Genomic DNA, 65,480 nt, shown 5'->3' with positions numbered 1-65,480 from the left:
AGCTGCAGGGAGCCCAGGAGTCCGGGCTCCCAGCCCTGGCTCTAGGCACCCTGCTCCGGGCCTCCCTCTGCAGGGACTCTGCTGGGCGCTACCTCCCCCCACACCCCATGCACTGGCAGCTCCGCCCCTGCTGCCCCGGTGAGTTTGCCAGGTGCCTCCACTTAGCTACCTGCAGGGCTCTCCTTGGCCCCGGGCACGGCACGTGCTGTGACCCTGCCCTGCTGGCCTGGGACAACCTGGCACCAGGGTCCCAACAGCCTCCTGCCTGGCCCTGCGGCAAGACACCCGTCTCCTCGGACCGGCCTTGGCGTCCGGGCAGGGCTGCTCTGGGGGTGCCAGGAGGGCTCCCGAAGGTCCCCGAGCAGGGGGGGCCTCTGCCTGCAAGGGGCTTTCTCCTCCCGCAGCAGTGCTCTGGGTGCCGTGCTCCTTCCAGCGAGGGGACTGTGACAAAGTGGGACTGTTCTTAATGTTTCCTCTGAATACTGTGTGGGTGCCTCAGTTTCCACTATGCATTTCTTAAGTCTCTACGTGGTGGGGAAAGGCCAGTACGCATAAATCACTGACACGCTGTCTCCCTGGCAACAAATGGCCAGGGCCCCTTCCCCCCCCTGCAAGGTAATAGCTAAAGGTGAACAAAGAGATCAGGTGACCTCCTGGCCCAGGAAAGAGACAAAGCCGGGAGAAGGAGGGGCTGGAGGGGGTTTGAGAGTTGGAGCTACCTGGGGACTAGGAGTGAGGGCAGACGTGGGTGTCTGGCTCTCTGAACCCCAGAATGGACCCGGCCGAGGGGTCCCGTTTGCTGTACCTACAAGCTCTGTTTTAGACCGTGTTCCTGTCATCTGATAAACCTCTGTTTTACTGGCTGGCTGAGAGTCACGACTGACTGCGAAGTGGGGGTGCAGGACCCTCTGGCTTCCCCAGGACCCCGCCTGGGCGGACTCGCTGTGGGAAGCGCACGGAGGGGCATATGCTGAATGCTCCCAGGAGAGACCCAGGAGGTGAAGCCATGTGAGCTTCTTGCCCTGAAGACAGTCTGCTCCGAGGGAGAGGAGGCTCCCCAGAGTCCTGACTGGCTTTGTGGGGAGCAGTTCCAGAGCATCGCCCGGGGACTCCGTGACAACTGGTGGCAGCGGTGGGATGTACTGCACCCCGTGAATGGCGCTTCTTGCAGTAAGTGACTGGGGAGCAGTAAAACAGAGGGGGGATAACGAGGACCAAGCGTGCTGAAGCTCAGAGAGGGACGGTTTCAGGGGGCGATTAACCCCTAGGAGTGTGTGACCAGTGAGAAGGACTGTTGGAGTAACAGGGTCCCCCTGAGGACTGCAGTGAGCAGTCTCAGGGGCGGAGGAGCTTGCCGCTCGACCTGGGAGAGAGAAGGACGTTTGCAGTAACGGTCCCCTGGGGATTGCAGCGAGCGGTCCCAGGGCGGAGGAGTCTGAAGCTCGACCCTGGCAAAGAGGTGGTGACCACGAGAAGGGCTGGCACACTAGGGGTTCTTCCTGGAAACTGTGGGGGAGCTGAGAGCACACGGGCCTCTGAGTCCAAAGCAACTTGGGAACAGTGAAGTGATGGCCTATCACCATCTCCTCAAGAAGGACATTGTGTTCCTGTGCAAAGAGAGGGTGACGCATTGGGAAGTTCACCAAGGCCCAGTTCATCGTGCAGCTGGAGGACGAGGACCGCTCTAAGGAGCAGATTCCTGACCCAGACGGGGCTACAAGAGGATCTGGGAGCAGCTGGAGCAGTAGCCAGGCATCCCCGAGAGTCTGGCCCCCAACCAGACAGGGGTCTTCACAATCGGGTTCCCCATCAGGGGATCTGAGACAGATGGGACTGGAGCTGAGTCCGAGAGAGCGAGAGGACCGTGAGAGAGCGAGAGCCGAGGAAAAGCGGCAGGAGAAGCAGCGGCAGCATGGACTGGCGCTGGTGGAGCGGAGAGGCATAGGGGGCTCCCCAGGGGTGAGTGGGGATAGACCCCGGGCTGCCAGTTCCACAGGGAGCTCGACACTAAATTGCTGCCCCGGGTAAGGAGGGGGGGGATGTGGATGCCCACCACACGGCCTTCACGCAGGCGGGTGATTTGAACCAGGGGGACCCTGCGGAAAAGCCCCGGTATCTAGCTCCCTTGCTGGGTCCCAAGGCCATAGACGCTGTCAGCCAGATGGGTGGGGTGGTGGACAGGCTCCCACTCCTGGCCCAGCCCTATATGTCTGTGTGGAGTCTCCTGGGCTCAGGCCCCTCGGACCCCCAGGGGGAGCGGAAGGTGGGGGTCAATGGGGGGACATGCCTGGGGTGGCGAGACCCTGGGACAGAGAGAACTGTTGTCGGGCCCCGGGCGGTGCAGCTGCAGGTGCTGAGGGGCTGTGTGACCTGGGTGAAGGTCCCCGGGACGAAGCCCCTCGCCCTGCCTATGGCCCGGATCCCTGTGCAGACCCAGGAGGGGTCGGGCTGGCTGGTCGTTGGGGTTCTCCAGGATATTGGCTGTGAGGTCCTGTTGGGGGGTGACTGTGTCTCTTTGGGACAGGATCCAGGCCCCTGCCCCTGTAACGGCCAAGGATTTTAATTTGAATCCCGCTAACCAATTGGCTAAGAGGGAAATGGTCAGTGAAAATGCAAATGACCTGGCTGGCAGGAGGGAGGGGCTGCTGGACTCAGGATACCTGCCTACCTGTAACCAGACCCCTGGGGCTGAGTGGGAGGGAGAGATGCTCCCCGCCCCCCTGCACACCGGAGAGGGGGCTCACGCTGGCTCTGATGCTGTAAGGAGAGCAGAGAGCTCGCTGCCTGCCCCCACTGGGACAACAAGGACAGTGCTGGGCATGGTGGGAGCTAAGACCCCAGCTGAGTGGGGGGACACAGGCAGGGCAGGTCGGCTGCCATCCAGGTTTCCCTGGTCCAGACGTGCTGCTGGGAAGTGATTACACAGCAGGGAGGGAGCTACCAGGGACAAGGCTCAGGGAGGCTGTGACCCCAGGCCCAGCCAGCGAGAGGGAACAGGTCCCACTCCCTCCCCCAGCAGCTGAATTCCCGACCGAGCTGCAGAGGGATCCCTCCTTGGAGAAGCTGAGGGGACTTGCTGGCCACAGCGCTGCAAACCCCCTTGGGGACGGCTGCAGGGACAGAGTCCTGTGGGAGAAGGGATTCCTGTACCGGGTATGGGCTCCCCAAGGGGAAGTAGAACTGGGGGGAATCGGGAGGCAGCTGGTGGTGCCCCAGGAATCCACAGGGTTCTTCCCGTTCGAGCTGCTGTAGGGAGGAGAGTGAGGGGACCCCCGGACCCGGAAGGGGAGGATTGGGAGGAGAAGGGGGAAGACCCCTGGGTGGATCTCTTCCCTGAGGTGGGAGCCAATCTCCCCATCAGGTGTTTCCCGTTCAGAGTCACTGGGAAAGCAGCCCAGAAGCTGGAGAGAGAGGTCAAGGACATACTGGCTTTAGATGTGATCCAGCCGTTCAACAGCCCCTGGGCCTCACCCGTGGGGCTGGTCCCCAAGGAAGATGGGATGATCTGGTTCTGTGGGGACTATTGGAAGCTTAAAGCCATCACTGTGTCCGATGCCCACCCCATGCCTAGGCCTGGGGAGATTCTAGACAAGCTGAGGGGGATGGAGAACGTGGCCCTGGCGTACGTCGATGACGTGTGTATCTTTAGCCAGACCTGGGAGGAACAGGTGTCCCAGGTGAAGAGGGGGCTGGGCTGCCTCAAGGAGGCAGGACTGACGGTAAAAGCCGAGAAGTGCAAAGTGGAGATGATCAGAGATTGGCCCATTCCCCAGCCCAAGAAACAAGTCCAGGCCTTTATCAGGATGGCGGGGTGCTACCAGAGGTTTGTACCCCACGTTAGATCCCTAGCTGCCCCCATCCCTGAGCTAGGTGAGAGGGGTAAGCCAGACGAGGGGGTCTGGACCGAGCAGGGACAGAGGGCTCTCTGTGCACTGAAGGAGGCTCTAATCCAGGGCCCGGTAAATCTGGTAAACCCAGACTTTGCCAAGCCCTTTGCAGTGTTCACCCACGCCTCAGACGCAGGGCTGGGCACGGTGCTGATGCAAGCCGATGCTGAGGGGGGAGCCACTCCAGCGGGTACCTGAGCAAGAAACTGCTGCCCTGGGAGCAGAACTGTGCGGCCTCAGAGAGGAAATGCCCGGCCATGGGGCAGGCCCTTAGAAAGCTGCAGCTGTATTGTTTTGGGCGGCGTCACATGCAAGGGGCTGAGGCCGAGCTGCTGGGGACAGAGACACCTGGTCAGAGGGTGGCCAAGGTCCAGATGGGGGCTCTTAACCGAGAGCTCGAATTGCAGCCCTCCAGACTGGAGCGCTGGGAAAAGACCCAATCTCAGTTTAGACCCCAGGGGTATTGGGCTGGCAAAAGGGTACAGGCCGCATAAACCTTCCCACATGCAGCCTGCAAGCGCCATCAAGCACAACAGACCCACGGGAGGATGTGAATCTGGAAGGGCCTGGTGTAACTCCCACCAAGGAATGGGAGATGATGGGGCATCCATGGGAATGTTGGTGGGTTCGAACTTCCCTGGGTCACTGGCTAAAGTGACCTCGCTCAGTTCGGTCTCGAAGGGGGGAGAGATGTGACGAAGTGGGACTGTTCTTAATGTTTCCTCTAAATACTGTGTGGTTGCCTCAGTTTCCCCTATGCATTTCTTAAGTCTCTACGTGGTGGGGAAAGGCCAGTGCGCATAAATCACTGACACTCTGTCTCCCTGGCAACAAATGGCCAGGGCCCCTTCCCCCCCTCCCTGCAAGGAAATAGCTAAAGGTGAACAAAGCGATCAGGTGACCTCCTGGCCCAGGAAAGAGACAAAGCCGGGAGAAGGAGGGGCTGGAGGGGGTTTCAGAGTTGGAGCTACCTGGGGACTAGGAGTGAGGGCAGACGTGGGTGTCTGGCTCTCTGAACCCCAGAATGGACCCGGCCGAGGGGTCCCGTTCGCCGCTGTACTTACAAGCTCTGTTTTAGACCGTGGTCCTGTCATCTAATAAACCTCTGTTTCCCCGGCTGGCCGAGAGTCACGTCTGACTGCGAAGTGGGGGTGCAGGACCCTTTGGCTTCCCCAGGACCCCGCCGGGGCGGACTCGCTGTGGGAAGCGCACGGAGGGGCATATGCTGAATGCTCCCAGGTCAGACCCAGGAGGTGAAGCCGTGTGAGCTTCTTGCCCTGAAGACGGTCTGCTCCGAGGGAGAGGAGGCTCCCCAAAGTCCTGACTGGCTTTGTGGGGAGCAGTCCCAGAGCATGGCCCGGGGACTCCGTGACAGGGACACCTGGGCGGCTCCTCCATTGCCCTGGGCAGTGGCTTCCCGCAGACCGTGCCCAGTGTGTGGGGCAGGGCAGGGCCCAGTTCCCTTGTCGGTGCGCCCGGCCGAGTGGCACTCACGGGGGTCTCTGCGGGAGCTGCCAGGCCTGGCACGTGGGGGTTGGGGGCAGACCCAAGTGGCTACTTCCTGTGTTCTCGTCTCTTGTTCGTTACACACGACTGGCGTGCGGCGTCCCCTCTGCGCGGGTGGGAACGGCAGCCCGGGGCGCAGGAGGGCTTGGGGTCGGGGCCGGAGGGACTTACAAGCTGGACCTGCACAAAGTGCTTCTCTAAGGAGTGAGGCAGGAGGGGTAGGGCCTCGGACGCCTGGGTTCTGTTCCTAGCTTGGCCGCTGTCCTGCAGGGGCTCATGGTCAAGCTGCTTCCCCACGCTGAGCCTGGCGGTAAGGACCTGCCCTCTCTGCACAGCCCAGTGCCCGAGACGCGCCGCACTCGGCTGTCTCGGCGGAAGGCCCGGCTCGGGAGCGCGGAGGACGTTCCCAGCAGCGCCTGGCGTTACGTCCAGCCCTGAGCGGCACGGCTGGAACTGGTCATGCCGCAGGGAGCCTTGGGAAGAAGGAAGGTGACTGAGGCGTTGCTGCCGCGTGTGCCCAGGGGAAGGCCGGCAGCGTATCTCTTCGGACACCTGGCTCCGTGGAAATAGGCGCTGTACGTAGATGGTGATCTGAATTGCGTTACACCGGGTTTCCATTAAGTTTAACAGCTGCCCTCGTTACTGAGAAAGGTCAGAAATAATTAAGCTCTGTGATGGAACCAGGCAGCTAAAACAATCGCAGCCTCCACCCAAAGCACGGGCACACCTGAGCGGAGGGGATTTGGCGGCTGGTTATTGTTCCCTGGAGGGGGTGTCTGTGGGAGAAGCTGCAGGAAGCCAGAACCGGCACTGGGAGGAATGGGGCTCTGAGCAAAGCCGCCCTTGAGAGCGTTTTTGGGCAGAGTGCTGGCTGGGAAGGGGCTTGAAGCTCTTTGCTCACGCCGTCTCCCGGTGTTTTACGCCTGCTGCTCTGTGAGCGAACAGACATTGCCAAGCATTGTGTCACCCAGTTCCTCTGAACCCAAACAACCTGCTAGCCCTTGACTGTGGGCGAACTGCCCGGGCCCGAAAGGGGCATCAGTAGCACACTGTCCTCGCCCCAAAGAGCTTGAAAGAAAGACGGCCCTGGAAGGCTTAGCCGTGTGTTAGGGGGTGCACAGAGGCCCCGGGCTCTGAGGCTGTGAAGAAGGGACGTGGCTGGAGCTGGGGAATTGAGGGAAGCGTCCGGTCCCGTCCCGGGGTTTTCCAGAGGCTGTCTCCTGGCGGAAGCAGCTCCAGGAGGAGGATGTCCTGTGTTTACAATAGCTGGGCAGGGCTCCTCTCCCCGTGCTTGACCCGTTCCCAGGGAAAGGGCACAAACAACCTCTTACCTGAGGGGATCGGGGGCAGGGGCAGCTGTGCTTCCAAGGGGGCTCCCCATCTAGCGCCCCGGCTTTCCTCTGGCTCCTTCGGAGCGGACGCTGGCACCTTCCGGGCGCTGTCCTGGGAAGCGCTGAGACCCTGCGCGAGCAGCATGGCCAGTCGAGGTCCTAGCCCGAAACGCAGCCGTGCGCCGACGGCAGAGCCCGACCTCCTCCCTGGGGAGCTCTCTGGGATTTGGAAAGCAGCCGGGTGACTCTTTGGGGAGGGTCTGAGTCCCGGCTGTTGGCGACCTGGGCGCCTCGTGCCCCCTCCCCAGAATCACTCGCCACTTGGGAGAACTTTGGTCTTTAGTTTGTAGCTTCTCCTTTATTTCTCCCCTTTTGCAAATGGGAATCTCCAGCGGAGCCCCTCAGACCCGCTTTGCCTGCCCGCTGAGGGGGCCCTTCCCCTCTGCCTCGGTAGCATCCAAACCGGGAGGGAATGGGACCCAGGAGTCCTGATTCTCAGTCCCCTCCCCCTCCTCTAGGGATGCTGGGCTCAGGTCAGACTTCCTCTCTCAGACCCATTCCAGTGCTAGTCACTGACAGTGCGGGGCCAATCCACCCACTTCCTCGAGCCCGGAGCGGGACCTTGCCGTCACGGTGACACCGGGTGCCGCTGCATGTTCGTCACACAGTGACCCGAGGGACGTGGGGTTTGGGGGCCGGGGGCAGAGCTCCGGGGGGGGGGACTGGGCCCCCCCACACACACACCACGCCGCACTCCGGTATCGCAGGGCCGGGGGCAGAGCTCTTCCTTTCCAGGGCGGCGTCGGACAAGTGTCCACACAAGCCTCCTCCAGGCCCGATGCAACGTCTCCTGCCCCAGCGCAGAGCCCTCCCCCCGCAGGGCAGCTCGCTTCGTGTTGTGCTGCTGGAGCTGGGCTCCCCTCCTGCTCCTGGGGGGTCTCCGCCCCCACGGGGAGCAGCCAGGTGCTGTTTGCAAGGTGCTGCTCGGACGCCCCCCCGGGACTGACCCTTGCTGCTGCTCAGGCTGTCGGGGCGTATTGCACCAGAGGGGCGGAGAACGTCCTGCACGGCTCCGCTGGCGTCTCCATTGCACGGGGCCGGGGCCTCGGGGGCTGAAGGCTGCGCTCGCTAAGGCGGGGAAGCATTGCCTAGTGGTTAGAGCTGGCTGTTTGTGGGGGGGCGTATTGCTGAGATGGGGAGCCAGGACTCCTGGGTTCTATTCCCAACAAAGTGAGCGCCGCCTCCAGCACCCGACCCTGGCCTGGCGCTCGCCCTGCCTGCCCGTCCCCCTGCGCCGCCCGGGCACCGAAGCCAGGGGCTTTAACTTGTTGTCTCCCTCGTCAAATCCGCCCTGGGCAGGGAGGCGAGAACAATGGGCCGGTGCTGTGTGAAGTGCTGACGGCGGGTTTGCGCTAATCTGCTGGGTCCGCGGCCCATTCACTGCTGCGTGCAGGGGGCTTTAGCCGCCGGCGGCCGGGAGCCGGGTGCAGGGGAGAGGGGGCCGTGGCCAGGCTGGGGACGGAGCAGCGGGAAGATGTGCGATTGCTTCACCAAGGCTCTCGGCACGGCCTGGTCCCTGGCCGCTCCGTGTGGTAAGCCAAGACGGGGGGGGGGCTGGGCTCAGCCAGCTCCTCTGCAGTCGTGCGCACCCCCGAACCCACCAGCACAGCGGCCACGAGAGGTGCGCCTGGGCCCCCGGGCGTGGGGATGAACAGAGCTGGCCTTGGGGGGCCCCACAGCGGGTACCGCTCCCAGGACGGGCGGTGGCTCTCTCCGGTGCTGGCCCTTTGCTCCCTCATCTCTAACGAGGGGTGGGCCCCTCAGCGGCCACGGGCCCCTTGGCCTCCCCGGCCCTACAGCCGCGCTGGCCCAAAGGCCAGTGCCCGGGGGGTGGGGGGTGATTCCCAGCCCTGAGCTTTGCCGCTGGGGCCGGGGGTTCGTCTCTGAGAACCGGGAGCAGCTTCCCCCGGGCCAGCGCTGCCCGAGCCCTTTGCTGCCGCAGTGACCCGCGGGCGGGGGTCTCGCTCCGGGTCTACCCAGGGCCGGGGCTGCTCCGGGTGACCGCTGGGCCCTGCAGCCATCCGGGGGCAGCTCCTGCTCCGCTGCCAGCAATGCCGAGCCCCAGAGCAGGGAAGGGGGGCCTGGCAGAGCTGGGAGTGCAGCCCCCAACTCCGGGATCCCAGCCCTACCCAGGGGTTCGGCAGCGTCCGGTTCTTCAGCTGGGAGCTTCCCCGAGGCTGCGGGTGCGGCTGGGGGCGGATTGCCTGGGACAGACCTTCCCGGTACAGACTCATCTGCCCCATTCTGCTGCCACTGGGGGGCCGAACGCCTGAGGTCCCGGCCGAGGTGGCAGAGCCCTCCTCCCTCTCCGTCTCTGCACCTGAGGCCCTCGGGTGCACGATGCTAACCAGTCGTGCCACTAGTGCTTCGCACGGGTGTGTTGGAAATGGCACCATCTTCCACCCCCCACCCCACCCCGTCACGGTAGGCAGGAGCGTGCTGGGCAGGACAGTTCCTGTGTCCTGACCCTTGCCTCAGTTTCCCCCACCCGGGAATGGTGCTAACCCTGAGAACTGGGGAGTGACGGGTTATAAAGCGCATGGAGAGGCCCCGTGCTCGGACCGGTTCTGCCAGGAGGCCGAGGGCTCGGCGCTGTGCTGACAGCAGGGAACTCAGGAGCTGCCAAGTGAGGTTAGCTCAGTGCGGGGCCCTGTGCGGTGAGCAGCAGAAATTCCCTCCCCCGTCCCTTGCACGGACGCTTGCCCCGGTGTGCAGCACGGCCGGCCTGACGGGGTCGCACGTTGCACCATTGACACTGGAGCCGGGAAGGGGCAGCCCGAACAAACTCCCTCCTCGCTCGGACACAGGCTGCTGTGCCCCGGCGAAGGGCCCTAAAAACACCAACCTTGGCGGGGCTCTGGCGCCCGTGCGCCGTGGGGCTCTGGCTGGGCCCCGCTGCTGCCTCGCCGGAGGGGGGCCCTGCCCCCTGCCCGAGTCGGACGTGGGGCAGTGCTGGGCACGTCCTGTCTCCTGAGGGCAAACGTGGGGGGCAGGGGGCATCCAGGGCTCCACCTGGCGAAAGAGACGCCAAAGCTGGGGGGCCAGGGAGGAGGTCTGGACGCTGGGGGGAGCCCAGAGCAGGGGGGGTTCAGCTGGCTTTGGGGTAACTGGGAATTGGGAGGGGCCCTTCTGCTCATGGCCCGGTTAGGGTTGGCAACTTTCTAATCACAAAACCAAACACCCCTGTCTGAGGCCCCGCCCCTCCCCCGGCCCCGCCCCTTCTCTGAGGCCCCGCCCCTGCTTGCTCCACCCCCCCCCGCTCGCTCTCCCCCACCCTCACTCACTTTTGCTGGGCTGGGGCAGGGGATTGGGGTGCAGGGGAGTGGGGCTGGGGATGGAGTTGGGGTGCAGGGGGGGGCTCAGGTCTGGGGATGGGGTTGGGGTACGGTGGGGTGAGGGCTCTGGGTGGGGCTGGGGACGGAGTTGGGGTGCAGGGGGGTGAGGGGTTTGGATGGGGATGGGGATGAGGGGTTTGGGGTGCGCGGGGGCTCAGAGCTGGGGATAGGGTTGGGGTGTAGGGGGGTGAGGGTTTTGGCGTGCGGGGGGGCTCAGAGCTGGAGACGGAGTTGGGGTGCAGGGGGGTGAGTGGTTTGGAGTGCGGGAGGGGGCTCAGGGCTGGGGACAGGGTTGGGGTGTAGGGGAGTGAGAGTTTTGGGGTGCGGGAGGGGCTCAGGGCTGGGGACGGAGTTGGGGTGCAGGGGGGTGAGGGGTTTGGGGTGCGGGGGGGCTCAGAGCTGGGGACGGAGTTGGGGTGCAGGGGGGTGAGCGGTTTGGAGTGCGGGAGGGGGCTCAGGGCTGGGGACAGGGTTGGGGTGCGGGGGGGTGAGGGGTTTGGGGTGCGGGAGGGGGCTCAGGGCTGGGGACGGAGTTGGGGTGCAGGGGGGTGAGGGGTTTGGGGTGCGGGAGGGGGCTCAGGGCTGGGGACGGGGTTTGAGGTGCGGGGGGGTGAGGGGTTTGGGGTGCGGGAGGGGGCTCGGGGCCGGTGTGGGGGGGTGGGGGTTTGGGGTGCGGGAAGGGCTCAGGGCTGGGGACGGAGTTGGGGTGCAGAAGGGGGTTCAGGGTGCAGGGTCCCGGCGGCACTTACTGCGACTCCCAGGAAGTGGCTGTCAGGTCCCCTCAGTCCCATGGCGCAGGGCGGCCAGGGGGTCTCTGCGCCGCCCCCGCAGCTCCCATTGGTCGCGGTTCCGGGGCAGGCCCTGGCTGCGCCACTGATTGGCCTTTTAATGGCCCGGCCGGCGGTGCCAACTGGAGTCGCCAGGATCCCTTTTCAACTGGGCGTTTGCAACCCAGGGCCGGAGTGTAGCCACCCTGCCCACCCCAGCCCCTCTGCCGGCTGCACTCCTGGGCTGCCCAGCTGTGACCCCTGCAATGCCCTGCGCCCTTGGCCTTGTGCCCAGACTGCACCTGGCCGCTGCAGCGTGGCTGAAAGCCCGGTGCTTGGGACCTGTCTGGCGGGCGTTGTCCCTGACCGCGGTGCCGTTCCTGCGCCCGCCTCCGACAGGCAAACCTGTCGGGCTTGGCCGTTGAGCGTGGGAAGCTGCTGGGGAAGTCCCGTGTCCCGGCCTGTGTCTCTGCACCGGGCCCGGCCGCCCCCAGGGTCTGGTCCCAGCAGCTCTGCTCTCGGGAAGCCGGTTTTCACCCTGACTCGAATCCAGCCGCTCGCTCAGGTGGCCTTGAGCTTCCGAGTTCAGTTCAGTTTGCCGAGGAAACGGCTTCTCTTTCCCCCCCGGAAAACTCGGACAAACGTCTGCATCAAGTTCCCTTCAAACCTGTCAAACCCTGAACCACGGTGCTCAGGGGGGCCTGTCCCTTTCTCTGCAAATGATCAGATTTTTTTCTTTGGTCCCAACCCCCACCAGAAAAGGGGGGAGCTGGTTTGAGCTGTCTTGGATTTTGCTTTTGACCTGCTCTGAGTGTAACGCGAACGGCTCGGGAACGGCTCCGTTTACCGGCGCTTCCCCACACAGCGTTTCTGCCTCTGTCCCCGCGTAACAGCCGGATCGCGCTTCCCGGCTGCCCTGGCCACAGCTCAGCAGGGCTGGGAACTGGCCTGGGGGAAGCTGCCCACCCTCCCCAGGCCCTGCCCGCCTGCCTCTGGGCCAGAGCTGCCCCTGGCCCTTTAAGTGCAGTGCCCGGCCGGTAAGTAATATTTGGATCCCATAAGGGGCCGTGAACACACACACACACTCGCACACACACAATCCCACGGACTCTGATGTCGGCCTGGCTGCAGCCAATGGCGGGGCAGTGCCTGCCCCTTTCTGCTCTGGGCTAGAAGCGGGCCGTGTCTCCAGCCTCCTTTTCCCAGCCAGCTGCAGGGCTCGCTGGCCTGGGCCACTTCCCTCCCGCTTGGCAGCGTGTGGGGCCGATCGCTCTGCAGGTGGGGCGCAGAGAGCCGGGGCCGGGGGGTGCCAGCTCCCAGGTAAGGTGCTGCGTGGGGCTGCCCTGGCGCTGCCCGTCCGTCGCCTCCAGCGGGTGGAAAAGCATCAGCAAAACGTGCCAAGATCTCACAGGGGCTTCAAAAACAAGTTTCCTGCTACCGACTCCCAGCCCAGGGCGAGCTCCCTACGCCGTGCCCTGGCCTTGGGGGTCGCTGTCGCACGGCCCCACTCGCTGTCGCGGGCAGGAGGGGACACCAGGGATTGCTGGTGGGGTGGGCTGAGACCCGTCCCGCTCATTTCATGCAAGGATGGGCTGTGAGCTCTGAGCTCTGCTCGCTGGCTCCGGGCCATCTGGCAGCAAAGTCCTTCACCGAGGGCATCCCGAGGGGTGCAGAAAAGCCGCAGATGCACCGCCTGTGCCCCCGGGCGGCTCCGCTGGCCAGTTTTGCTGCTGAAGCTGATTTGGTTTGGGGACCTGGGACGAGCTCTGTGCCGCTGTAAGTTCTAGTGTGGGGGAGATGGGGGGAGAGCTGGGCTGGGCTGGGCTGGGCTGGGCGGCCGCTGGGTTTGGGGGTTTCTTTGTACTTGTCAGCTCAGGACAGCGGCGCTTGGCACGGGTGTGAGCGGCGCCGAGCAAAGGGCTGAGACCAAACCTCTGTGGCGGAGGTTGAGCCGCGTCACTTCAGGCCCGGGCAGCGCTCAGGTGCGCTGGTGAGGGGGGCAGGAGAGCCGAGGGGCAGCCCTCTCTGGGGTCGATTTGAACCCCGCTGAGTGATTGGCAGGGGGGTGCCCCTAGCACACAGGCAGATCTCTGCTGGGGAATTGTCCTGGGAGAGGCTGACCCAGCCGGGTCGGATCTCCGGCAGTGTCCCCCGTTCCCTGGGAACTCGGGGTCTGTAGGAAGGAGGCTGGCACGGGCAGGGATGTGTGGGCTGAACTGGGTCTAAATACACGGTGCCCGCAGCCGGGTTGGAGGGACTTGTTCCATGGGTGGCAGCTGCAAACCAGCTGGGGCAGTAACCACTGAGCGCTGCCCGGCCCGGGAGGGGCCCATCTAGTGGTGGGGTTGGGGCCTGGGGGGCTGCTGCCAGCGGGGTTTGAGCCCAGGACTGCTGGCCGCCCAGTTCGGTGTGGGTCAGAGCAGGGCACTGGTAGGCGTGAGCAGCCACCGCCCTGCAGCCTGGGCTATTGCACCAGTGCAAAGCAGGCGTGCAAAAGGTGACTGGTGCAAAGGCCTGCACGAGGGGCAGAGCAGCGTGGGATTTGGGGGTGGGCGTTGTGTGTGGCTGTACAGGGAGCCTGGTGGTGAATCCACCTGCCTCCGGCCCGTGAGCTGAGCCTGCCACTGGATTCTCTGCCCAGCCGCTCGCAAGGCTGCCGGGTCCCGGTGCCCCCGCCGGTGCCAGGGTGATCACGGTCAGGCTGGGCGGGATCCAGTCCCGTGCGGTGCCGGTCTAGAAGGCAGGTTGGTCTGTGCTCTGACACGCTGCCCCAGCCCCTGAGTTGGAGCCTAGGCGCCCTGGGATGCACACGCCCTGGCTGGTAGGGGCTGTCCTTGCCCAGCGCACGGGGCACAGGGGCAGCCGGGGCTGGGCCGTTCTAAGTAAGGGATGGGAGATGGGCCAGGTCTGCCCGCTGCCGTACTCCAGCCCCAGCAGTGCCCAAGGCCCCAGCCTGAGCTCCTGACCCTGCCGCGCTTGGAGCTGTACAGACAGGGGGTCGGGAGCTGCACGGATACTGGGACCAGGCTGCCGTAGCCACGCTGCTGTGGGGCGGGGGCTCGTTGTGGTTTACTCAGCTCAGTCGGGAAGAGAGCATGAGCTGCAGCTACAGGGAAGTACCAGGGTCCGCCGGGCACCCCTCCTTGACGGGCTGAAGTTGCTGGTGCCGCTGGCTCATGGTGGCCCCTGCCTGAGGACCCTACGGGCTAGAGACCAGGGCCCTCACCAGGTACATTGCACCTGCCAAGTGCTCCTCGAGGGGACCGGATCAACCTGTTCCCTCGCCGGCAGGGCGTGTGCCCGCTCCCCTCCAGCGCGATGAGCCGTGGTGGCAGAAGTGCCCAGTGAGTGCTGGATTAAAGGGTCTGAGGGCCCTGCGCCCTGTGGACATTGCGGGGGGGGGGGTGCCCAGTCATGAAGGGGGTGGGGGCTGGGCTCAGTCTGGGTGACATGTAGGGTGACCAGATGAGATGAAGAAAATATCAGGACACCAGAGGGGGGCGAGGGGGGAAAGCCGAGTGCTGCCGGCGGAGCGAAATACCGGCACGGGCTCCGTGCGAGTGCACCCGGTGCATGCTGGTTCCTCCAGGCCTGGGTGCGGCTGGGCGGGCATGAGGCGGGAGCAGAGAGCTGGCTTCAGAGTCACCTGAGCAACGTCTCCTGGGACAGGTGCGTTTACACTGCCCAGAGGGCGCGAGGCGTTGGCTGGCACAAAGTCGCCCCAGAACGAGCACCGTTCTGCCAGGGCAAGCTGGTAGCGTGGCCTGGCACCAGCGCTCCGGCCAGCCACTGCCCGGGCAAACTGGGCACGCTAGTCTGTTTGGCTTGTGAGCGCTTTGGCCGGGGCTGTCTCAGCCCGTGTCTCACTGGCCTCGCGGGGAGCCGGGAACCGAGGGAACCGTGGGCCGGCTGCTCGGGGAACGGAGCCACTGCTGTCACGTCAGTGGTTCTGCCCCAGGAGCCAGGGGATGTCCGTGGGGCCACGACCTGCCCCCCCCCCCCCCCCCCCCCCCCGCGCCCTGCTGCCAGCACCAGCCAGGCAGGATGCCGTGACTCGCAGCACAGGAAGCCACTTCTCAAACTCCTGCCGCTCGGATTCCCCGGCCCCACTTCCTCCAGGAAGCCAATTGACAAGTTTGTTTTGCGTGCAGCGTCTTCTGCCATGAAGGAAACGCTCCCCGGGGCTGGGAGGTGGGAGCTGGTGCTGAGCCCGGCCTGGCAGAGCTGAGGGGCTGAGCGGTGGAGGGGTGAGGAAAGAGTGGGCCGAGAGCTGGGTATTTCAGGGCTGGGTTTTCCCGTGCACGTGCAGCACGATCCGACTGGCTGCAGCGAAGACCCCTGCCAAGGGCTGCCCGAGAATCCGCCCCGGCGAGCCCAAGGCCAGAGCGTTGGAAAACCAGGGCGGCAGAACAGCCCTAGACACAGAGACCGCGGCTTGAATTCAATCGCTGGCTAATTCGATCCTCCGCGTAATCGGCTCAAACTCTTTGATCCCCCTGCCCCCCCTCGCCTCATTTAATTAGATCAGACTCTCTGGCACTAACCGCTTCCACTGGCTGGCCTCTGCCGGCTGGAGCCAAGCGGGAACGTGCTGCAAAGTCTCCTTCGGGCCGTCCAGCGGCAGGATGCCCAGGGCCCCGGTGTGTGACGGGAACGGGCGGGATTGCGCCGGGCAATGGAGCCCACGGCCGGGGCCGACCGGTCTGTGCCCCCAGAGCTGGCTGCAGTTGGCAGGGTGGGGGAAGGGGCAGCCTGAGTACAGCGTGGGGCGTGGGAGGAGGACTGAATGGGGTGGGCCGGGGTGGCTGCGTTGGCTCGTCGCAGGGCCGGGCAGGCTGGGGCCGTCCGGCCTGCCGGGACAGAATTAGAAACGGGAAGCCGGAGCAGGGTGGAGCCCGGGAACTGGGGCCTCCGGTGCCGCTTGGCCTCGGGCCGGGCCTGAGACACCACTCGGGACCCGGGTCAGCCCAGGCAGCTCGGCCTCAGGCCGGATATCGTCCGAGAGCAGCCTGGGGCTGGCCGGCGAGTGGGGGGAGAGAGGAGCCCTTGGCCTGCCCCAGCTTGGAGCCGTCCCCCCGTGGGGCCGCGGGTGGTTCTTCCGCGGACATCCCCCGGCCTGGCCTCGCATCCAGCTCTCCTGCCTGCCCGCCCCCGCTGCAGGGTCGCTGCTGCGCCCATCGCTGCTGTCTCTGGGTCTGGGCCTTCGTGCCGCCCCCACCCCAGCCCTCGGGGGCGCTGAGTGCAGGGGGGTGGGGGGTGGTCAGAACGGGCCCCCCAAAGCTCTGTCAAAGGAGAAGGGTCGGGGCCCCTGGTTCTCTCACCAGGCCTGGCTGGGAGCCCGTGGTGCGCTGCCCCCCCACCCCGCTGGGGGCTTGGCACTGCTGGGCAGACGTGGGGCTGTGCCCGACGAGGGATCGTGGCCGGAGAACAGCACAGCCCCTCCGCGTGTGCACGGGGTGCAGCGGGTCAGGGCTGCGCCCGCTGACTCAGGAAGGGGCCGCCCATAGCTCAGGTCTGGGCGGGGTACAGGCATGCGTGGGGCCCACACGCGCTGGTCAAACCGCTGCCCCTCCCCACCTGTGCAGTGGCTGACAGCCGTGTGCCTACTGTGTGCTTGTACAGCGCAGTGCGCCAAGGCAGCCTAATGGGGAGAGCGCTGGGCTGGTGGGACACCTGGGTTCTCTTCTCAGCTCTACCATCGACCCGGCCCCTCTCCGTGCCTGGTCTGGCCCGTGAGCTGTGTGGGGCAGGGCCGGGCTCGCTCCGCGGCTGTGCAGCGCCCGGCGCGGAGCTACAGGAGTGATGGTTCCTGATCAGGGCCGCGTCAGAGCTCACCAGGAAACATTTTTTGTTCCCATGAAAGATTTCAGCAAAAACCGAAGCTTTAGTGACATTTTTTGTCGTTTTTTTATTTATTTTTTTCAGCTTTTCATCCAAAAAAAAAAAAAAGAGATTTTTGGTGGTTTGGCTGAAATGTTTTGGTTGCTCGGAAACAAAAAACCTCCCTCAAATTCTTGTAAAAATCAGACATTTCTGCACTGCTGGGAAAAGCTGGTTTGTCCCAAAGCACATTCCGGGAGGAACAGTTCTCACCGCGTGCGGGAGCGCAGGAGGTTTGTCTGGCCTGCCAGCTCCGTGGGGCAGAGACTGTCCCGTTGTTCTGACTGTACAGCGCCTAGCGCCGGGGGCCCTGGGCCGGGTCTGTGTGCTACAGCGCTGTGCCAGCTTTGGGTTTTTTGGGTTTGGTTTGCTTTGGGTTTTGTTGCTGGCACAAAGAGCTAAAACTGGACACATTTTCATCCCTTTGCAGCACAGAAAGCCCGAGCCTCCCGAAATAGCCCCCGGACCCCTCCTTTCCCACCCCCGGTTCATTTTTTTCTGCTGAGCCCATAAAATACTTGGCATTCCCCACTCCTTGCTCTTGCGGGGAGCAGCGGCAGAAGGAGCCGGGAGCGGCGAACAAGCTGCCGGTTGTCCGGCTAGCGAGTGGGATGAATTCTCCGACTCGTTGAATGACTTTCCCCGAGAGGGCTCAGGGGGCTTTAGCCAGCGGGTGAGGGGAAAGCAGCGCAGGGGGACGTGTCTCTGGGGGGCCTGGGGTGGGGGCTGCGTTAGAGGCGGAATTGACCCCCTCGCAGAGAGGCCTGCCTGAAGCTGTAATGAATCTCGCCCTATGCCCAGCAGTTCTTCCCCCTGGGAGGAGGACTTGGGTTGGCCTCTCTTCCCACCCGCCAGGGCTCATGGCTGGCTGCTGCTCCCATCTGCCCGGTTCCGTTCTGGGCGGCGAGCCCTGGTTTGCCGCCTCTGTGCAGAGCTGGGGAGACAGCGCGTCTCCCCGGGGTCACCCCTGAGGCTGGTCTGTGACCCCCGGGGCCGAGCTGCCCCCGACCCCAGAGGAAGGGTGGCCTCGGGGTGGAGGCATCGGACAAGGCTACGGGAGGCTGCCCAGGATCCTGGGGCAACGTCATCTCTGGGCCTCAGTTTCCCCACCTGAATGGGTGAGCTGGGCTCTGGGGCTGGCTGGATGCCGGGGCCACGTAGGCTGAAGGACGGGGAGTCAGGTCCTGGCTCTGTTGCCGCCTTAGGGGCAAGTTACTTCCCCTTGGTCTGCCGCGTCCCTGCCCCCGGGAGCTCCTGGCATGGCTCCCACGCAGGGTCTGGGCAGCGCCCAGCACCAGGAGGTCTTTGGGGGCTGCCCTGATGCACCTAGGACCAAGCGGCGCCGACGCGACAGGCCGGGATGGAGCTCAGCTCCTGCCTGGCTTTCGACCCGGCTTGTTTCAGCGTCGCGTCAGGTGCGTGGGAGCTGGGCATCGCCCGCACTCTCGTCCCCTGGCGCTCGGACTCTGCCGGACAGACCCGACTCCTGCAGCCCCCGGCGGACGGCAGGGGACGTTTCTCGCCAATGCGCCTCCCCTCTGCATGCCGGTCGTGTAGACGCCCCCCTTCCCACCCCCCCCCCACACGCAGCTCCTGCACCTCGGCAGGAGCCAGGAGCCAGAAGAACCCTTCGGCCCGTCTACACCAGGGCTAGTTCAGCGTCCCTGTGCTAAACCAGTCCAGACCCCGACAGGCTCAGAGGGCAAATGAACCGGCCCCGAGTTGCTCTGGGTTTAAACCAGGCTCAGGACTGCTGGGGGCGGCGCACTCCGGATTGGGAACACGAAGTAGGCTGAGACCGGCCGGGTGTTAAGCTTTGGAAGTGAAGTGAACTCAACCGAGCAGAAGCCGCTGTAAGTCGGAGTGAGAGTGCGCCCCAGGGGTTTCATGCGCTTTAAGTGCACCACGCGAAATTCATCCCTATAGTTGTCAGATGAACTCTCATAAGAGCAGCCAGACCGGGTCAGACCAATGGTCCACCCAGCCCAGTGTCCTGTCCTCCGACAGTGGCCAATGCCAGGTGCCCCAGAGGGAATGAACAGAACAGGGAATCACCAAGTGATCCATCCCCTGTCGCCCATTCCCAACTTCCGACAAACAGAGACTAGGGGCACCAGCCCTGCCCGTCCTGGCTAATAGCCATTGATGGACCTATCCTCCGTGAACTGATCTAGTTCTTTTTTGAACCCTGTTATGGTCTTGGCCTCACAACATCCTCTGGCAAGGAGTTCCACAGGTTGACTGTGTGTTGTGTGAGGAAGTACTTCCTTTTGTTTGTTTTAAACCTGCTGCCTATTCATTTCATTGGGTGACCCCTGGTGCTTGTGTTATGAGAAGGAGTAAATAACACTTCCTGATTTACTTTCTCCACACCAGTCATGATTTTATAGACCTCTATCATATCCCACATTTGTCGTCCCTTTTCCAAGCTGAACAGTCCCAGTCTGATTAATCTCTCCTCACACAGCAGCCGTTCCATACCCCTAAGCATTTTTGTTGCCCTTTTCTGAATCTTTTCCAAGTTCAAGATCTCTTCTTTGAGATGGGGCAACCACATCTGCACGCAGTATTCAAGGTGTGGGCGTATCATGGATTTATATAGAGACAATACAATATTTTCTGTCTTATTGTCTATCCCTTTCCTAGTGATTCCCATCATCCTGTTTGTTTTTTTGACACCGCTGCACGTTGAGTGGATGATTTCAGAGAACTCTCCACAATGACTCCCAGATCCCTGTCTTGAGTGTAACAGCTCATTTAGACCCCATCATGCTATAGGTATAGTTGGGATTATGTGTTCCAATGTGCATTACTTTGCATTTATCAACTTTGAATTTCATCTGCCATTTTGTTGCCCAGTCACCCAGCTGTGTGAGGTCCCGTTGTAGCGTCGGTGAGTGCCTGGGCTGGAACCTGGTCCTGCGCGGGGTATGTTTGTGTTGCTCGAATGGTTCCTGTTTAACTAATCTGGGGCTGTTTGGGCTGGACTGGGCCTGGATGTCCCCCGGGAATGGGGAATTACCACGGCCCCCTCGCCGCGGCGCCCCGGCCACGTGCCCTCTTCCACTCAAATTCTTCCAGCCAGGTTAGCCAGCCGTCTCCTCAGGGGGGACCGGTCCCCAGGGCTGGGGGCACGTTCCGGGAACTGCCGGGGGTTATACCAGGTGTGTTACCTGCCGGGCTGAGCGGGGCGGGGGGGCGTGGCCCTGGCGTGCAAGAGAGGAAAGCGATCGCTGGCCCGAAGGCTGGGATGCTGGGCTTGTTATGAGGTGTTTTACAGTAGCACTTATAGGCACTGACTGAGACGGGGGGGAGGCACCGGGGGCACTGCCCTGACTCCCCCCCACTTCCCCTGACTGAGAGTCGGGCGCTGCACAGACCCAGCAGATGGTTTCTGCCCAAAATCGCTCCCGGTCTGACCAGACAAAGGATGGTCCCGGCTCCCCGACCCGCCGGGCCCCGCTCCCCTCCCCGAGAACAGACCCCAGGGATCCCAGCTCCCCAACCCACCGGGCCCCGTTCCCCTCCCCAACCTGGGAACAGCCCCCATCCGAGAAGAAGAGCCGGGGGGGGGGTAAGCTGTGGAGCTGCTGCTGTCGCCTGTGGGTGGGGGGAGCTGGGGCTCTGCAGAGACATTGTTCGGGGTCCCGTGAACCTTTGCCCAGAATTCCAGCTATGCCAGCGCGGCCCTGGGCAGGACGCAGGGGCCCATTGTTTCCCGGGGGCTGGGAATGTGAGATGTCAGCCAGTGACCTTTCCAGGGACGGGCCCCGCTGGCACGGGCGTGGGAATGAAATGCCACCGGGCCCCGTGCAGAGATGGGTGCCCCATGCCAGTCTGTCCCCAGGCCGGGATGATGGGGGGGCCCTGTGAGAGGTGCAGTGGGGAGAGGGGAGGTGCAGAAGGTAGAAACCTCTTTGGGTTGGGGCAGGGGGGTGCCAGCCAGAAGGCATCAGGTGCAGGGAGCCACAGGGAGAAAGACACGTCCCCAGTCCCCGAGTCGTGAGCAAGTTACTGCAGGGCTGGGAACAGCAACCGAAGTGGGAGCCAGGACTCCTGGGTTCTCTCCCCAGATCTGGGAGGGGAGGGGGGTCTAGTGGTTAGAGGAGGGGGCTGGGAGCCAGGACTCCTGGGTTCTTTCCCCAGATCTGGGAGGGGAGAGGGGTCTAGTGGTTAGAGCGGGGGGCTGGGAGCCAGGACTCCTGGGGTCTCTCCCCAGCTCTGGGAGGGGAGTGGGGTCTGGTGGTTAGAGCACGGCGGGCTGGGAGCCAGGACTCCTGGGTTCTCTCCCTGGCTCGGGGAGGGGAGGGGGGTCTAGTGGTTAGAGCAGGGGGGGGCTGGGAGCCAGGACTCCTGGGTTCTCTCCCCAGCTCTGGGAGGGGAGTGGGGTCTAGTGGTTAGAATGGGGGAGTGGGAGCCAGGACTCCTGGGTTCTCTCCCCAGATCTGGGAGGGGAGGGGGGTCTAGTGGTTAGAGCAGGGGGGCTGGGAGCCAGGACTCCTGGGTTCTCTCCCTGGCTCTGGGAGGGGAGAGGGGTCTAGTGGTTAGGGGAGCAGCCTATGTGGGGGCACGACATTGCCATTCAAAGCATTCTCCCCCCCCAAGCTGGCCTTGCCCCCCAAGGCTGTCAGGGGAGTGAGGTGAACAGCGTCTGTGCTGATCCCTGACCCCGGGATGGATGTTGCCCATCCGTCTCCTCCACGCAGGAGCTGGTGCGTCTCTGCGAGGGGCGGGCTCTCTCCATGGCGCACTAGTACTGGGAAGCTCGAGCACAAGCCTGCAGCTCGCAAAACCTTCTCTTGGCTCCTGTGTTCATTGCAGTCAGGAACTCCTCAGTCCACACAGCTCCGCTGCGGAGCAGCCCTTGCCATGTGTGTGCCCTGCACCCCCCACACTTTGGGTGGTGGCTTCTATTCTTTCCAGCTATCATGCTCCACAAAGGGGTTAATTGCTCCTTCCATTTAGCCCAAAAGAAGGTCTGCAATCCACAGGCCCAAAGACCCATTTGCTGGCAGCGGTGAACGCCATCCCGCATACCAGCCGGAGAAGGAAGTTGGTGGCTGAATGAAGTGGGACTGGGCTGGACGGGTTTGCTCTGAGGTGACACCTCGTGCTGCTCTGAGTATGGATTGTAAAGGGAGCGACACGCTTGATACCTCTTATGGAGCTGAGCGACCCCGCGGGGTGGCTGGCTCTCACCCTACGCCGTGGGCCGGGGTCCCGCCTGGGAAGCTTGGCACTTGCCAGCCCTACCCCAGCGAGATGAGCGCGGCGGGTGCCTGAGCCCTGTGACAGCCTGGGGAAGGGCGCACGTTCCACCTGCCTGCTTGGGGGCCCTGGGACCAGTGCACGGTGCAGCCCCACAGAACACAGCAGCAGGGGCGCCGGCCTGCGGGGGCCTGCCTGGAGGAGTGACGAGGGCCGGGCTCCCCGGCTGTGTTATCAGGGTGGAGTTTGGGCTGTTTTCCCTGCTGACCAGGGCCCCTGGGACGGTGGTTCCTGAGAGGGCGGGGGGGGGGGGGGCGTGATCAGGTTCCTTTGACCTCGGGGGCTCCCCCTCAGCGCAGGGCCAAGTCCCGGCGGGGGAGGGACAAAGTGGCCCAGCGCCGGGACTTTCCCGGCAGTGCCCCAGAGGCGCGGGTACGTTCCCGGGGGCGCCTGGGGCTGGCCGGGAGCTCCCCGCCCCCGTCCTGCCCTGGCTGTGTTAAATCGCACTATGTTGTGTGGTGGTTTGGGGCACGGATGCATTCAGCACAGCTCGCGTGTGACGCCCAAACGTCCATCGCTGTTCGCAGCCTGCCGGATGCGTCCACCCACTGCATGGCAAGGCCACGCATCCAGCCAGGCCAGGGGGCGATGGGCAAACCGGGCCCCAGCTGACCCCACCGGGGAATCAGAGCCAGCGGGGACGCGAGAGCCTCTGCTGGAATCTGGGGTGCTGGACGGAACCCCCCCGGGTCAGCAGCTCCCCCCGAAGATCTGGGCGGCCTGTGGGCTGGGGTCACCGATGGGACCCCTCTGCCCCCTGCATTGCCCTGGCCAGATCCCAGCAGTCCCTTGGCCTTCAGTCCCAAATCTGGGAGTGGAGCTGCAGTGTATTTCTCGGCAGCCTCCTGGGGGTGCTGCGTGACTCTCGTGCCCTCTCCCCTTCAGGGCTCCATTCACAGGGGCTGTTTTCTCTGTCTGGCAGGCGCGGAGAGAGAGCGGGCGGAAGGCCATGCTGTCAGCGCAGGAAGCCAGTCTCCCGTAAGTAGCTGCACGGGGCGGGATCTGATCTGTAGGCCCAGGGCGAGGAAGGAGCATGGCCCAGCTGCTCAGGGCAGCCCTGGCTCGGAGCCCCCGGCCCCTCCTGGATTTCCAGGCCGCTGGGCACAACCCCTTGGCCCAGGGGGCTGCAGGGGGACGAATGCAACCCCGTGCACAGCCAGGGGGACGAATGGGCAAACGCTAGGCAAGGGCTGTGCAGAGAGAGCTAAACCCTCCTGCTTTTCCTGGCCAGGGCTCCGGAGCTGGACCAGGGCGCTGGCAGATGGGAGGCCGGGCTAGATGGGCCCCCAGTCTGATCCCATTCCCGATCCCTGCACCAAGCAGTGTGCCAGCCCCGAGAGTCGCCCTGGCCGGTCCCAGCCCAGCGTGCGGGGTGCAGTACCCCTTTTGGGGTCCCGGAGGGGGAGGGGCCTGCAGAGCAGGGATAGAGGTGGAGAAGAGGGTGCCCGGGGGGAGGAGGCCTCGTTGCGGTTGGACAAGTCACGGGCCCTGAACCTCGTCTGCTCCTGCTGGGACCCCGCGGCTAGCGAGCCTGCCCCCGAGCGTTTGGGCCTCGGCTTGCAGCGTGTGCGCGACTGGCCCACAGTGAGGATAACAGCCCTCCACTGCTGCTGACTGGTGGAGCGATTCCCATAGCTGGCAGGCCCGTGGGGGGCGGTCAGCACGTGTGCCTGGGGGTTATGGCTGGGGCGGGGGCGGGATCGGCTCCAGGCTGAGTCCTGTGTTTTCTCTCCCCCGCTCAAGGCAGCAGAAGTAAAGGAGGAGAAGTGGCCTGCACAGCCCCAGCCCTTGCCCGGAACCCGGCCACTCCTATCACCCGAGGAAGCCAGCAACGCGGAACGAGCCGTAAGGCCGGGCTGGGCAGGAGGGCAGCAGAGGCGGCCGGGGGAAAGCGGCTGGGATCGCAGCTCTGAAAGGCCTTTCTCTGTAGCCGGGCTGGTCCTGCGAGTCAGCGGATCCCCGAGCTAACGGCTGGGATCGGGCCCCGCTGGGCTGGGAGCTGGGGGGCAGGTTCTGAAAGCACACGAGTCCCAGGGATGTTTAGTCTAAATAGGCAAGATGGGCACAGAGAGGGGGCTGGGACTTGCCCAGAGCCACACAGCAGGTCAGTGGTAGAGCTGGGAGAGAACCCAGGAGTCCTGGCTCCCAGCCCCCCTGCTCTAACCACTAGCCCCCACTCCCTTCCCAGAGCTGGGAGAGAACCCAGAAGTCCTGGCTCCCAGCCCTCCTGCTCTAACCACCAGACCCCACTCCCCTCCCAGAGCCGGGGAGAGAACCCAGGAGTCCAGGCTCCCAGCCCCCCCCTGCTCTAACCTCTAGCCCCCATTTCCCTCCCAGAGCTCCCAACCCCTTTCTAAGGTCCCAGCACTCACCCCACCTCTGCCCCCGTCTCCCCGATGCAGGCGCAGAAGGAGAAGCTCCATGCAGAGCTGAAGCGGGTCTTGCAGCGGAAAGGCGAGAGCCAGCCTAGCGCCGTGGAGCCAGCGCCACCCCCCACCCCTGCCATGGAGACCCAGACCAGGGTGACGGAGGTGAGGGATTAACCCTTCCTAGCCTGCCCACCTCCCGCCCCCGGGCGTCCCCCTTCACTCCCAGCACGGACCCTCCCTCCCCGTTTAAAACAATCTGCGGCCCCAGGACTCGCCGTTCCAGCCAGCGGCTTCCAGTGGCAATTCGGGCTGTCGGGTGCCGTGTACTACACTAGGGCCTCCGGAGCCCGGCCAGGGAGCAGGGCCCGATTGTGCCAGGCGCTGTGCACAGCTCTGCTGGAGAGACCCTCCCTGCCCCAGCCTCCCAGGGCTGACCCCGGTGACCCATGGGTCTGTCACATGCCGCGATCTCTCGCTGGGTTCCAGGGCCAGCCGCTCCCCCTGGCCTCTCCCCGCTCCGGTCTCTGCCCTCACCCTCCCAGGCATTGGTTATCCCCAGGGAACCGCAGCCGGCAGCAAATGGCTCCTGTCTTGTCCCGGATCCACCTTCCTCTCCCTGGGGCCGTTCAGCCTCCGGCACCCTGGTGAAGAGGGGGGTCATGGGTAGCCGGCACTGTGCCCACCAGTCCTGTCTGAACCCAGGGCCCGGCTCAGTGCCAGCTTCCCCCTGCAGCTTCTCGCTGGGTCTCTCCCCCGCCAGGAGGAAGCGAAGACTTCGGAGCTGGTGGAGATCATCCTGGAGACGGAGGCCAGGGCCGGGGCCAGTGGGATCAGCGTGGCCGGCGGGGGCAAGGAGGGGCTCTTTGTCTCCGACGTGCTGAGGGAGTCCCCCGTGGCCAAGGCCCTGAGCCTGAAAGAAGGTGGGTGGCGCTGGGGGGAGGGGACGGTGAGTGGCCTTGTTCCTCAGGCGGGTGGTGAAGGAGGCAGCCGGGGACCCAGGTCTGCCACTGACTCCCTGTGGGACTCTGGGCACGGCCCTGGTGGCTCTCTGGGCCCCAGCGCCCGGTCTGGGAACTGGGGAGAACCATCCTTCCCTGGTGTGTTGGGCCCGACCCGATGGGAGACACCAACCGGAGACAGGGTCTGTCTGTGCAGCGCCCGGCCCGACGGGGGCCCCGATCTCGGCCGGGGACCGGGCAGCATAGCTGGGCTGAGGATCGCCCCTAGCTTTGTTAAAAGCTCCCTCTGTGGGCGACGGGAGGGAGGTGCCCCGGAGCTGGCGGATCCCCGGTTCCAGTGCTGGGCAGTGCCCCCATCATTCACAGTTCCTAGTGGGACGGGTGCCCCAGCACAGCGGGCACTAAGTGGCCCCCTTGCTGACAGCCCCGGTAGAAAGGCCAATGGCTACATGGACACTCAGCTCCATCGGTGCCTAGAGGGGTCCCGGCAGGGCAGAGGGGCTGCCCAGGGCAACGCTTGCCCAGCCGGGTGGATGAATTTCTAACCTTTGAGCAGCCAGAGTGACTGAGCGATCGGTGTCTCTGGCTTGGGGAGAGGTTAGTGCCACCGAGTCGGCAGGAGAGAAGCATCTGCAGCCGGCTGCTGCCGAAGGCTCGCGTGGCCTTTGTCGCTGTCACGCTGACAACGAGCCCATAGCAGCGTGGTGAGCCGGGAGCGGAGGCCGCAGGGGGACGTGGCCAGGGGACAGCCCAGTGACCGCGGGAGGCTCTGCCTTTAAAAGGCTGGGAGAGGAACGTTGGTCGATTTCCTGGCTTCTACATGGTGCAAGACTTTAGCCAGGCACCTCCCATGGCCCCATCGCTAGAGCGTTTCGCGATCTCAGCCAGGAGCCGAACCCAGGGCCAGCTGAGCTCCCACGGCCCCGGCGCAAGCCCTAATTACGGAGCCATTCTGCCTCGTTTGGTTGGAGGGCTTCGAACCCCGGCCAACACCCCCACTTGTGCGACGTGCGCCTGCCGTACCAGCCCTTGGCACTCCCCCAATGGCTGCCCCAAGGTGAACCGGCCCGTGGCTGCTGTTTCTATTGCACTATTTGCTGTCCCGTCTCCCTAGCCCCTAAACTCCCCCCAACCCATCCCTGCAGGTGACCAGCTCCTGAGTGCCAGGGTCTACTTTGAGAATGTCCGATACGAAGACGCCCTCAGGATCCTGAAGTGCGCAGAGCCATACAAGGTCTCCTTCTGCCTGAAACGCACCGTTCCCCGGTCGGATGTCCCCGGGAGCCCTGCAGCCGGAGGCCTGGCAGTGAAGGGACCCCAGGTGAAGATGGCCAAGCTGGTACGCGGTGCCGGCCCCTCCTGCTGACCTGTAACTCACACGTGTTTCATTCAAATGACTCAGAAAGTGAAATGTTAGCGATGGGGAGGGGGCTGGGGGGAGTGTGTTTGTTCATTTATAACTGAGCTGAGCTTTGAGACTCGGCAAAATCTCTTGGGCTGATTCTCAGTTCCTCCTTCCTGCATGCGGGGGCCTTCAAAGGCCCCTTTGTGCTTCCTGTATTCTGGGCGCCTGGGGTCAATTACTGCAGCTTCAGGGCGGCTCTAACGCATGCTTCAGCCCTTCTGGGCCCTGGGGGGCAGGGCATAGTCCCAGTGCAGTGCGCTCTGGCCGCACACCCCGATCCGCCCCCTAAAATCAGAGGCTCGGAGCAGGGTCCTTCTGCCAGCCAGGGACAACCCTGCAGGGTGGCTGGATTCTCTGATGGCCACTGTAGCCCCAGGAGGGCCTGGCATGACTGAGGATTAGGCCCCGGCGCTCTGAAATGTACGAGATCCAGATGGGGACTGCCGGGCCGGGCCGACTGGCAAGGACCCCATCTCGCTAGGACTCCTGGGTTCTGTCTCGGTTCTGGGAGGGGAATGGGGGCTGGTTGGGGGGGGGGTGGGCGGCTGGGAGTCAGGACTCCTGGGTTCTATCCCTGGCCCTGGGAGGGGAGTGGGGGCTCGTTGGGGGGGGGCTGGGAGTCAGGACTCCTGGGTTCTATCCCTGGCCCTGGGAGGGGAGTGGGGGCTGGTTGGGAGGGGGCTGGGAATCAGGACTCCTGGGTTCTATCTCTAGCTCTGCCACTGACTATTCTGACCCTCCCATCATATCACCTCTTGATGCCCGAGTTTCCAGGCCTGTTAGTGCAGGATGACCTAGGCCAGGTCTGCCCTGCACGCTTATTTCAGTATAACTACGTCGCTCAGGGGTATCCCCCTCTGAGCGACGTATTGACGCCCACCGTAATGGCCCGTGGAGACAGCGCTATGGACAGAGGTGGAGTCGAGTCGACGGGACAGCTCTCTCCCCTCGGCTTAGAGCGGCTTCGCCAGCTGTGCTGGCGCTAGTCTGGAGCGTAGACCTGCCCGAAGAAGTGGGAGTGGGCTGGCGTGTGGCTTGTCTAAGCCGTGGTTGTGAGGCAGGGAGAGCGCGTGGGTTGGTAGCTGCTATTGTCCCGAATACATCCAAACATAAGTAAACACGCCGCTAGCCTCGGAAGGTGGGCAGCCTCCTGGGAGCGACTGCTGGAGATGGGGCAGGGACATACGGAGAATGCTGTTCAGATGGCAATCCAGGAATGTAGATTGCATGCCGCGAGCCGGGATCACAGAGCTGCAATGTCGGTCCCAGGTTGCGCGCTGCTGGCGCGGCGACAGAGGTGGAGGTAACGTTCCCACGCTGCACAGCCGCCAAGGGTGCTCGCTGGGGCGCAGAGGCTGGAACCTGATTGACAGGGCTGTGTTCTCCCTCTCTCTCTCCTCTCTCCCCAGAACATAAAGAGCCTGGTGCCCACGAGAAAGCAGAAGGGGAAGGGCCTGGCGAAGGCCCCGGACGAGGAGGTGGCCCTGATGGGCAGCGCGGAGCCGTCGGCGGGGAAGCTGGACGTGGCCCCTGTGGACGTGGAATTCTCCTTGCCCAAGTTCGCCAAGCTAAGGAAGGCGAAGAGTGCAGCCGAGACGGGAGCAGCCGGGCCCAGCCCAGACGTCTCTGTCGAGCGCTCCTCTTCGCATCCCAAGGGGAGGAGGCTCAAGTTTCCCAGGCTGAAGGTGAAGGAGGCGGCAGGCGCGCAGGCGCTGGCTGTGGCGGGGACGCTGGAAGGGGAGGCAGGTGCCCAGGGCAAGGCCCCCCAGTTCGCAGCCCCATTTCCCAAGGTGAAAAAGCCCAAGCAGGAGGCTGGGCTTGCGGAGGTCGAACTCAAGGACCAAGTCAAGTTCAAGGCCCCCCAAGTTGAACTGGACATTCCCATCCCTGATCTCAAAGCCCCCAAAGTGGCGGCTGGCGTGGAAACTCCGGAGATCTCGGGCAAAGGGGAAGCCTTGCGGATCAAGCTGCCGAAGTTTGGGGTGTCCGCCAGGCCTGTGGAGGGGGAAATCGAGGTAGAGGGACTGGAGGGGAAGCTGAAGGTGCCCAAAGTCCAAGTGCCCCGGGTTGGGATTTCCCTGCCAATGGCAGACAGGGAAGCAGAAGGGCCAGAGGGAGAGCTCAGAGCTGGCATCAAACTCCCCTCGGTGGAAATAGCAGCCCCCAAAGTAGAGGTGGATTTGAGCCTTCCCAAAGGGGAAGGAGCCCTGGAAGCACCAGACATCAGCGCCAAAGGGGAGGGCGTGAAAATCAAAATGCCCAAGTTTGGCATCTCTGCAGGGGAAGTGGAAGGTGCACTGAAAACGCCCACCATCCCGTCCCCCAAGCTTCCCAGCGACAGAGGGGAGGCCGAGGGGCCAGCCGGGAGGTACAAAGCCGGCATGAAGCTCCCCTCCCTTAACATAGGGGTGCGGCAGGTGGATGTTGAGATCCCCCTTCCCAGGGGGAAGGCAGATACAGAATGGGAACCGGAGCCTGCCGAAGCCAAGCTGGAGCTCCCTGATGTGACTGTGACGATCCCCAAGATCAGCCTGCCCACGCATGGGGGCAAAGCCAAAGAGGAAGAGGTGGAGAGGGAGCTCAAGGTGCCCCAGGTGGAAGTGAAAGTGGGGAAGGCAGAGGGGGAGAGCCCTGAGTTGAAGGCAAAAGGTCCCAAGATTAAGATGCCGAGCTTTGGGATCTCCCTGCGGGAACACAAGCCTGATGTAGACACCAAAGCGAAAGAGCCTGCCGCCGAAGGGAAGATGAAATTCCCTGCGGTGAAGATGCCCTCCATCGACATCTCTGTCCCCAAAGCTGCCGACGTGCAACTGCCCAAAGCGAAGATGGAACCGGCTGGGCTAGCCGGTGAGGGAAGGGTGAAAGCCCCTGATGGGGACGGTGCCGAGGGTCCCGAGTTCAAATTCAAAATGCCACAAGTGTCGCTTCCAAAATTCGACCTCTCTGGCATGGCCGGGAAAGCCGAGAGCAAGGCCCACGTGCCTTCGCCCAAAGGCCCGCAGCCGGAGGCCAACACCGGGGGCCTGGAGATCGCGGCTGGGAAGATAAGCATGCCCACGCTGGATATCTCTGTGCTGGGGATTAAGCCGGTCGATGTGGAACTGCCGGAGGCCTCTTTGCGAAAGCCCAAGCTTGAGATAGCCATCGAGAAGCCGAAGATAGAGGTGAGGCTGCCCTCAGGGAAAGCTGATGGGAGGAGGCTGGAGTCTGAGGTGGAAACGGCCCAAGCCAGGCTGAGTTTCCCGTCGGTGAAGATGCCGTCGTTGGACATTGACATGCCCAAGGTAGGCGTTGATCTGGACCTGCCAAAGGCAGAGCCTGGCTTCGAGGGGGAGCTCAGGGCAGTGGCAGGCCTGAAGGAACGTGACCTCCAGCTGCAAAAGCCCCAGGAGCCTCTCCCGAATTTCGGGGCTGTCTGCAAGGACTTGGAGGTGGAGATCAATGTGCCAGCTCCCAAGGCCATGGCTGACCGCCCCACACCAAGAGCAGAGGTTGAGCTCCAGGGTGCAGCCTTGGAAGGCCCGGATCTAAGTGGGATGGTGGCGAAGCTCCCCAAGGTGGACATTTCGTTTGGGAAAGAGAAGCTGGAGGGTGAGGAACTGGACAGAGCGGGCCCGGAAGGGAAGGGCAAAGCAGATATGAAGTTCCCAAAGGTCGGACTAGAACTCAAAAGCCCCGAAGTGAAGCCTGGGAGCCCGGAGGCCACAGTGAAGCTGCCCTCCGTTGACATTTCAACGCCTAAGCTCCCCGATGTGGCCATCGCGGCCCCGCTGGGGGGAACAGCTGCTGTTGACATCAGCGGAAAACTGCCGGAGACCGATACCAAGCTGAAATCACCCAAGTTCTCTTTCCCCAGATTTGGCATCTCTGGCCCGAAGGTTAAGAAAGGAGGCCTGGAGGCTGTGACACTGCAAGCTGAGCTGGAGGCGGAAACCCTGGAAGCAAGCGCCAAAGGGCCTAAGCTGAAGATGCCAAAATTTGGGCTCTCGTTCTCCAGGTCGAAGCAGGGGGCTGACTTGGACGGGCCCAGGCTCTCTGCGGAGGGAGAGGGGAAGGCTCCCAAGGGGAAGGTGGAGATCTCAGGGTCTCACATCGATATGGACTCCCCCGAAGCCAAAATGAAGCTGCCTTCAGTGAAACTTCCCACGGTTGACATCTCCAGCCCCAGAGTGGATGTGGACATTGACTTGCCCAAGGGAAAGGGGGACGTCTCGGGCCAAGAGGTCACACAGGCTGGGGAAACATCGCCTGACATCAGCATGGAGATCCCAGACATTAAACTGAAGATGCCCAAATTTTCACTGCCAAAATTTGGGGGCCAGGGCAGGGAGGAGCAGCTGGAACTGGAGCAAGAGACGCTCAAGGGGGAAGTGAAAGCAAAGGGCAAGGAGGCCAAGATGAAGATGCCCAGGTTCAAAATGCCATCCTTTGGCATTGCCAGGAAGGATGTAGAGGTGTCTGGGCCCAGTGCGACAGCTCCTGAGATTGACGTGAAAGGCAAGAAAGGGAAAGCAGCTGCCAGAGAGCCCATCGTGGCTGCTGGGAGCCCAGAGGAGAAGCTAAAAGGCCCCTTCATGAAGATGCCAAAACTGACGATCTCTTCTCACAAGGATGACCTGAAAGTAGAAGCCGACGTGAGAGGCTCCAAAGGTGAAAGTTACATCCAAGGCCCCGACATAGAAATTAAAATGCCCCAGGTCGAGCTGCCAAAGTTTGGAACCAAAGAGGAGAAAGCCAACGTGGAGATGTCTGAGAGACCGGAAAGCCCTGGCACCAAGCTAAAAGTGGGCACGGTTAAGATGCCATCACTAGAGATCTCCGCGCCCGACCAAGTTCCTTCATTGCAAATCTCCGTTCCCGGTGTAAGAGCGGAAGGCGAGCCATCGGTGGGAAAGCCGGTCATGGACGTCTCCGAGGCTGATATCAAGGGCTATGAAGGAAACTTGAAAATCCCCAAGGCGCCTTCCATTGGCATCTCTGCGCCAAAGCTAGACTTGGATATCAGCTTGCCGAAAGCCGGTGTGGAGATGCTGGGCCAGCATGGAGCTGGGCTGCAAATAGAAGGGGATGCCGCCTTTGAGAAAGCAGACACCAAAATTAAGATGCCCAAGGTGGAGCTGCCCAAATATGGGCTGGAGGGTTTCTTGGGGAAAGACTTGGATAGAGAGTTGAGTGGTGCCGAGGCAGAGATGCACCTCCTCAAAGGACACAAACTGAAAGGGCCGTCCCTAAAGGACCAGAAAGTAACCCTGGAGATGGAAGGGGGCAAATATGCAGTTGATGCTACCGAAGGCTCCCTGCTGGGTTCCAAGATCCGGGTGCCCAAACTGGATATTTCCTTGCCCAAAGCCCGGTTGTCAGACATAGAGGTACCTCTGACCGAGGGGGAGATCACCATCGAGGGACTGGAGGAAGCCGAGGGGAAATTTAAGCTGCCATCGGTTGGGCTACCAAAATTTTCTACCCCGAAGGTGAAAGCTCCAGAGGTGGGATTTGATGTTGGCTTAAGCAGAGATCGAGACTTTGCTCTGGACACGTCTGGGCTGCATGGGAAGGTGCCCAAAGTCGAAGTGAGTGGCCCAAAGATTAAGTTGCCTAAATTCGGGGGAGCTAGTTCTGATGACCAATGGGAGGCAGATATAGACTCATCCAAGACCCCCAAGGTGGAGCTTAAAGCCCCCAAATTCCGGGGGAGCCTCGAGACCCCAGGCAGCGAAGTGGGGGTGCAAGAGGCCAAGCTCAAAATGCCGTCAGTTCCCATCGGCTTCACTGTGGGCAAGGGAGAGGGGGAGAGTTCCCCCAGGACAGAGGACTCTGAGACGGACGGTTACGACAGCAAGTTCAAACTGAAGATGCCCTCGTTCGGGATTTCCAAAGTTGGCACAGAGGCCAAGGGGGACGAGTCCCGGATGGACACCCAGCCCCTCTGCCCCACAGCAGAGGGAATGGACTTCTCCTTTAAAATGCCTCAGCTTGCCATTCCGGACGTGGGGTTCTCGACAGGCCCAGGGGAAGCTCCAGCTTTGGAGCGGGGGAAAGCCGAGATGGGAGGAGACGCCGGGGTCAGGGTCGAGAAACTGGCAGGTGCTGAAGATCTGGAGCGGGACGTGGGAGGGTTAGAGGTCAGGCTCAAGATGCCCAAAATCAAGATGTCACCATTCGGGATTTCAGGATCCAAAGGGGACGAGGGGAATATGACGGCATCTCTCCACAGCCACAAGGGTTCAGAGAGTGAACAGATGGGAGGGAAGAAATCCCTGTTCAAAATGCCGGACCTGGAGATCTCTGCCCCAAGTATCAAGGCGCATGCAGAGTATGAAGTTGAGGGGGCTCAGCTTCACCACAGTGGCTCCCAAGAGCTGCCGAGAACCAGTGCCGCTGGCATCCAAGGGGAGAAGGGTCGTAGCGTCAAGGCTCCGGGAGGGAAGGGGGACACTTCTGAAGCCGAGGCAGGGAAGAAGTATAAAATGAAGCTGCCCAAGTTTGGGATCGCCCTGCCCAAAGCCACCCAGGAAGGAGGAGACGGGAACCTTTCTAGGGGCGGGAGCAAGGCCCAGGAGGCTGAAACCAAGGTGAAGAAGGCGGTATTTGTGCTGGTGAAGCCCAAGAGGAGGGGGGCGGAAGCATCCTCTGGGCTCTTGGAAGGAGATGGCGAAGCTGCTGCTAGCTCCTGGGAAGGGGATGGGGACGGCAAGGCAAAGGGGCCTACAATAAAGCTGAAGCCCAACTTTGGGCTCTCCCTCTCCAAATCCAAAGCTGGGGTGGAAGTCAACGGGGAGCTAGAGCCCTCAGCCAAGGAGGAAGGGGAGCTGGAGAAAGGCTCCAAGTTGAAGCTGCCCAAGCTGGGCTTCTCCAAGACCGAGGTCCCGGACCTGGGCACCAGCGGGAAGGGATCAGCGTCTCAGCTCAACGGGGGGGAGGCGGGAGAACTTTCTCTGCAGAATGGCTCCCAGGACAGCAAGGCGAAGCTAGGCAAGATCAAGCTGCCCCAGGTTGAATTCTCCTCCCCGTATAAGGCAACGGAGATGGACCCCGAAATGAACCTCAAGCTGGTGAGGGCAGAGGAGGCCAAGAATGAGGCTCACGTCAGCACCTTCATGGCTCTCAAGGCGGCCAAGTTCAAGTCCCCCAAGATCACGTTCTCAGGTTTCAAGAAGAAGGAAGGGGAACAAGCCGGGAACGTGGTCTCTTCGGCTGCCAGGACAGAGATGGCCTTGTTGGAAAAGGGGGAGAGGGACCAAGATGCCAAGCCAGAGACATCCAAGATCTCGCTGGGCTTCACCTCCAAGTCGAAGGGGGAATACAATGTGGAGAGAGGCGAGCTGGATGGCAGAGAGAAATCCCCTAAATTCAAGTTCCCCAAGCTGGCCTTCAGCCCCAAAACCAGAGGAGTGCTAGAAGTCACTTCCGAGCAGCAGGAGAAAGGGGGCTCCTCCCAGGGGGAAGGAGAGAAGGGGCCGGGGGCACTGGAGGGATTCAAGATTCGGACGCCCAAGCTGGGTTTCTCCACTCAGCTGGAGGAGCAGATCCCAGAGGAGGGAGGGGGCCAAGTGAAGCCAATCAAGGGCGAGGTGATGGTGGGGAAATCGTCCCCCATCTGAGGCTGGACTGGGGCAGGGAAAGCAGAGACTTGAACAGCCCCCAGCACCGCCTCCCCCTCGCGTTGGGAGCTTGGCAGGCGGGTATCTGTACAGTTCTGTGATAGACGCACTAACCACAAGATGAGCTTTCAAACCACAGCGTGGGATGGGGGTGGAAATGGGGGTGGGGGGAACCCAGCTGTTCTAATAACCAGCCCCAGTGTGGGCTCCCCCCTGCTCTGACTCCTCCCCGACGGGGGCCAAGTGAATCTTCTTGGGGCAAGACTTTTTGTTTTAATTTTTGTTGAAAATAATGTGAATAAATAACCAAGCTACACTTAGTATTTTTTACCGTTTTACCAGTTTAATAACCAGCCCCTTTGGCCTGGTGCCAGCTCAGCCCTGGTTCCCCCAAGGCCCTGCCCTGCAGGGGGACGCAGCGGTTCTGAATGCACTAAGGGGGACGAAGGATTTTTTTTTTAACTTAGGCTTTAACTCTGTTTCTCGGGGGTGGCTGTTCCATTTATACTTTTAAATTAAGACGCTTGCAAACTAATGGTCAGTAAGGGAACGGCAGTCGCTGCTTTCCAACCGGAGACCGGTGCCTTCTTACTAGTGTAACGCTAAGCTTGGAGAAAGGAATCGATTGGAAGAGGCAGGATAACGTGAATTAGGGGCTATTTAAAACGCAGCTCGCTCTGGACTGCACAGAGTAACAGGAGTAAGGAATTTCCAAGAAAGGCACAAGAAAACGGCAGGGGGTTGACTCTGTGGCACTGCTCCAGCGGTAGGAAGGGGCCTTCGGGGAAAGTGGGCTCCTGCTTTTTAATGAGTGATTCCAGGTGTGGGGAAAGCAGGGGTTTGATCCCATGAGTTCTGAAAAGCCTGGCCCGGCCAGCTCCACTCTGTTTACCCTGAAATTCCTAACCTCTGGCTGCCCTTTCGGCAACACAAATAGCAGCTGAGTCCAAAGGGTTCCTCCTTGGAAGGCGGTTTAAAAATAACTGGCGTGTTCTCTCCCAGCGTGGGCTCAAAGAAGAGCCTTCTCAGGCGGAGCAGGGCTGTTGACTGGATCTGTCACAGCTCCCCTCACCCAGCCCCCCAGCCCCACTGCTGGGGGAGTCATTTCCTTTGGGCTGGGGAAGGTCAGGAGCACACCAGGGCCATAGTCCCAGCCCTATCACAGCTTTTTTTTGAGACCCTTCCAAACAGGAAAGAGACCAGGAACTTCAGCTGATGACTGGCAAGGCCTCCACAAGATGTGGTTAGAGCCAAGGGCCAATGAGCCATCACACTCCTGTCGTCTGTAGTCCCCTCTTAGCCACCGCTGCATGTGTGACCTTCGGAGAGACCCTGCCCGGCATTATTACTGGGGAGAGCAGGACTGGCCCGCCCTAAAGAGCTTGCCATTTACACGGATGAGACAGTCAGAGAGAGGCTAATTATCCCCACTTCCTGGCCAGAGAGATGCGGTGACTTGCCCATGGTCTCACAGGGAGTCAGTGGCAGAGCTGAGAAATGAACCCAGGTGTCCTGAGTCCTAGAACAGTGCCTTACTCACACCATTGTGCCCTTCCCCTACAGCACAATCCCACCCCAGTGCCTCAGTCAGCCCAGGGGAACAAACTGGGAGCTCACTAAACATCATGGTGCTTTGAATGTTCCTGAGTATTTACATTTTCCCCAAAAGAAAGGATTGAATATGCTCCCACTGGTAGTTTGATTTCTAGCTGTTGTCTTTGTGGGGGTGGGAGTCTGTCCAGCAATCCCTCCGTTTGCTTCTGGGGGCAAATGTGTACATACAGTAGAACCTAAGAGTTATGAACACCGCAGGAATGGAGGTTGTTCGTAATGCTGAACAAAACATTACGGTGGTTCTTTCAAAAGTTTACAACTGAATGGTGACTTAAGACAGCTTTGAAACTTTACTATGCAGAAGAAAAGAGGGTTAAAAGCAGCATTTAATTTAAATGTACCAAGCACAGAAACAGTTCCCTTGTCAAATCTTTTTTTAAACTTTCCCTTTATTTTTTAGGAGTTTACATTTAACACAGTCCTGTACTGTACAATATTTGCTGTTGTTTGTCTCTGCCTGAGTGCATAGTTCTGGTTCCCCAGGAGGTGTGTGGCTGACCCGTCAGTTTCTAACTCTGAGGCTCTACTGCAGATTCTATTGCTTAACGAAGCCATAACCCAGCTGACCCTCAGTGTTCGGGCAGCAGCTTTAGCTTGTATTGCATGGGAGCGATTGCAGTCCATGGGTGTGTTAAGCACGCCAGACATCCTTGCCATGGACTGGAGGGCTAGCTTGGCTTTCGTTAGGATAAATCCAGGATAGAAGTAACAGGGCGGAGGAGAGGCCCTTGTTTGCAGTCACATTGTATTTCCTGCCTTGTCTCTAATGTGTAACTGTGTGATAAGGGGACGAAGGGGGGGCGTTTGGGTGCCTTTTCATAGCTAATAGTGTATTATCGCATACACAGCATACCTGCCAAGAGATAAACCTGGATCTTACTTAATGAACCGTGTTGCTTTGACCTCTTTGACTGAAGATCTGTGTATTATTATTGGCATTTTATTTTCAAGATTGTCTGATCCGATGACTGGAAAAGAATTTTTTTTTAAAGAAAGGTTGATGACCCAGACCCCCCAGCCCATGCTCGTTCCAGGTTCCTGAAGGCGGGGATGGATCACAAGCTAGCCCCAGGGGAACCAGCGACTGAAGGCCAGACTGCAGGGCCAGTTCCCCACCAGTGTTCCCTATGCTAGATGTGGAGCATTTGGAAACGTGGCCAGAAGTGTTGGCCTAGGAGGTCTTGGGCGCTTTTGGATCCCGGCAGCCTGGACTCTGTAGTCTGACTGACTACACCCGCATAGGCTCCCTGGGGGTGAGAGGCACCCTGCTGCCAAGACGCCAGCACAAGGCCAGGGTACTACTCAACTCCCTCCTCTTCAGCCCAAAGGCTGAAGCAGGATGGAAGTGGCACCTAGGCCTTGTGGGCATTGGCATCGCACTCCAGTCTAGAGCTCCACCTACGTCACTTTCAGTGATCTCTGCTGGGTCCAGACCAACACAGATGCCAGAACAAGGCTCCCAGGACGAGCACGACCTTTCCCCCAAACACATGCTAGTGGGTTCCTTCCCCTTTCTCTCTGCCTGGGAGACACACAAGCAGCCCTGCTGGGACTTGCATTTGGTCCGATTCTCGGCTGCCCTGGCTTCAAATGGATGCAAAACGCTACTAGGTGAAGCCAGTAACGATTCGTTCCCACTTTGCACTGGTGCAAATAACTGTGCAAGGTGCAGGGGGAATGGGGCCCTTGGTATCATTTACACCAGGGTAGAATTTGACCCACTCTCTTTAAACCTGTCCTCAGCAGCAAGCGGATGAGCAGGAATTAGCTGCTGGGTGTGGATTTGCCAGGGCTTTCTTTAGCCAAAACCATTGGCATTTCGAGCAGAAGGGATGGCGTTTGGAGCAGGGGCAGTAGCTGGAGCGAGGAAGCAGAGCTCCCTCCCGCCCCCCGCCCCCCCCCCGCCTTGTCAGGGCTGTTTTAAAAGCATTGCTCTTAGATGCAGGGATTTGTTTGATTCCCATTAACGCCAAATGCCCCTTTCCCCTGGAGTCCCGCAGAGCTGGGGGGTGGCAGCATCCACACCCTGCCCTGCCCGGAGCGACGCTCAGCTCCAGTAACCCCGGGGTCACTTTGTTACCTTGTCTCACACTCACTGTGTTGCTGCTGCTTCTTCTTTCTAGTCTGGGTTTGTCTGAATAAAATTCATCTGTGAGCGAGTGGAGTTCTGGGCGGTGTCTTTCTTCGGACCTCGGGCCACGGGGCTCGGTGCTCTAGGTGGAAGTGAAAGATAAGGGTGCTGGCTCTTGTCTGTAGCCCCTCCAGTCTCCCAGGCCCTGTGTCAGCTCCCACTGGCCAGAGAGACCTCTGGCTGACCCCACACACTGCACTGCTGCTCTCCGTCCCTGCACGGCCCCATTCTGCTGGGTGCTGCACCCCACCCCTGGCGCTGGGCAGCTCCCTCTCCCGAGACACATTTCCGTAGTACAGGTGGGGAATTGGGCACCCAGTTCCCATGGCACTCGCCACCTCCTGGTCCCACAGGGAGTCGGTGCCAGTGCCAGAACTGAACCCAGTTCTCCTGAGGCCCAGACGAGTCCATCGCTTTGTCATAAAAATCTCCTGGCCTTCCATAGGAGTGGGAGCGCATGGCTGCCCCAAAGGCAGCGGGCTGGGAAGCGGGCCCCCTTGGTGCCGGGTATCCACCCCACTTGCTGCTGCAGGGAATGGGGCTTCCAAGGTGTGACGCAGTAGGGAGCGGGGAGGATTGGCCTGGGACCCTCTGCATGGGGGATGGGAGAGCAGGGGATGACTCCACTTGAGTGAGGATACCTGAGCTGGGAGCGGGGTTGGACCCAGTTGACACCTTTGCCGGGGAAACTGGACAAAGGCGGGGGGAGGAGGAGTGAGACTGCTGCAGTGGAGTGTCAGTCTTGGGCTGGCTGGGGAATCGTAGGGAACCCCGAGGTTGGGGTCTAAGCTTCCTTCCCCCTAGAAGGACCTGACTGAGGGGTCCTGGTTGTACCTACACGCTCTGCTTGGGAGTGTGTTCCTGTCGTCTAATAAACCTTCTGTTCTACTGCCTGGCTGAGAGTCACGGTGAATCGCAGGAAGCCGGGGGTCGCAGGGCCTTGTCTCCCCCCCAACTCCATGACACAAGGTTATTAATTGATTTCAGGAAGAGCTTAATCTAGAATGGCACAGGGGCACGGGAGTCACTCAGGCCCCGTCAGTGTTCGACACCTGCTGCTGCAGCCATAACCCGTCAGCTGCTTCAAATCTCCCTGGTGGGGGGACACCACTGAGGAGCCCCATTAGTAGAGCAGCCCTCTCCCCTCTGCTGCACGCCTGCCAGATCGCAAGCGCCGTCAGGGCTGGGCTGGGTCACTCACCTGTCCTACCTCGTAGCCTGTTTGCCCCGGTGCGGAAGTTCAGGCTGGGGGTGAGAAGGGCGCCTGGTGCTGAAGTGTTGCAAGCCAGGGAGGAGGGACAGGAGCCCTGGAGTGGGCTAGCGCCAGCCCTAGATAAGCCAAAACAAACTGCCAGTGTCCAGGTTTCCATGCCACTTACCAAGGCTCGGGGCACCCTCTGGTGGCCAAAGGCAGGGACAGAGGGGTTTGAAAATCGACTCTCCTCCCCGGCATCGGGAAGGTGGCTGCACTGCTCAGAGGGAGGCTCAGTGTGGGGAGAAGCAGGCCCCACAGATGGAGAAGTGCCAGGGGCCCGACAGGCTGAGCCCCCACTGGGCACCGATGAAGAGGCAGTTTTGAGACCAGCTGAGCCATTTGGAGACTCGGACCCCACTCGTTGGCGCTGTAGCTTGGCAATCTGCCCGGAGCTCCCGAGGTCACTTACACCAGGGCCGCAGGCGTGTGAGCGGCAGCGAGCCAGATGGGGCGCGGGAAAGGCTGGCTCAATAAGGTGTAGGCTAGGATGTGATGGTATGACATGACCACACTGGCTACCGACTGTTTGCAGCCAAGGCCTTTAACAGGGTGGAACTGGCTCAGGTAACGCCTCAGCGCCGCTAACACAGCTTTACCTCGCGCCCGAAAGCCGCAGCTAGCCCAGGCTAAGCGGTGATGGGCACTGCAGCACCGGAGGCGGGGGAACGGTATACACAGCTATCGAATGCCAGAGACATACACGCTGCTTAGGCATGTCTCTTTAAGGCAAGTGCAAGGGACTGTGGGGGTGAAAACCCCAAATGATGATTTTTTAATGCCCGTTTTTCAGATGTAAAGGGACAACATCCACACGCAACCATTGTGTGTCTGCCTGCCTAGCACCTCTGCGTAGCAGCCAGGGCCCAGGCCTGGGACTGGGGCTGCAGGAGCAGAGCGGTGCCTGGGATGGCGCAGCAGGGCGGGAGGGAGCTGGACCAGAGGCTCTGCACGCTGAGGAGGTGGCTGCAGGTGAGTACAGCTTTTCTCTTCATTCTTAGGGGGTCTCTGCGTCCCATGTCCCAGGCAGGTTGGGGGGGGGGAGCGGGGAGAGGAGGAAAAAGGGGTAACTTGGGGGTTGGGATGAAGGTTCGGGGCATGGTGGGATGGACTCAGCATTCCAATGGAACGTAAAACCCCAGATCCCAGCACCCCGGGGTGTTCAGAACCGAACAGTGGAGTTGGCACCCTAGCTGTATGGGTTAAACTGTGGGGCTGTGATACAAACTGAGCTAAGGGGCTGTCACAAAGTCCTTGCTGCCAGGGTCAGCCCCACCCCAGGGTGGCTCATGGATCTTTGCTGCTTCCCACCAAAGCGGCAGGCAAAGGCGTCTGGACTCAGGCGATGTGAACTGGGGAGGCAGGACGCCAGCAAGCTAACCCAGGTAGGGGCAACTGTCTGCTCCGCAGGGAGACCCAAGCACAGTGGTCCTGCTCTAGTATTGCTGGGGTGGGACAAAGGAGTCACTGGACCAGTGGTTCTGAGCTGCTCTATGGGAACTCCTCTGTTCCTGATACTATCGGTGAGCCTTTCACATATGACCTGAAAGGCCAGCCACGCTCACGCCCCAGTGCAGGCTTGTGTGGAAGGATTTGCCCACAGGTTGGACTTTGCTCTTCTGTCCATGTTCATGGCACTTGCAGCCTGGACCTATGATACAGCACAGCAGTTACTGGCGCTGAGAACCCCCATTCTAGGGTGGCCCTCGGACGGAGAAACACAGGCCCCCTGATTTGCATTGTAAGGTAATTTACACCCGCTTGCAAGGCTCCTTTGCACTGCCAGAGTGGTGCAAAGGGGAGTCAGTGTAAATGAGAATGAGGCATTTGGTTTTTGCTGGGCAATGTGGGCCGGGTTTCCCAGTGCACTACTCCAGCTTTACACTGGCATAATGGGGTTCTGCGGGTGTAAAACTGGAGTAACTTCTTCCCCCCCACAATAGAACTTTCTCGGCCTGGCAACTTTGGAATGACGGGCACTGTTGCATCAGCCCCGGTTCCACTGAAGGGCAGCAGGGGATTCTCTTTGCTCCAGGGAGGTGGAGCATTCTTTTGCAAGAGGCCAGTTGCCCCTGTGTTTCTGAGATCAGCCCAACGGAGAGGGGGCAGTTAAGAACAGAACATGGTAACAATCGAGTCGGGCAATGAATGTTTTGACGTCATCGAAATTTTGGGGAAAGGCACCTTTGGGGAAGTAGTGAAGAGCTGGCGGAGGAATACGGGGGAGATGGTGGCCATCAAAATTCTGAAGAATGATGCCTATCGGCGCAGGATCATTAAAAATGAACTGAAGCTGCTGCAGACCATGGCGGGGGTGGACTCGGAGGAGTCACACATTATCCAGTTCCACAAGTTCTTCCATGACGAGATGAAGTTCTACTTGGTCTTTGAGCTCTTGGAGCAAAATCTATTTGACTTTCAGAAGGAGAACAATTTCTCTCCTCTGCCGGTCAAGCACATCCGGACAGTGACCGCCCAGGTGCTCAAAGCCCTGGCCAAGCTGAAAGAGCTTTCCATCATCCACACGGATCTGAAACCTGAGAACATAATGCTGGTTGACCAAACGAGGTACCCTTTCCGAGTCAAAGTGATTGACTTTGGGTCAGCCAGCATCTTCAATGAGGTGCGCTACGTCAAGGAGCCATACATCCAATCCCGGTTCTACCGGGCACCGGAGATCTTGCTGGGCCTACCTTTCTGTGAGAAGGTGGACGTGTGGTCTCTGGGCTGCATTATGGCAGAGCTGCACTTAGGCTGGCCCCTTTACCCTGGGAACAATGAGTATGACCAGATCAGGTACATCTGCGAGACCCAAGGGATGCCCAAGCACAGCCTGCTCAATGTAGCCAGGAAAGCTCACCACTTCTTCAAGAGAAACCAACATGCTGAACTGGTAACCCAATGGCAGCTGAAATCCTCATCCGAGTACTTAGCAGAGACCAAGGTAAAATCTGTGGAGAGGAGGAAGTATGTTCTCAAGTCCCTGGAACAGATGGAGTCAGTGAACATCCACAAGATGATCTACCCAGACAATGAAGTCCTGGCTGAGTACTTCGACCTGAGAAGCATGGTGGAGTTGATCAAGAGGATGCTGACCTGGGACTCGCATGAGAGGATCACGCCAAGTGCAGCCCTGAAGCACCCTTTTATCTCCATGCAGCTGCTTAGACTGAGCTATGAACTCACCCAGTACTACCAGCTCTGCCTGCGGGGCTTCCAGGAGTCCATCAAGCGGAAGAGCAAGGACAAGCAGGAAGTGGCTTTTTGCAGCGCCATGGAAGAAGACACCTTCTACCCAGCACAGGAGTATTTCAAGGAGGAGGAGCATGTGCATGACGTCCCTGGCCTCTCCAGCGTCCAGAGGACCATCGACCAGATGGACGATCTGAGCATCGCCGAGCCAGGCAGGGAGGCTGCCATGAACTTGTTAGGGGAAGGCACCAGGATGGGAGCGTCTGAGTCCTCCATTCCTGCTGAAGTGGCTGGCATGACCCTGGGCCACATGGGAGTGCACAAAGCCACTTACCAGAACCCCCGGTTAAACCACGAGCAGCATCAGGAGCCGATCCAGGCCTATTACGGGAGCCGGCATGGCAGCTCCAAACACCGCAAGCACCCTCGTCACACCAAGTCCGACCCCACTTTTGGGAACTTGATCCTACTGGGACAGCAATCTCCTGGGGATACCGTCAGATGGGAAAATGAAAGCAATGTTGGCATCTCCCCTGTTGCCTCCTCCCTCCCAGAGCCAAGCAGCCTGGACGATCAGAGACATCCACTTTCTCCCACCACTAAGGTATCAGGGACAGGTCCATTTCGGCTGGGCAGGAGCTGTATTGTTTCATTATTAGGAGTCACCCTTCTTGGGGTCAGCTGAGATAGGGTTTGCACCAGGGCTTTACAGATAAACCAGAGATCTACAAGGATCTACCTGGACCTATAAGGAAGATCTACAAGGTAGATCCTTGAGCACGGTAGATACAGGGATCTACCTTGATATTCCCACAACAAAACAAGGCATGGGCCAAGACCCAGCTCCTCAAAGGTAGACACCTAACTCCCTTTGATTGCATGGGAGTGAAGCGCCTAATATAGTCTGACCCTAAGGGACCACTAGCTGACCTTCCCCTTTGTGGGGGTTGATCTATCCAACCCCATATAAACTTCCTCTATCTAATCTATCCCCATACACCCCCTCTATCTATCTAATCTATCTATCAAACCCCATATAAACCTCCTCTGTCTATCTAATCTATCTATCCCCATACACCCCCTCTATCTATCTATCTATCTATCTATCTCTCCAATCCCATATAAACCTCATCTATCTATCTATCTATCCCCATACACCCCCTCTATCTATCTATCCAACCCCATATAAACCTCCTCTATCTAATCTATCCCCATACACCCCCTCTATCTATCTATCTATCCAACCCCATATAAACCTCATCTATCTATCTATCTATCTATCTATCCCCATACACCCCCTCTATCTATCTATCCAACCCCATATAAACCTCCTCTATCTAATCTATCCCCATACGCCCCCTCTATCTATCTATCTATCTATCCAACCCCATATAAACCCCCTCTATCTATCCCCATACACCCCCTCTATCTATCTATCTATCTATCCAACCCCATATAAACCCCCCTCTATCTATCTATCCCCATACACCCCCTCTATCTATCTATCTATCTATCCAACCCCATATAAACCTCCTCTATCTATCTAACCCTATACACCCCCTCTATCCATCTAACTAACCCCATACACCCCCTCTATCTATCTAACCCCATCCACCCCTTCTATCTATCTATCCCCATCCACCCCTTCTATCTATCTATCTATCTACACCGATCACCTAGCTGCCAGTAGATATCTCATTCTTCTTATTCATTGTTTAGATACCATCCCAATTATTAATTATTATCATCACATAGTGCCAAGAAGTGTCAACATAGACTGAAGGCCCATTGTGTTAGGCATTGCACCTACTCGAAGAGGAAGGCAGATCTGTGCTGATGGTCTGACAGGCCAACAGGCAGACAAACTCAACCTCAACCCAATTCTGTGTGCAACCAAAGATCAGACATTCCCAGGAGGGTTGAGGGCAGAAGTTCCTCAGAAAGCTGGTTAGTTTTGATGGGAGTTTTGGGGTGAGGGCATGTTCAGTGATTGCTCTGGGTCAGACTGAGGCTAGCAGGCGGAGCAATCAGTCCTGGAGACACGGTGTACTTCTAAAGCATAGGGGTATTTAAGCCTTGGCTTCTGCCCTAAAACAGAAGTCTTATTATTTGTGATGTGCACTGTGGTAGTGTCTAGGGCCCTCAACCGAGCTCAGGACCCCATGATTGTTAATATTATTTATTCTACAATGCCCACAAGTGCCCTGCACTTAACACAGAAAAGACACTGAAGAAAGGTCCCTGCCCAAGGGACTTACAATCTAAGGGCCCAGTTCTGCAAAGACTTGGGCACATGCTTCACTTTATGCTTTAACGGGACCCCTCCCGTACTTGAAGCTAAGCACAAGTGTCTTTGCAGGATCAGGGCCAAATAAAACCTGGATCCTGCAATGGAATTAGCATTGGCAGAGCCTTGTGCCTGCATGGAGCCCCTCTGACTCAACTAGGTTGGTGTCAACCTGTTTGGACTTGGTTGCAGGATCAGGGTCTAAGATTGTTCATGTCTAAGCTGCTGCACCTTAAACCAGGATTGCCCAAACTCTGCCCAGAGACGGACTGTGATGGTAACTCATCAGCATGCCAGGCTCTGCGGCAAATGTATGATTATGATTGATTGATTGATTGATTGGCTGTTTGCGTACAAAACCAATTCCAGCCTCCCTGCCTGATCTTTGATGGATACGACTGGTCCCATCAGCCAAAGATCTGCTTCCCTATCAAAAAAGACAGTGGCCATGAGTCATGTTGTAGAAAACCCATCTTCCATGCTGTGGTTACCTCTGCACTCACATAGTGCCCCTGCAGTTTCTGATGTCAGTTGGGTTGTTCATTATTAGTATTTAAGGACAGCTGAACCATAGCCAGAGATGCGACAACAACAGGGAGGCTGGGAAAAGCTTCATTTAACCCAAAATGTTATTTCGAAGCTTACCCCGCAGATGACGCGCTCTTGAGAGTCTTGTCTGGCTGATCAGGGACTACCTCCTTCCCTCCTCTTTGTCCTGATTGGTGGCCTGGCCAAAGCTTTCTTTGTCCCTACTGGAGATACAGATGCTAATTAACGTTCATTCAAATGGGGCTGTTGGGTGCTATATGGCCTCCTGTGAAAAGAAACTATTCCGACCCTGGGAAACAGCTGAGTCAGAGAACTCTGGGCTGCCCTGTCCCTGAGACAATGGGCTTGTCTACCTTGGGGTTTGCCTGGCTGTGTTAGCGTCCAAATCCTCAGCGTGTGTGAACAGGCAAAGCTGTATCGCACTCAATGGAGCTCTGGAGCTCTGAGGATCTAGGGGTTTAGTGCAGCTACACCAGAAGCTGGAATGCCCTATTTAGACAAGGCCGGAGCCCCAAGCAGCCACCTTGCTCTCCAGTCTCAGTAGCAAGGTCAGTTTTTTTGCCTGGTGTCCCTCTCAAGCCTCTATTTCTCATGCCCTTCTCTTGCCCGCAGAGAGCCCAGACGGAGCTGCCCGACCCCGAGCCACAGCTGCCCAGCGCCAGCACATGGCTGGGCGGTGATGACTGGCTGATTGAGAGGAGCGGGGAGAGAGCTCACATCAAGAGCACGCTCCACCACACGCCGAACAGGCTCCAGCCCTACCTGCAGCACATCGCGAGCCACCACTGAGCCCGGGGCAGCCCGCAGGAGGGCCAGGCCAGGCGGAGGCACACCCCACACCCCACCCTTTGCAGAGTCATTTGTAGCCATTAAATTATAGACTGTTCCCGCCTCAACGCCGTTTACTCATGAAACCCAAAGCTACCTCCCTATTATTGACTAGTATCAAACCCGGATTGCCCCGTGGCCACTGGGCTGGGCCGCGGTGCCATACCAGGGCAGGCAGTCCATCTAAGGGAAGGCCAAGGCTACTCCTGCATGGGGATAGCAGGCAGCCGGGGGCATGTGGGTGGCACCCTGGGGTCGGCTCCTTTCTGTCTCAATAAATGATTTATCAGTGGTAGACAGCTGAATGTATATTGTTATGGGATGGAAACCAGCGCCCCAGCCCCCTTATCTCACGTCTCTCTCCACACCCTGTCCCCAGCAAGGCCGGCCCAGAGACCAGCACCCGTCCACCCCGCCCCGTGGCATCCATCCATCCCGACATGACCCTAGGTGAAGCCGGCCCAGGCCCAGCCCCCCCACATCCACCCCGCCCCACCCCCAGGAGAGGGTCCAGGCCCCCCCCCACATCTACCCCGCCCCACCCCCAGGAGAGGGTCCAGCCTCCCCCCCCCGACATCCACCCACCCCCAGGAGAGGGTCCAGCCCCCCCCCCCCACATCCACCCCGCCCCACCCCCAGGCGAGGGTCCAGCCCCCCCGCCACATCCACCCTGCCCCACCCCCAGGAGAGGGTCCAGCCCCCCCCACATCCACCCCGCCCCACCCCACCCCCAGGAGAGGGTCCAGCCCCCCCCACATCCACCCCGCCCCACCCCCAGGCGAGGGTCCAGCCCCCCCCACATCCACCCCGCCCCGCCCCCAGGCGAGGGTCCAACCCCCCACATCCACCCCGCCCCCAGGCGAGGGCCCAGCCCCCCCCACATCCACCCCGCCCCACCCCCAGGCGAGGGCCCAGCCCCCCCCACATCCACCCCGCCCCACCCCCAGGCGAGGGTCCAGCCCCCCCCACATCCACCCCGCCCCGCCCCCAGGCGAGGGTCCAGCCCCCCCCACATCCACCCCGCCCCGCCCCCAGGCGAGGGCCCAGCCCCCCACATCCGCCCCGCCCCCAGGCGAGGGTCCAGCCCCCCCCACATCCACCCCGCCCCGCCCCCAGGCGAGGGTCCAGCCCCCCCACATCCACCCCGCCCCGCCCCCAGGCGAGGGCCCAGCCCCCCACATCCACCCCGCCCCGCCCCCAGGCGAGGGTCCAGCCCCCCACATCCGCCCCGCCCCGCCCCCAGGGGGCCCAGGCCCAGCCCCACAGCCGCCCCTCCCCCCGCCCCATCTGAGGGGAGCAGAAGCTGGTAAACAACCAACTGCCACTTGGGGCCGGGATGTACCATTCTCAGCCTGGATGGGGGGTGCGCAAACCTACAGGCTTTACTACCGGCCCTGATTAGAGAAATACCCACACCAGAGGCTCTGAGGAAACGGTCTGTGCTTTATTTTCTCTCCGGGAAATGACCGCGGGAGTTTTATTCCCTCCAGTCCCCCCCCGCTGCCCCCCGCCAGTGAAATGGTTCCTTCCTAGGAGTGAGTGCCCAAGTGTCAACCTGCTGGAGTGAACCATTGCATTGGTGGGGGGGGATAGGAGCAGTTGGCCAGGACTGATCAGCGAACTGAAATTATTATTGGTATTATTTTATTATTTACCCAGGATGTTTACTTAGTCTACACCGTGTGCCTAGGGTGATTTTTAAATAAACCTGGATATTTTTTGCGGGAGGCACATTTCCCCTCCCCCTTTCTAGGGGAATGGTACCTTCCCAGGGCTATTTAATTCAGTGGCTCAGCAGCCGTTTCTCAGAGGGGCTGGGGCTCAGGGCCCTGGGGTGGGGTAAGGTGGCTCCCCCAGGGCAGGGGCCAGGGGCCAGGCTGGGGTTTGGGGGCAGCCTCGCTGTCCCAGTGCTGTCCTGTAACGTAATCACCGTGATGATGAACCAGACCATTGTGGCATCCTGGTGATGTCATAAAGGCAGTGATGTCATCACAGTGACACATCAGGACATTGTGATGTCACGGTGATGTCATTGGGGCAAGTGACGGGATCACAGTGAACCCCACTAGCTAGTGCTTCAGGTCTCCTGGAGGACGTCATTTAGCTCTTAGAAGGGGCAGGGCTGGAGACTGCTTTGCATGGTGGGCTCTGGCACACCCTAAATTAACTCTGTTTTCTCAAGCTCTTGAGGGTCATTTGGGGTCGAATTCACCACAGAGCAACAGCTTGTTGCCCCAGGCCCTTCTGCCACAAGCGCAGACTCTCTCCTGGGCAGTCTGGAATTGCTCCGGCTCAGGTTGGTGAGATTGTTCCATGTTTCCTTAGTGAGCCACGCAAGCCCTGGAGTAAGCAGCCGAATGACAAGGTGAGAAGCAAACGACAGAATGGCTTGTACCCAACCATCTCACACGGCAGAACTTCGCCGTTACCTCTGCCTTGCGCCCTGGTAAATCCTCTACAACCTCTGCAAGGTGATTACAAAACGCTGAGATGGTGTTTTACACCTGCTCACGCAGGTGTTCCTGACTTCACAAGTGCAGGGTAAGTCCAGTGAGCCTAAACTCAGCCAGCAAAACTATTTCAATGGGATTTGCTGAGGCTCATCGGCAGCGGTCCCCGACCCAGGTCAGTCTAGAGCAGCCCTGATTTTCCAGTGCCCTGTATCTTGTGTCTCTCTACACCGGTGCAAAGCGGATACCGCCTGGTGTGAGTGGAGAATTCTGTTTGTAATGACACTGGGCAACAGCCGCATGATTAGGATTAAGACATTTTATCATTTGTGGGCCCAGATTACATTAAACTGACACCTGAGGGGATATTTTTGCATATTATTTTCCCCTCCTGATATCACTGCAGGGCAGAGTGAAGGTTGTGGAGGTGCCTTAACGGTGTATTTCTTATCTGCACAGGTTTGGCTTTCTGTGAAGTAACAGAGTCCTGTGGCACCTTTAAGACTAACAGATGTATTGGAGCATAATCTTTCGTGGGTGAATGCCCACTTCGTCGGATGCATGTAATGGAAATTTCCAGAAGCAGGTATAAATCAGTGTGGAGATAACGAGGTTAGTTCAATCAGGGAGGGTGAGGTCCTCTGCTAGCAGTTGACACCATCAGATCAGGATTAAACAAAGACTGTGAATGGCTATCCAACTACAGAAACAGTTTCTCCTCCCTTGGTGTTCACACCTCAACTGCTAGCAGAGCACCTCACCCTCCCTGACTGAACTAATCTCATTATGTCAAGACTGATTCTTGCCAACGTATTTATACCTGCTCCTGGAAATTTCCATTACATGCATCCGAAGTGGGCATTCACCCACGAAAGCTCATGCTCCAATACATCTGTTAGTCTTAAAGGTGCCACAGGACTCTGTTGCTTTTTACAGATCCAGACTAACACGGCTACCCCTCTGATACTTTCTGTGAAGTGTAACCTGAGCTGTGAGTTGCCAGGGTTCATAATGCTGGGTTTGGGGAGAACTGCAACATCTTTGTGTCCAATATGTCTCTGTTGCTGCCTCCGTGTGCAACAGACCTATCTAAGCACCAAGGCCAAAGCCCGAGGGCAGCTACAGAAGCTTCAAAGAGCAGTGATCACTAGGCCAATCTGCCAGTGAGAACTCTGCATGCAGGGTTGTGGTAGCCAGGTCAGTCCCAGGATATTAGACAGACAAGGTGGGTGAGAGATTAGTTTTTATTGGACCAACTTGTGTTGTTCTTGGCATTTCTCCAGCCCCCCAAGAACACTAAGTCCCATAGACTCATGGCTGCAAACTAGCTGGAGAGGAAAGGTGGGGTTACCTCGATGTCACGATGGGCCCAACTAAGAGTTACTTGAACTTCTCTGTAACCATCTAATCACAATACACCTCTACCTCGATAGAACGCTGTCCTCGGGAGCCAAAAAATCTTACCGCATTATAGATGAAACAGAGTTCTATTGAACTTGCTTTGATCTGCTGGAGTGCGCAGCCCCGCCCCCCCCGGAGCATGGTCTTACCGTGTTATATCCGAATTCGTGTTCTATTGGGTCGTGTTATATCAGGGTAGAGGTGTACTTAATCATTCTGCTTCATTACAACCTATTGCTTCCAATAGAGCCTCGGCCCCAGAGTTCCATTAATGTTAAGCTTATGGAAAGTTTGAAATAGCTACGTCATTCTGTTCAGCTCATTTGGGACAAAGAAAAGAGTGACAGAGGCTAATTTTCTTTTTTCAAAAGAACCAGTTGTGTATTAATTTTAATGTGTGAATTAATGAACGGATTTACATGGAAATTCTCAGTGCTTCTGCAGTCAGAGAGGAAATACAGTACGTTTGAGGAGGGAACACGATATTTTTCTTACAATATAAAGAGGCTGAATCCCTGCTTTGAGTACAAAATGGAACTCAACCTTTACCTGAGTGTTGTGACCCGCACCTCCATAACTGGTGACTTTATTCAAACCTATTTGCTGTTCTCCCCCTCAAGTTTTCAGCTACTGAGTTAATGCTTTCCTTGTGAGACTCTGCTACAGATCCCTGCCTTGCAGTGAATTTTCAGAAGATCATATCAATTCATGGAGAGTAAATTAAATTCATCCCCGGGCAGAAGGGCAGCACAAGACCTAGGCATCAGTTCAGTTACTACATAAGTATTTAAAATAGGGCTGCAGTAGGACATCAATGGGTCCCTGGCCATGCCTCATCCCTCTGACTGTTGATGAATTCCATCCTGTGTCTGTGTATATGTTCTCTTTGTATAGCTTCCCCCTGTGTAACTCACTGTATCTTCCTTCCGAATGGATTGAAAATACAGACACAAATTAGACTTTACTAGCACCTCCCCTGCATACAAACCCTTTGACGGGGATCTGGGCCATTACAGACCAGATGCTATGGAAGCCCATTCCATGGGCCTACACCTGAAAATTCCCACTCAGTTCAGCACAGAGGGAAAGCCGCAGCTGGGGTGTGGTAGAGAAAAGGATGAACTCTCCCCAGCCTGGCTCAGCTATGAGTGTTTGAAGATGGGGTGTCCTTGTCCGAGAGCCACCAGGGCTCAAAAAATGACTAACGCCATTGCAGATAAACCAAAGGGGCTAGCAAGAAACCAGGTGACACCAGATATTTCAGGCTCTGGAAGGGACCTGTCAATCCCGCCATGTTTGCAGTGCTGGGGTAGCCATGCTGCCGTGACATGCTGTAGCCAGGTGGTTCTGTGATGCCAGGATTCCCTTCCGTCAGTCCTTCGCAGCGTAGCCTCCTAGTGACCTCTGCAGATGTCTTCCCACTGGCCCAAGGTGCTGATGTCCCTGCTGTATTTGGAGTTCCAGTCCCGTTCAAACACGGCCTGGAGTTGTTCCCGCACTGTGAGCTCGCCCTGGGCATTTGCGTTGCTCTGGTTCACCACAAGCGCAGATCCTGCTGTTCTGACAAAATAGTCTCCTGACCAGTTGGAGGTACCTTCGGGGAGAAGGAGGAGAGAGCTTATCGCACCTGCCGGCCCAAACGCCATCATGACGCTGGCAGCCCTGGGCTCTCCCATATCAGACACGTCTGTTCTACCAACCCAGGCATGTCCGAAGAATCTCTGCTGGGTGTGCTGCCTGCCCCAGCATTTCCTGGGTACGCCCTCAGTTTGCAATTCCTCTCCTCTTGTCCTAGCTAGGAACGTGCCCTCCCCCCCGAGTCCAGCACCACAGCGCGCAGTTGTTGTTCTCCTATGTGCACTGATGGGGAGCACAGACCGGCCATGTGCAGGCCCCTCCGCTGGTTCCCTGTGTGTTTCAGGCTTGAGTTCAAAGCTGCCCACTTTATAGTTAAACTTCTTCACGGCCTTGCTCCCCCTGTCCTGACCCTACAGCCTTAAAGCGAGTGGGAATGGCCCCTGAGCAGCCCCCTTTGTGCGGGTGCCGCCCCAGCTGGGTGGGGCTGGTGTAAGGCGTGTGCCCCCGCCAGTCTCAGCCCCTGGCCTAGGGGTGCGGCCGGAGTGCCCAGCGCCCGGCTAGTCTCTGCTCCCCTGAGGCTATGAGAAGCAGAAAGTAAATTAGAGCAGACTTAGGCCCCTGCAACTGACACCATTGTAAGGGTCTCTCCCTGCACGCAGGAGCGGAGTAGCTGAGAATCGTACCACTGGCGAGCATCTCGCTCTGCCCCCCTCCTCGTTCCCCGGGGCCAGCTAGTGTCACTTTCCTCCCGCCACCGTCCATGCAGGGGCGGTCTCCTGTGCCGGCAGTCGGAGTCTGTGCCACGCCGCCTCGTCAAATCTTGCCTGGACACAGCACAGCCTTTGCTCGCCTAGAGCTCCCACGCTCTCCCTGGCTCTGGGTTATTTAGTACGTAATCCTGAACGATGTTATCCAGTGTGCGGGGAGAGGGTTTGTCAGTGCGACAAGGAGGAAGGAGACAGGACGTGTTTAATAGTGGCGGTAGGGAGGGGTCGGCAGCGGACTCTACTCACCGATATAGGCCACCTTGTCGGTGACCATGTACTTGTTGTGGTTGACTCTCGCGTAGGGGATCTCGGCTTGTGTTTCATTGGCTGGAACGGTGAAGAGCCTCTTCAAATGGAAGGGAGGAAAACAGAGACCCCACGGAATGAGTGTCCTACCGCATCACTGCACCGCAAACACCGGCCGTGAAAGAGCCGGGCTGAACCCAATGCCTGCGGTGTGGAGACCAGGCCTAGGTGGACAAAGCTCCAGGTCCTGATTCTCTGGCCCCTGCACCATGTGCAGTCACTGCCACCACTGCGGGAGGAGTGTAAAATGCACCCACCTTGCCTGCTCTTTGTACCGGTGTCCATGGCGGCACAACGCGCAGGGCAACAGCAGCCAATCAACCCTTAGAATCGGCTCTAGCTAGTCTCAGCAACAGCCCGGGCCTACGGTGCAGCTCACCTGAGACTCCAGCTGCTGCGGAACAGAGGGTGCAGATCTACCCTAAACCGACTCCCAGCCACAGCACTGGCCGTGGGCTCGGCTGTGCTCCCCTCGCAGCTGATTCCAGGACACGCGCCCCCTGATTTCCCCACAGAGCCCTGCTCATTCCTGGTTGGACATGGCTGGGTTGATTTCACGGCTCGGGGAATGAGGGACAATGGTCCCTTTAGTCTCAGCGAGGCCCTTTGGATCCAGCTGGTCTCCTACCACAACTACAACCCTGGAGAAATCTTTCCGGCAAATGCTCCAGCATTTTATGGATGAGGAAACCAGTCCAGAGAGGAGCTGTCTCAATGGAGGTCAGGACTACGCGTGCTTCGCTTTAACCGTGGGCTTAAGTGCTTTGCTGAATCAGGGCTTTAGGGACTTGCCAAAAGCCACAAGAAGGGGAATGAGTGTAAGAGGCAAGATCCGAACTGCAGGATTCCGGACCCCGGCTGCTGTGCCGAGCTCGGAGCATTACTCACCACTTCCACGCTGTAGTGCGTCCTGTTGTCCTGCATGGCAGCTAGAGATTTCAGGAAAGGAAACATGGCTGGCTTGGAGTGCTCCCAGCAGCCAATCAGCAGTCGAATGTGGACTTGCCTTTCGTAGGCTGCTTTCCTGAGATGATTGTCAATAGTTGGCCAATACCTGGGGAAACAAACAAGGTTTGCCCTGCTGCCTCTCCGAGTTACTAGCTACAGTGGTGGCTGCCTGGGGTCCTTGTCAAGTAACTTTTTCAAGGCCTGAATCTTCAGACTGGACTAGCAATTTTAGGATGCCCCATGTGCAACGCCTGAAAGAAGGGACAGCCGATGAAGATCACGTCCCTTAGGGCATCTCAATTTGGGCTGCTAAAATCACAGGCCCCTTTTGAAAACGGGGCCCGTGGGTTTTACTCTGCGCAATCCTAGCGGTTCCCAACAGAGGGCGTGGCGTGAAAAAGGCATGGAGTGGATCAGCAGCAGACACAGCAGTGTTCAAGGGAGAAGTCTGAGTCGCACATGAGGCCCAGGAGGAAACAAAGGCTGAGAGATGGGCAGTGGAGGCGGGTGAAGCCTTAAAGGATGAGGATTACACCCCCCTGCCCTTGTTACTGAATTCAACTCGGACACAGCTCATGCCCACTGGCGCGCACTGCGCTGCGAACTCAGCACCGCCGTGTGCCCAGCGCGTGCTCGGCCTGAGAGCTATTCGCAAAGGGCTGCTGAGGCTTTACCTCCTGGGGTGCGAGAACTCCATGGTTGGCAGGTAACTCATCACGGCGATGTGCACGAACTGGCTGGCGTCGTCGATGACGCCGAGCAGCGCATGGAGGTCCTCTGTCCGTCCCTCGGCACACAAGGCTGGCGGGGAGCTCTGGGCACAGCACAGAGAGGGGTCAAGCTGACGGCTGCACGGTCGGGAAGGAAATTTTCCTTCCATGTGCAACACTGTCTGACTGATCAGCTGCACCCCGGGGGGCTTGAACTCACTTTGAAGCAGCAGGTATTGGCCACGGTAGGAGGCAAGGTGACTGACCAGAACAAGGGTCTGTTTGGTTACGGCAACTCCTACATGAAACCAATAAGAAGGGGCAGAAGAGGGTTACCCTGAGGTACCTCGACTTACAGAAAGGTACACGCTGGCATCTGTCCCGTTCAGCTGCACCTCCAGAGGCGTCTCCTTGTTGTACGTGGTGGAGTAATTGGCCGGCCAGGGCGATGGAATGGAGGCGTCCGGCACCCCCAGAACCCAGTAGGCTTCAAACATCTTCCCTAAGTCCTTGGCCAAGCAGCTGCAATTGTAGACAGCCGCGCCCAGCTCCTTCACCTGCGGGACAAGCAGCCCAGAACTCCCCGTCACGTGCAGCCGGCTGGCGTGAGGAATTCCCAGCGCCGTGGTTGTGTAAGCCGCGGATTTCTTTGGCTGGCGGTTTCAGAGCCTCTGGGGACTCCTTCCCCCCCCTTCCTCTCTAGCTAATCTCTCTAGGTTCTCATTGGCACCACAGTACCTGAGCGCCCCAAAGAATCAGAGTGACAGCGCTGGCCTTGCCAGTGTCTCTGCTGGGCTCATTCTGACAGCCCCAGATGAAGAACAGCCAATCCAAAGTGGGGCTGGAGCCAGTCCAAACTGCTCCTGGCCCCAGGCGTGGAAATAACATTTCCATCAGGCTACACGGCCTCTCTCCGAGGGGCCATACGCAGCAGGTCTGACCTTCAGCCCTGGGCACTTTGCTACAGAGATGCTTTGATTTTCCTGAGGAAGGGTCTTCAGCAGCCCCCAGGATTCCCAGCCCCTGCAGGCTTGGGCATGAAGAATCCTAGATGTTAGAGACCAACACCCCAGTTCCACAGCGAGGCCCATGTGGCTGGCTCCTCCCCTGGCCATTGACCTCAATGGGGTCTGTATGGGGTCAGGCTCCGTGCCACTCATTGCCAGACAGGGCCCCAAGTCAGTAGCAGAGCTGGGACCAATTCCTGGCGACCAGTTCCTACTCTCAGCACTAAGCGACGCTCCCTCAGCTTTCCCTACATCCCAGACTGGTCCCGCCTCAGTCCTAGCTCAGAGCCTGCCCAGCGCCTGTCCACTCAAGCAGGGCTTCTTCTGATGACCCCAGATGGAGAACAGCCCATCAAAGGCACAAGCCTATGTGGCACCCCAGCTCGGGCGAAGACCCTCTTGCCCCTAGGAGGTGTTTACCTGGGTGAGGGAACGCCAGTCCATGTTAGCGCTGCCGAGATAGACGTGGGTCTTGTCAACGATCCAGAACTTGGTGTGCAGCACCCCGCCAGTCAGCCTGCGCATGTTGACTTTGCGGACAGCAGCCCCTAGGGTTTGTAAAGGACATGGAGCTCTTTCACGCTCAGGTCCCGGAATAGGAACGGTCCCTTCAGAGAGCCGCACAGGCGCCAAACCGGCCGTGGGGGCCCTGGGGAGCTGTTTCCGGATTCCCCGGGTGTCTTCTGCAGAGCCTCTTGTGACACGGCCAGGTGGTGCCCAGTGGTTCGTTATCAGAGGGCTGCTCCTGAACCCCGATTGTAAGGACTCGGGGACTAGGACCTGGGTCTCCAGTGCCACAGGAAGTACCGCCCAAGAGACCCCGAGTGACAGTACCCTGCGGCCCTCTGATTGGCCATGTGCCCCTACTTAATCCCAGGGTCTGGCCCAGGAACTTGTCTGGGCAACCACATGGGCCATGGCCTGCTGCAGTGCCAGACTTCCCCTGATCTCTGGTCTTCGACCCCGGCCTGACTCTTGTTTATGGGATCCAGCCTTGTGAGTCTTGCGACGCCTGTCCCTGGTGGGCAGACTTCAGCCCAGCTGTAACCACTAGGCCAGACCGCCTGTGTCCCGGTCCCTTACACTGATGGGGCTAAGCAGGCTGCTTTGGTGTGAGAACAGCCAAGATATTCAGAAGTGCCTAGTGAATTTTGGGTCCCCAAAGTGTAGCACCATGAAGGGGCTGATTTTCAGAGGGTGGGTGCTCGGCTCTTTCTGGAAATCCGGCCCCATCAGGGGGTCTCAGGTTGGGCCCCCGACACTCAGGAATCTCACCGCTCTGCTCCAGCGCTTGCAGGTCATCCAGGGGCTGCTTCGAGGACGGGCTGCTGACTGCGATTCTCACCGCGATGCCTCGCTGGGGTAACTGCAGCAGTTCTGCCAGGATTTCTTCACCCTGTTTTTAAAAGAGGAGTTACAAACGCCAGTAAGTCCAGAGGAGGGGCTCTCTGCCTCCTCACCAGCTCAAAGTGGGCATGATTCATCCGGCCATGTGCATGTGCCGATACACGCAGCCCCATGGGCATCACACTGACTCAGGGAAATTCACCCCTGACTCGTGCTGGTCTCTCTGCATGGGGCAGGAGCTGGGCATTGGGCTTGTCTTCCCAGCTCACGGGGCGGACTCACTGCATCTCCTTCCAGTCTGGCCCTGTCTCTTTTCTCTGCCAGGATCTGAGCCAGCATGACCCGCTCTGATCTAACCAAAGCCATGAAAGAGGCTTTGCAAAAGGAGGCTCAAGCTCCGGCAAATCAATGTTCCACTCAACAGCCTTCCCTAACTGGCTTCCTTGATGGCCTGGGAAGAGGAACCCGTTACTAGCTTGGTAATTAGACGCTAATTTGGGGTGGATTCAGCTGATTCGACTGCGGTTTCCTGCCCTCGCTGAGGGACACAGGGGTGTCAGAGTGAATGAATGAATCCAGGGGTACCAAGAGGAGTCTCGGCACTTTTCTACACGCGGGTTTGGAAGTGATGGAGTTAGATCAGTACAGCTTATTCCGGTAAATTATACTACAAGGGAGTCCCATTGGCGCCAGCCCTGGGAGCGCCAGCCTGCAGGCTGAGGGGCGTTCTGGCCCCGTCCAACAAAGCCTGTGAGCCCACGCTGAGCAGGGGAGCAGTTCCACTGACTTTAGCAGGTCGACTCCCAGGCTGGAGCCCGAGGCGGGATCAGGCCCTGGCAGGATCCAGCCCCTAATTAAGCTTTTGCTATTTACTTGGTCAGCCGTGGCTTCCTGAGTGTGCGTGTCATCGTTTGTCAGGGTCCAATAGAAAGAGGAGATGTCCAGGCTGCTCTTAGCACCTCCGATCAGGTTCTTCCAGGCCTGAAAAGTGGACGGGTTCACCGTGCTGTTGGCTTCGTATACCATTCCCTCGGGGATGCTTTCCACCACCACAATCCTACCAGGGACGACAACACTGATCACCTCTGAGCTGGCCCACGTCGGGCCCAGCTCATCACAGCCTCCTGCCGTCACTTACAGCCGTGCACAGTGGGGTGGGGCCCAAGGATGGCATGTTGCACTGGTGTGTACATGACTGCCCAAGGTACAGGACAGCAGTGAACTGGGCCTGCTCTGAGAGCATTAATACTTGGCTGCAAAGGATCCTGGGGTAGGCTGCCCCGTACTCTGGCAGAGCACGCCATGGGAGAAACCGAGCAGATGGCTGGGGATTGCTAGTGAGCAAAGGCCGAGACGCCCGGCCGTGCAATCATTAAAAAACCCATGCTCAGAAGAGTCACTCACCTGCAAGGGTCAATGCACGTGTTGTCTGGATCCTGCCCCACTTTCTCTCTTCCCAAAGGGGAACCGAACGGAAAAACTAGGAGATGAGTGAGAACCCCGGCCAAGAGCACACCCACCAGGATCACAGCCAGCAGGGCACGGCGCGGGTACTGGGGGCGGAAAGAGAGAACAAAATGGAGACGGGCAGGCGGTTGAGACATTCAGCTGAAAAGCCAAAGCCTGGGCCTGATTTGCCACTGCCCTGCGCCCGTGCAGTCATTCACACTAGTGCAAAAGGGGTGTGAAATGCTACTGCCTCAGACAACATTTTGTACCCCCTCTGCACTGTTTGCACCGCTGTAAATGACCGCACAAGGAGAAGACCATGGTTAGACCCAGAGAGCATAGTTCTGGTCTCACACCAGTTTTACACTGGTGTATCTCTACTGTCTTTAATAAAGTTACTCCTGGTTTACCCTGGTGTAAGCAAGAGAAGAATCAGGCCCTCTGATCCCAGCCGCTCGTTCCTCCGCCTGCATGCCCAGGTGTAGCCAAGTCTGACTGCCACAAGCCACCTACTAGCGGGTCGTAAACAGGTGCAAGAGAACCTACTGGGCGTGGTTCTGTGCTCACGTACGCAGCTGTACATTGGGAGCAAGTCCCCTGAAGCCACGGGGGCCTGATTCTCGGCTGGCAATTGCTGCACTGAAGTCAGTGGAACTGTGCTGATCTACTCCAGCTGAGGGACTGGCTCAAGAGAGTCGCTCCGGTGTGAATGGCAAATGGGGCCTGTTGACTTGGGGCCAGTGCTGGACCTGAGCTGTAAGCGTCCCCTGCTCTGGCAGTTCTCAGCAAACACAAGCTGTAAACTTCACGCCGCTTACAACCACCCCCGGGGGCGTGATGCAAACATAAGCAGAACCAGCCCAGCATGACCCGGGGAATGCAGAACAAGCGCTTCCTTTGTGGGGCTGTTCGGCTCTGCTGACTCCGTGGTTTTCTGGCTGAGCTCAGCCCCTTGGAGGCAACTTACCTTCTGGGAAAGCCGGTTCGGCTGCCTAGGCAGCAGGAGCTCTTCCCGGCTCTCGAGAGCGTTCAGCTGTGAGGGGACAGGAAAAGACAGCTGTATGCTGTGTCTGAAACAACCGGGAGTGTTGACATCTCAGGGGCAGACTGGGTGCGCCTTGTGCGGTGGGAGCATGGAGGGGGTGGTGACAGGCCCCGATGAACACAAGTAGTTGGGTTCCTAGCTTTCAGTGCTTTCAATGCACGTGCGGAACCTAAATACTTCTGTGCATCTGGGCCGTAACTCCTCCCAAGCTGCCATGCGTTATTAGACCGTATCCTGCAGTCCTTGGTGTTCCTGGGGTTTTGCCTGATGCTTGTAAAGTGGCTGGACCACAGAGGACAACAGCCTCCTGCTGCTGCTGGCTAAAGAAGCCACTCCTTTAGCTCAAGTGGGAGAGGTCTGTACTTTGGTGCAGATGGCCTGTGGCGAGTTGCTGTGTAAAGACTGCCCAATACATCTCTTAGGTGCACTCCTTGTAAAGCGAACCAGAGCAGTGGTTCGATTTGCACCAATCTCCCTCTGCTCTCGCTCATTTCACTGCCAGCAGAACGTGGAGTGTAAAATGATGGGGAAATGGAAGATTCAGTGTTAGGTCCAAGGGAAAAGAGACCCAGTTCTGTGATTCAAAGGACCCCAGGCACCAATGACTGCTATGGAAACAGCCCATTTGCTTCGGGGACTAATTGCAATCACAAGCCTGGCCTGGCAGTGGCTGAAAAGAAGAAAGCGCGTTCCCATTTTGCCTTGTAACCTTTGGCTTCCTCTGTCGGTTTTTTCCACTGTTAGGTTTTAGTGTCCCACATGTTCTAGGGGAGAACCTAACCCAGGGGCTTTGTGCAGGTTCAGGTGAGGGAAGATCCCAGAGCAAGGCCTCAGGGGCTTTGAGTTAGCATTTTACTGTCACACATTAAGGGTATCTGACAAAATTCTCTCTTCAGCTCAAATGTCAATGCTGGGAATTTGGCCACTGGTCCTGGTTGTAAGGATGCGGGGGTGTAGAACCCAGGCTTGTGGGAACCTGGGTAACTGATGCACCACATTGCCTCTGGGGAGCTCAGCAAAGTGAGGGTGAGGCCCTGCAGGACGTCCTGGCTGAAGAGACCAGAGTGACGGAACCCGATGGCTGCCCAATTCAGCTACTCTAGCCGTGTAAACCAGAAGTTCCCGAGCAGCAAAGCAGATCCTGCCTCGCCCCTGCCTCTTCCCTCCGACCCTGGCCCAGGCCCAGCCGCCTCCGTCCCAGCCATTGCACCTAGCTGGAGAACGCACTACACACCTTTGAATGCATGTGGACGTCCCTGTTTTACAGAGGGCTGAGAGCAACCTAGATTCAGACCATGTAGACGCTTCTACTCCATGACCCGGGCTACTCCTCAGAGCTGCCTCTGGCCAGAGCACCAACAGACTCCTGTTTACTCAGGCCCTGCATTAAAACACTGAAGCAAGTTAATGTTGCTGCAGACTCCCAGGGCACGGCAGCACCTCGTGCATCTGTCAGGCTCCTCGGTTAACCACAGCCCGAGAGACGTACATTGGGGCTCAGCATCTTACAAACCTCAAGCATGTATACAAAGACCAGGAGAATGAGACCCTGGGACATTCTTCCCCGGAGCCCACACAGACCCGGGACCTTCACTAGAGCAGCCAATGGCAGGATCGAAGAAGGAGATGGAGAGTTTATGTCCGTTTCTAAGGCATACCTTCTTGGGGGTTACAGAGAGCTTCATTTTTCCAGAACCTCGTAGGCCCAGTGTTGAATGATGCAGCAGGAGAACGAACCAGCAAACCTGGAAAAGGCCAGATGGGAGCAGAACATGATTTCACTGGAGATACACCTCATTTTAAGCAAGCGGAGGTGAGATCAGAATCGGGTCCCGCTAAATTATACTCTAGAAGGTGACTGACTATAAGTAACCCTGTGACTGCCACATTAATTCTCTCTGTGATTCCAGGGCAAACGTGATCTGCTCACCAGCGAGAGGCGGCGTGCGCTAACCGCTGGCACTGCAAACTCCACCTGGGATCTAAAACCACAGCTGGTTTCTTTCTACCTTCCACATCCTCATTCTGCACTCTGCCCTGGGCTGGCGTTTCTGTGGCTGCTCTGTGAGCCAGGACTGAGCCCAGCACGCTCTTTGGTAGCTGGGGATGGGGGAGAAATGGGGGACAGCTGCCCTGGGGGAGTGCATAGTGCGTTTCTGGCCCAGCCACTCATGCAGCGCAGCACTCCTGCAGCTGCGGAGGGGGTGCAGTACATGTCGGCTGAGCGCCTCCCCCATCTCTCTGGTTCCACTGAGGACGCAGTCGCTGCGCCATGGATCGCACGGTGCTGAATTCCCTCCCGGGCATCGCCCTCCCTGCCCCAGGCCTCCTTGCTGGGGTGGGGGACGGGGACACCAGGACAGATTTCACAAAGGCAAATGTTGGGTCACAAGGCTGGAGACACCAGGCACGGGGAGTCTGTCATGTGTCTTGGGCAGAAAGAAGGAAGTTTCGCTGCAGGAGGGGTCAGTCAGCACATTCAGGCTGTGACCGCTCGCCTGCAGAGGTCAGGAAGGACATTCCCTGCCCCCATGCAAAGTTTCTAATGAGCCCAGCTCAGACCCAGTGCTCCCTCCTTGTCGTCCTTGCCTCTCGCACTATCAGCCCTGCTCTTCTGAAGCCAAGGGAGGACAAGATTTCCAGAGCCTCTGTCCCCTCTGGTTCCCCTCCTGCCTCTTGAATTGCTCCTTTAAAGGATCCTGTGGGGTTTCCACAGAGCTCTGGCCTGGGTCCCTGTGCTTCTCTCCTTACACCTTATCTCTGGGGCATTTCATCTACACACATCAGTTCAGCTACCCTCTCGTTGACCTACTTCTCACCTTCTGTCCAAACTGAAATCTCAGCCTGTCTCTGTGACCTCTCCTCGTGGAGGTCCAGCTGTCAGACCAAGCTCCGCATGGCTAAAACAGCTCTTCATCTTCCCCGCCCAAGTCCTCCCTGCTACCCCTGTTCTTGGTCGCTGTGGACAACACCACCATGCTGCCTGTCACTCCGGCTCCTAAGCTGGGCGTCGCCTTTGATTTGGGCCTCTCTCTAGGTCCTCACATCCAGGCTAGGTTGAAATCTTGCCAACTCTTTCTGCAGAACATCTCCAAGATCTGGCCTCTCCGCTCCATCCGAAAAGCTAAACCTCGCAGCCAGGCCCGCCTCATCCAGGCTGGATTGCCACACGCTCCTTCTCTCTGGCCTTGACCCGTGCAATCTCCCCCACACTTGCCCATTCAGAGGGCGGCTGCAAAGAGATTGTCCAGCCTGTGGCTTTGACTACATCAACCTCCCTTGGCGGGTCTTTGCTTTCAGGGCCCTCCATGGCCTATCCCCACCCCACCTCTCCTCACACGTGAGAGGCCGACTCCTAGCTCCCCTCAGCCCAGGCCCCCAGCCTCCATCACCCACTTGTTAAATGTGCAAATGCCCCTGTGTACTTTCTCTGCTGCTGCCCCTCGGGCTGGGGAGGCGGTCCCATAAACATCGGCCCAGCTCCCTCCTCGGCCTGCACCCGCCGGGAAACGCTCCTTTGCCGGGACCCCTCCAACAGACGTCCCAGCGGTTAGGCAGCTGGTGGGCTGAGACCCCTGGCCCTCGTGGCGAGGGGGACAGTCTCCCGGTTTCCCCTGTGGGGCGGTCGGTCTCCGTAGGCTGACCTGTGTCTAATGCTTGTTCAGCGCCTGGCCCAGCGGGGGCCGGCCCCCAGGCGCTCCCCTAAGAAATCCCAACACTGCTCCCTGTCGTAACTGACCATGGAATCCCCTCGCTGCAGTGAGGCCCTAGCCCTGGGGGAACGACCCCGTCTCCTTGCCCCGGTGCTGTCGCGCTGCCCTCCGCCTCGCCAGGTTCGTGGCCACTGCTCCTCTCAGTGCATCCCCTGCTTTCTCACTTACTCCTTTTTGTTCTCTTTACGAGTTCTCCTTCCCTGGCTTCTCTCCATCCCCACTTCCCCTGCTCCATTCGGCCAGCCCCTGCCCCAAACTCGACACACTTCATCCCCACGCCCCCCTCCCACGGCCTCTCTGCGGCGCCCCATTCTCAGGCCCAGGAGAGAAGCTGAGGCTGGCAAAGGCCATGGGTGCAGCTCTGATTCATTGTTTATCCAGGGCAGGAGAGCGGCGTCCAGTCCTCGCGTTGGTCTATCTGACAGGCGCCAGGCCAGGTGTCTCTGACAGGTCAGCCATCCCTCGGGGTTCGCCTGTCCCCCTATCCCGCATCAGAGTGATTCCGGCTGCGCGGTCCCCGGAGGAGCAATAACTCCAGGGTTTCGATGCCCGAGCTGTGCCATGGAGAGGCAGCCGGAGCGGGCATCGTGCCAGGCTCCTGCTCTGAGTGGGCTGCCCCACATCTCCCTGTGCACCTGGCAGGGCTGAGCCCCTCTTTGCACGGGCGTAACTGGCGGCACAAGGTGCAGGGCACCAGCGACTCAGGTCCTGGAGGGTTTTCCACCCCGGAGCTCCCCCCCCCCCCCGACTAATCCTTTGGGCCTTACCCACAATGCCCCTCTCTGCCAAGGTCCTGCTGCCTCGGCCCCCCAGCGGGCAGCGCCCGGCCCCCCTGCTCCCCGCCTACCTGCAGAGGTTCCCACGCTCCCTCCGGCTGGGTCCCCCGGCCCTTCGCCCCGGCCCCGGCAGCAGCGCACACAGCCCGGGCCGTGGGGAGGAGACACCAGCCTTCCTTCCCAGGGGTGGAGCCTCGCCCTCCCTCCAGCCTGCCCACCTCTGGGCCGGGCTCCATCGGCCTGGGGGGGCGAGACGTGCTGCGGCCAGGAGCAGAGCAATCCCCCCCCCCGAGCCGGAGCTAATGCAGCGGGGGGGGCGGGACTGCCCCAGCCCCTAGCCAGTCATTGCATGGCCGGCCTGGCTAGATGGATGCTGGGCTGCCCCGGTCCCCCGGCAGCTGTTCCTGTACAGTGGGGGCCGTATGGGGAAGGCGCTGGGTGAGGACTCGGCCAATCTGGTTCAATGCCTGCCTCTGCCCCTGACACCGCATCTCCCTGCGCCTCAGTTTCCCCATCTGTAGGAAAGGGAATCACCCTTCCTTTCTCCCCCCCTTCGGCTGTCTGGGCTAGTTACTCTGTGTGTGGCACAATGCGGGCCTGATCCCGGTTCGGGGCCGGCCGTTCCTCTGGCATGCAAGTAGTAACGATATACACAGACGGCTGCTCTCTCGGGCTTCGTTCGGTGCGTTACAGTCGGGCCTAGGAGCCCATGGCGCCCGGTGCTGCTGTACACACCCAGGACAAAAGGCCGCTCTGAGTATTAGACGAGAGATGGCAGCTGGATCCCGGCAGGCACGAGGGAACAATGAGACCATGCTGGCCAGCACCGCAGGCAGAGCTCTCAGCCCACCGGCCACCTAGCCTCTGTCAAGGCTTTTCTGGGCAAAGGAGAGTTTTCAGGAGGGACGCGAAGGGAGCTGCTTTGCAGAGGTTTACGGAGAGCTTCTCCCGAGCGTGCGGGGCAGCACCAGAGGAAGCACCAAGGGGCTTGTTTGAACTTTTGACAGGCGGGCGATGGAGGCTGGTGGCTGGGGCCGAGGGGAGGGCGCTGGATGGAACCTTCTCTGCTACGTTGTGGCCAGGACCTGGGATAACTGCCTATCTGGATCGCTCGGCTGGTCCCCTGTAGCACGTAGGGGCCTCTGGCAGGGGTCATGGCCTGGACGTAGGCCACTGTCTCCCAGGCAGGAACACGCGGCCGGTCCCGCCTGGTCTGTGCTGTTTGACCCAATTGAAGTGATGATTGTGCTTGCGTCATAATTTCAGCATCTGACGATTCGTAATAGCTCAGGAAGCACCTCACCCAAATCCGCTCTGGGTTTGGACGGAGCAGTGACTTTAGCACCGGGCACTAAGCAACACCTGGTGAGTCAGGATTTGAACTAGCAGCCCCCGGTTACACCCGCAGCAAGCCAAGTTGTAGGAAAGAGATCTTTGCTAAGTGTGCACGGAGGCCAGTGCCTGTGTTTGTCTGGTAGCCACATGGCCCAGCTTGCATTCCTTCCTGGGCCCTTGGGTGTCAGACCAAAGTAGCCAGGTCTCCCTTGAAACTGGCTCCTAGTGTCCCAGCCCAACCCATCACATGGCACTCCCAACCCCCATGTGTGCATGTCACGTGCCTTCACAAAACCCTGCCTCCCCTGACCAGAGTGGGTGAGGGCTGGATGAGCCGGGGGGGGGGGGGGGACTCCAGCCCCTGCAAGCTTGTGGTGTCCAGGGATGAGATGGGAACTGAACTGAGCCACACAGCAGGAATAATTTA

At 59.5% G+C, this 65,480-nt stretch overlaps 3 protein-coding genes across 5 annotated transcripts; 2 read left to right on the top strand and 1 right to left on the bottom strand.

Annotated features, from left to right (window-relative positions):
- The first annotated feature begins 12,097 nt into the window (after positions 1 to 12,097).
- Positions 12,098 to 38,141, top strand: PRX (periaxin). 3 transcript variants are annotated; one of them, XM_054009770.1, is made up of 7 exons: positions 12,098 to 12,206; positions 22,957 to 23,012; positions 23,778 to 23,879; positions 24,437 to 24,565; positions 25,164 to 25,323; positions 26,508 to 26,701; positions 28,177 to 38,141. In XM_054009770.1, exons 4-7 carry the CDS (start codon positions 24,539 to 24,541, stop codon positions 34,366 to 34,368), a joined length of 6,573 nt encoding a protein of 2,190 aa, XP_053865745.1. In that variant the 5' UTR covers positions 12,098 to 12,206; positions 22,957 to 23,012; positions 23,778 to 23,879; positions 24,437 to 24,538; the 3' UTR covers positions 34,369 to 38,141. The 3 variants fall into 3 exon arrangements, with proteins under 3 accessions (XP_053865745.1, XP_053865747.1, XP_053865748.1); XM_054009772.1 differs by lacking the exon at positions 12,098 to 12,206 and adding an exon at positions 12,653 to 12,662; XM_054009773.1 differs by lacking the exon at positions 12,098 to 12,206 and adding an exon at positions 14,098 to 14,115.
- Positions 38,142 to 41,226: 3,085 nt separating this feature from the next.
- On the top strand, positions 41,227 to 46,486 carry HIPK4 (homeodomain interacting protein kinase 4). The gene is made up of 2 exons (XM_054009774.1): positions 41,227 to 43,161; positions 46,006 to 46,486. The coding sequence occupies exons 1-2, from the start codon at positions 41,488 to 41,490 to the stop codon at positions 46,180 to 46,182; spliced, it is 1,851 nt and encodes a 616-aa protein (XP_053865749.1). The 5' UTR covers positions 41,227 to 41,487; the 3' UTR covers positions 46,183 to 46,486.
- Positions 46,487 to 50,426: 3,940 nt separating this feature from the next.
- PLD3 (phospholipase D family member 3) lies at positions 50,427 to 63,969 on the bottom strand. Its single transcript, XM_054010017.1, has 12 exons — positions 63,790 to 63,969; positions 60,888 to 60,974; positions 59,152 to 59,217; positions 58,140 to 58,288; positions 57,609 to 57,792; positions 56,664 to 56,784; positions 55,809 to 55,936; positions 54,738 to 54,938; positions 54,346 to 54,485; positions 53,612 to 53,777; positions 52,664 to 52,763; positions 50,427 to 51,666 (listed from the first exon to the last, which is right to left on the bottom strand). The coding sequence occupies exons 1-12, from the start codon at positions 63,952 to 63,954 to the stop codon at positions 51,467 to 51,469; spliced, it is 1,707 nt and encodes a 568-aa protein (XP_053865992.1). The 5' UTR covers positions 63,955 to 63,969; the 3' UTR covers positions 50,427 to 51,466.
- Between the last annotated feature and the right edge of the window lie 1,511 nt (positions 63,970 to 65,480).

The sequence above is a fragment of the Malaclemys terrapin genome, chromosome 20 (assembly GCF_027887155.1).
Source record: "Malaclemys terrapin pileata isolate rMalTer1 chromosome 20, rMalTer1.hap1, whole genome shotgun sequence".
Lineage (NCBI taxonomy): Eukaryota > Metazoa > Chordata > Testudines > Emydidae > Malaclemys > Malaclemys terrapin.
The sequence above is the reverse complement of the archived record's forward strand: the minus strand, read 5'-3'. Positions and strand labels throughout refer to the sequence as shown.

What these genes read in the sequence shown, in the direction of transcription:
- HIPK4 (XM_054009774.1), top strand. Translation starts at nt 41,488, where the DNA reads ATGGTAACAATCGAGTCGGGCAATGAATGTTTTGACGTCATCGAAATT. An exon ending in CACTTTCTCCCACCACTAAG is followed by an intron (nt 43,162 to 46,005) that starts GTATCAGGGACA and finishes TCTTGCCCGCAG; the next exon opens with AGAGCCCAGACGGAGCTGCC.
- PRX (XM_054009770.1), top strand. Translation starts at nt 24,539, where the DNA reads ATGGAGACCCAGACCAGGGTGACGGAG. An exon ending in GGCCCTGAGCCTGAAAGAAG is followed by an intron (nt 25,324 to 26,507) that starts GTGGGTGGCGCT and finishes CCATCCCTGCAG; the next exon opens with GTGACCAGCTCCTGAGTGCC. An exon ending in AGGTGAAGATGGCCAAGCTG is followed by an intron (nt 26,702 to 28,176) that starts GTACGCGGTGCC and finishes CTCTCTCCCCAG; the next exon opens with AACATAAAGAGCCTGGTGCC.
- PLD3 (XM_054010017.1), bottom strand. Translation starts at nt 63,954, where the DNA reads ATGGAGCCCGGCCCAGAGGTGGGCAGGCTGGAGGGAGGGCGAGGCTCC. An exon ending in CGAACCGGCTTTCCCAGAAG is followed by an intron (nt 58,289 to 59,151) that starts GTAAGTTGCCTC and finishes TTCCGCCCCCAG; the next exon opens with TACCCGCGCCGTGCCCTGCT. An exon ending in AGGAAGCCACGGCTGACCAA is followed by an intron (nt 56,785 to 57,608) that starts GTAAATAGCAAA and finishes TTTTAAAAACAG; the next exon opens with GGTGAAGAAATCCTGGCAGA.